This window comes from Argentina silus, assembly GCF_951799395.1.
Source record: "Argentina silus genome assembly, chromosome: 21".
In the NCBI taxonomy this organism is placed as follows: Eukaryota; Metazoa; Chordata; class Actinopteri; order Argentiniformes; family Argentinidae; genus Argentina; species Argentina silus.
The window spans coordinates 2,771,443-2,841,971 of NC_139675.1; the positions used below are offsets into that span (position 1 = coordinate 2,771,443).

Here is a 70,529-nt window from a genome sequence, read left to right on the forward strand (position 1 = left end):
TGACTTTCTTTTAAGCAACACTGTTGTACAAAGTGTGTTTTCCCTCTTTCTTCTGTGATAGAATTAATAGTTTCCAACTGTACTGGCTCTCTCCGTAACCCGACCCCTGGCTATCTCCCTGTGTGTAATGGTCCCTGTTTTACTCTCCACAGACTCTCTGAGTAATCACATAATGCCTGCTCTGACTACGGCTACGCTCTGCACCCCTTCTCCGGGGAGGTGCGTTGCAGTTTTTTTCTTCTTCTTCTTCTTCTTCTTCTTCTTTCTCTCTCTGTCTATTTTCCCCCGGGCGGCTGGCGCTCCTAGCCCGCGCCCCAGATGGAGACAGCGTTCTTCCAGCTGAAATCACCTCCCTGTAATCTATAGTTACACAATACAATGTGCTGTTATGATTAGTCCCCCTTACTGTACTCTAGAGGACTCTCCCCCCCCCCCCTCCCCTCCATCGCCCCCCCTCCTCTCCCCCCCCTCCCCTCCATCCTAACCCAAACACAAGGTGATCTCTCACCTTGACTACTGCAAAGCACTCTTGGCCGGGCTCCCCGCCTCTGCCATCAGGCCTCTGCAGCTCATCCAGAATGCTGCCGCCCGTCTGGTGTTCAATCTCCCCAAATTCTTCCATGTCACCCCCCTCCTTCGCACCCTTCACTGGCTCCCGGTAGCAGCTCACATCAGATTCAAGACCCTGGTGCTCGCCTACCGGGCGGCAAAGGGAACAGCCCCTCCCTACTTGCAAGCAATGGTCAGCCCCCAACCCCCTGCCCGATCACTCTGCTCTTCCACCTCGGCTGGCCGCCTGGCACCGCCGCCTCTACGTGGATGCAGCAGCCGCGCTACTCGGTCACGGCTTTTCACCGTCCTGGTGCCCACTGGTGGAACGAGCTTCCCACTGCTGTCATGACTGCAGAGTCACTACCTATCTTCCACCATAGATTGAAGACCCATCTCTTCAAGCTACATCTTGACCGTCCCTCCTGGGGTTAGATTCCAACATCTTGACTGTACCTCTTCATCCCCTCTACCCCCTGTACAAGTTTCTCTCTTGAAATTAAATTTATTTAAAAAAAAGAAAAGAAAAAAAAAAAGTAATTCTTCCTTCTTCTAGAATTGTGAGTGCCAATAGCCTCAGGTCCTAGCCTAGATTACTTTGTTTTATGATGACTGTTGGATAGATGATTCACTTAGACAAATGTACGTTTTGTAAATCACTTTGGATTAAGGCTTCTACGAAGTGAAAGTGTAACGTAAAAAGGTCGTGCAGGAAGCAGCAGTCTCGTTTTTTCAGGATTATACTCTCTCCGTTTCTGAGATGATTGTGAAAGCGAAATCAAATAAATGGCATTATGGTGTGATCACGTTTGACAAGTTGGATCTGCATTGTCATGTTACTGTCACAGCGCTGGGCAGTTGTTTAGGTGTCTCCAGTCTACATTTGCAAGCCAAACTTCCAAGCCTAGAGCAGAATATAATGTATAGAACATAATGTAAACACTGCATTTCAACATAGCTTAATGGTCAAATCAACAACAATGAGGCTGCTAGATGCATATAGTCCTACCTTTATTCCTTGAAATAATGTATAACGTTATTTCCCAGAATAGAAGGAGCGCTGTCAAAAACCCAGTCAACCGCAAACATTCCTTTGCCCCAGAGCAAAGGAAACAAGCCAAGATCAAATTTTCTCAACAATGCCCAAGAACGATCCGTTTCTTATGCATTGTAAGTTCCAATCATTCGTTATGTCGAGGTTCGTGAAAAAAGTAAAATAGGCTAAATAGTCCACAAATGCATTGCGAGCGTCCACTGCCTGAACTCGCAGTGTGCGCTATGAGACTATAGTTCACGATTTGCCACAGGCGTTGAGTAAAAAAAAAAAAAATGTTTTCGGTTAATTGCATTGGCTTTAGGTGGCGAAATCCACGTCCGGTGTCTGAATCAATTTCATGCATATTACGCGCAATGGTTGCGTAAAAAGTGTGCATGCTTGTAGTAAATATACTTAGATGAAGAAAGGAAGCTGCAGAGGTCCGGATGAGTCAGTTTAATCGTCTTTAATTAATCATAACTTTATCATTACATACCACGGCCAGATGTGGGGGCTCCTGTCCAGTCAATAATGTCCCCTCCTATCTAGTCCAGCCGTTCAGTCTTCATGGAATTCCCAGGTCCACGTTACCCTAAACATTTTCAACCTATACGATGGTGATGTTTACAGTTTTCACCAAATAAGGGTATACCTTTTGGTGCTGTTCACAGCCTTAACTAATTAAGACTACCCCCACCACTATCTCCTTCCATGCTGTTCCACTCAAATGTGTTGTGCGATATCATTTTACACAGTGTAGTTGTATATGGAGTTTTACACAGTTGTGATGCCTTTGCTCTCTAGCAGTGGTTGCTAGTCATGGTTCATGTAGTATCGTGGGTATTAAATGGACTGCCACAGACTTTACTTATACGACTCCTTTATTGAGAACCCGAAACGTGGCTCTCTGGCATAGCGACCAAACTTCAACTGCCGACGCTCAGGATAGAGTGTATGTTAATGTACACAGCAACGGCACTACTGCCCCTAGTGGTAAGATGTAAGTATCCCATTCTACAACAGTTAATATAACCTCCACTCACAGTCTAGGATTCAAACATGCCCCATGAGCAGAAAGTAACTGGTTCTAATTTCCAGGATTGCATCAAACAGGTATAGCTACATGTGCAGTAGTGAGTTGCTCTGGGGTTAAATTCCTGCCATGTCTTTCAGGTTGTGAAGTGTGGCTGTTATGTGCTGTTGAGTGTATTAACATGGTTGCCATAACACCACATTTCTTTTGCAAAATGCATCATTCTCACAACTTAGAACACGTCACAAAAGCTAATCAGTGCATCAAAACAGTATCCTTTGTCATCTAATGAAAAGTTCAATCCACCGTTCATTTCATAATGAAACACTAAATAGTAACTATGACCATCAATACTCTTTGTCAGGTTGGACAAATTCATTTGAAAACAAATGTGAAAATGTGGTGGAAATCTTTGTCTAGGGGATTTACCACAAATAACGATCTCGGTGAGACTTTGCAAAAATGCACAACACAATATCTGTTTAGTAGATTTTAATAATGGTTGCAAGCATAGCACTCTGCACCGTACGGATAGAAAGCACCGTACGAACAGAGAGCCCCGATACAAGTTACAGCACATACTTTATACCCTTTAGATGGTCCGATCGTGAGGCGGGGTTTTCACATGGGCATATATCAACATACAACCTTGAAACCAGGTGGCATGATCTACAGCAAACCCAGATAACATCCAGCTCTGGAGAACAATTAGAAGTCTTACTTGTGTATCTCTTAGGGACAGTCTGAACTTTTGAGAAGATACTAATGTGTTTTCTCAACTGCTCCTGTCATCAATTTGGGGAGGTTGGTCAGTTCCAATTTACAGGCCGCGAATACAGGTCACACAATTGTCACACTAAATTAGGGATTGCCATCTGTTGACCGGGCAACTACCCTCTGGCCTGGTCACAGCTAGAACAGTTATTTCACACAGCAGAAAAACTTTGTATGATATAGTTTATGGTAGTACTGTGCCTGTTACAGAGAATATGATTCCTTAGTATAAATATAAATCAAGTCATCACCTCAAATATTCAGAATCAAGTAGGTAGTTACAACAACAAAAATGCCATTACTGTAGTACATAAAAAGTGGCCAAAAAAACATTTACAGTAATCTATTCTCTCCTGTATACCTATTTCATTTGTGATTACAGACTGATTGTTAGTTGAACTGTTGAGCAATGAGAGTTTACATGTATGGAGTAGAGATTAACTATAATGGGAGAAATAGCTTTATGCTATGAAGGAAATAATTCAGTTTTGTTTGTCAACACACTCAATAGATGTGTCTTAGGTGGCTAACTTGAGTGAAAGCAATGAGAAATGACTAACTGTTTAGCTGAAAATTAAACTTTTGTGCCCATATATGTTATTACTATGGGTATGTGACCTTCAGTTTCATACAAATACATTTTTTTTACATGTCTGCTGATGTAGGCGTCAAAATTACCAAGTGATGTGCGTATGTTGTGAGTGGCCCGGTGGCGTAATGGTATAGGATGTGTCTCGTAAGCCGAACGTTGCTGAGGCCATGAGAGAAAGCTGAACGGGATGAGCGGGTGAGATTGTCATGGAAGTGGCAGAAGCTTCAGGTTGTAAGTAATTATTAGGAAAAACTCTGCTTAAAATCCCATTGAGGCTTTCCACCTTGATAACCACCACTGTTCTGGAAGGGCAATCCCTTAAATCCCCCCCTACTTTCATGTCCGCAGCTTGAGACACAGCACTGGTCTGAACCTGCAATCCCCTGATCTTAGGGCGAGGTATTAACCACTGAGCCACGACTCCTTCACATTTTACATGCTTCATTTTGTATATTTGACGTGAAGGTTAAAGGAAAGATACTCAAATACAAGTTCTAAACCAAGCCTTGAACCAGTGATCTCTTGCAGATGAGGCAGTTCTTTGCACAGAGGTTTGCAGACACACGTACAAAAACAATATAGTCACACTTCAGAGCAGGTTTGAATCCTCAACCTTCAGTAATTTAAAGGTCTTACTGAAGAACCACAGCTACTTCAAGCTGCTGGTACTTCTATTTCTGTTTTAGATATTGAGAGTTGATGAATAAGAGGAGTGCTGGGGGTCTGGTTCATGCTTTAGTCCATTGCTCCTGACATTGAGTCTATTGGAAACCAAAGGCTCAAAATTATCTTCTGCTGGCAATACAGTCAGGGGAGACTGTTTGTTTCTGCTTTTTGCGTAGGTGTGTTTATGGCCACTAGAGGGCAGTTCAGAGTCTGCCACGATCGGTCATGAGAGAGGCAGGATCCAGTTTAGGTTTTATTGAGGTTGTGTGTCTGTTCATGGTAGAGAAGCAAATGTGAAATAGATAATACTTTAATAATCAAATCAAGCATCAACCAAGCAGCTAGAAACCTGTTATGATGAATTTCAGCAGGGGTACAAACTACCTAAGACTCCAGACTTGCAGGTGCCATGCCACGTATGAGGGGTGGCTTCCTGAGTCTTGTTTCTCTGACTGCATTCTTCATCATCATTGAAATGATAACTTGAAGTTGAGAAACACAAAAAGCAGGAACAAACAGTCCACACTGACTGGATTGCCAGCGGAGGACAATTTAAGCATTTGAATCAGTGAATCAGCCAGTGAATCAGTTCATGATTAGACCTGATTCATCTAGATTGGCTGAATCCAGTGCCAATAAATACACATTTTGATTGTCAAGTGATGTCAATCCGGATTAACCTGTCCATTGGTTGGAAGTAGTTCCAGATCGTTTGTTATATTTGACTTGTGCCGTGACCGGGTCTCGAACCTACAATCCCCTGATCTTGGGGCAAGGTATTAACCGCTGAGCCACGACTCCTTTGTATTTTTTGCAATTCGTTTCTTATACTTGACTGCAAGGTTTGAGGAAACACATTCAAAACCGAACCTGGCTATAGAGCCGTGAGCGAGGTATTAACCGCTGAGCCACGACTCCTTCACACTTTACATACTTTGTTTGTTATACTTGACACAAACAAAGCCTGTAAAGTGTGAAGGAGTCGTGGCTCAGCGGTTAATACCTCGCCCCAAGATCAGGGGATTGTAGGTTCGAGACCCGGTCACGGCTCTGGAGCTAGGTTTGGTTTTGAATATGTTTCCTCAAACCTTCAAGTCAAATATAAGAAACGAAGTATGTAAAGTGTGAAGGAGTCGTGGCTGAGCGGTTAGTACCTTGCCCCATCATAACGGGGTTAGAGGTTCGAGACCCGGTCGTGGCTCTGGAACATGTGTGAGACCCTGTGGCTGGGTCAAAAAAAAAAAAAAAAAAAAAAAAAACAGGGGGGGGGGACAAGGGGATTGTCCCCCCCCCCGCCTTCCAGAAGAATGTACAGCAGCGCTTATCGAGAACTTTTTTTTATACATTTAATTTTTTTTAAAATTTCAAAACCATTTTTTCTTTTTAAATTTTTTTTTTTTTTTTTTTCTCTTTTCTTTTTTTTTTCTTCTTTTCTTTTTTTTGTTTTCAAGCTTAAAATTAGCCACACCTCTCACTTGTGAGAGGTGTGGCTAAATTTAAGCTTGAAAACAAAGCATTTTTTGTTTTTTAATTGAGCACTTGTTTGTTGTTTTTTTTTGGCTAATTTTGTTTCTTCCAAGTTTGACAACAGAACAATTAACAATCGCTTAAGAGAAGTTTTGTTTTATTTTGCAACTAAAAATTTGTTGAAAACAAAACAGAACAATGTACAACAAAAGTTTTCATTTTCAAATTAAAAATGAGCCAAAAAAAAACAACAAACAAGTGCTCAATTAAAAAACAAAAAATGCTTTGTTTTCAAGCTTAAATTTAGCCACACCTCTCACAAGTGAGAGGTGTGGCTAATTTTAAGCTTGAAAACAAAAAAAAGAAAAGAAGAAAAAAAAAAAAAAAAAAAAAAAAAAAAAAAAAAATTAAAAAGAAAAAATGGTTTTGAAATTTTAAAAAAAATTAAATGTATAAAAAAAAGTTCTCGATAAGCGCTGCTGTACATTCTTCTGGAAGGCGGGGGGGGGGACAATCCCCTTGTCCCCCCCCCCTGTTTTTTTTTTTTTTTTTTTGTTGACCCAGCCACAGGGTCTCACACATGTTCCAGAGCCACGACCGGGTCTCGAACCTCTAACCCCGTTATGATGGGGCAAGGTACTAACCGCTCAGCCACGACTCCTTCACACTTTACATACTTCGTTTCTTATATTTGACTTGAAGGTTTGAGGAAACATATTCAAAACCAAACCTAGCTCCAGAGCCGTGACCGGGTCTCGAACCTACAATCCCCTGATCTTGGGGCGAGGTATTAACCGCTGAGCCACGACTCCTTCACACTTTACAGGCTTTGTTTTGATTGTTTGATGAAACCTATTCAAAACCGAACCTTTCCCCAAACCTTTGTGTCAAGTATAACAAACGAAGTATGTGAAGTGTGAAGGAGTCGTGGCTCAACGGTTACTACCTCGCCCCAAGATCAGGAGATTGTAGGTTCAAGACCCGCTCCCAGCACATGTGTGGACAAGGCTTGGACCAGTGCTGTGTCAGTGGGGGGGGATTTAAGGGGTTACCCCCCCTTCCAGAAGAACAGCACTCTCGAACCAGCAACGTTCTACTTAGAGGACAAGTGCTTTACCACCGGGCCGCTCACAACATCTCTTTGTAATTTTGACATTTACATCAGCAGACAGGTTAAAAAAAAAAAAAAAAAAGTGCAACAAGATCAGTCATATGGAGATCTGAATCAGGAACCTTCTGCTCATGGGGCATGTTCCATACCATACCATTGCACCACCGGGCTGCTCACAATAAACACACATCTCTTTGTCATTTTGACATTTACATCTGCAGACAGGTTTTAAAAAAACAAACAAAAAAACAAGATCAGTCACATGGCGATTTTAACCAGCTACCTTCTGCTCATGGGACATTTCATTTACCACTGGGCTACACATCTCTTCGTAACTTTGACATCTAGATTTAGAAGCATGAAGACTTTGAACCAGGTACCTTCTGCTCATGGGGCATGTTCCATACCATGTCAAGTCTACAAGGTCCCTGGTTGAAATCCAACCATATCTGATTGCTAAACAACTAACTTCATCTAAGTTGATATAATCAGAGAGAAAAGGTAGAGGGTTCACTGGTGTTGTAGCAACGACCGGTACATGGTGAAACTAAGTCTAACGTATAACACTTTTGTCTTTATTTCAGTTCACATTTCTGGAAAATTCAAGTCGTAGGGAAAAGCACATGTTCCATACCAAGCTCCTCACAATAAATGCACGTTTCCAATGCCTGCAACTCAGGAACATGCAATACTTAACCTTGCAGAAGGTTATTTCTTTAACTTTAAAACCGAAGGACACATACACACAGCAATAACATACATGAGCACAAAAGCAACAATTTTACATTACAGCATACAGCTATTGCTGCCATTATATTTAATCTCTGGAGTCATACATGTAATCTCTCATTGCTCAACAGTTCAACTAACAATCAGTCTGTAATCACCATTGAAATCGGTTATCAGTAATATAACATGCAGCCAAGCATACAGGAGAAAATAGATTACCGTACTGTAAATGGTTTGGCACTTTGTGTTCCACATTAATGCCATTTTTGTTGTTGTAACTACCTACTTCATCTGGAATATTTGAGATGACCTTGATTTATATTTATAGTAAGCAATCACATTCTCTCTAACAGGCGCAGTACTACTATAAAATACAATGTTTTTCTGCTGAGTGAAATTCTTACTGTTTTTCACATTTTTCAAATGAAAGTTGTCCAACCTGCAATGAATATTGATGGTTATAGTTAACATTTAGTCTGTCATTATGAAATAAATGGGGAATGGAACTTCAGTCGATAACAAAGGACACTGTTTTGATGCACTGATTAGCTTTTGTGTCAATTGTCAGAGTTATAGTGAATGTTGGCAAACGTGTTAAATATTAAGGGGTTTTCAAAAGTTTAATACTGTTTTTAAGAAATGTGCTCAAGCGATCGAGAAAAACTGTAACCGTGGAGCGGCGACAACTGTTCTTAAAACAGTTGACAATGAACAGCTTTGCTGATCTAGGACAGTAGGCCTGAAAGTATTGCATTCGCTACAAAGCTTTCAGAAAACTGACCCCAGGACTGTCTCCATGGACGCAGTTTTCCTTCTCTGTGATGTCAGTATGCTGAGCTGAAAGAAAATAAATGAATAATGAGGAAAGACATTTAGAAAAAATGTCTATGAACAATTAGGAAACATTCAAAGCCACAACATCCTCTCAACATCAAAGTGTTTATTCAAGATATGATGTTTATCCTCGATATGACCTTACAGAATGCTGACATGGGAATGTATTGTGTAGGACACGTGATTCTCTGACATATAGAATAGGGACTGATGTTAGTACTCCAGGGGCGAGGTGACATTAAAAATAATAAGCCCCGACATTAAGTCAGGTACCTGACATCATCACTGAGCGCCTCTCATTGAGCATCTGAGGACCCTTACCTGCTGTGATGCCGTGGTTGCCCTCTGTTCTGCCTGCGTCAGGCGCCTCTGTAGACGACTGTTCTTCTCCTGATACTCTCAGGAGAGTCTCTCATACTGGACCCAAAAGAGAGCAAGACATTGATATTTACACCTCATGATATCTATATTTACACCTCATATCATCACAAACACCAGCTAAGGTCGGTTATAGCGGTCATCTCATAAGACCAACGCACTTTTTCTGTCAGTCATCAATGTGCCTGTGTGTGTGTGTGGGAGAGTGAGAGAGTGTGTGTGTGTGTGGGAGAGTGAGTGTGTGTGTGTGTGTGTGGGAGAGTGAGTGTGTGTGTGGGAGAGTGAGTGTGTGTGTGGGAGAGTGAGTGTGTGTGTGGGAGAGTGTAAAAATCACCTCTACATGGTCAGCCTCCAGCTGGATCTCCAGTTCCTGAGAGCGTTGCTTCTGTCGATTTAGTTCTCCCCTGAACCCAACAGACGATACCAGAGGAAGGAAGAAAAACAAGTTCAGAAATCAATAGAAAGCCTCAGGCTTCCCTTTTTTCCCCCAGTCTCATCCACATCTCTACGCCCCCCTTCCCTCTTTTCCCCTGGTTGCTCATTATTGTCATTAATGCACCATTTAGGGAAAATCTAATCTCAAACAATTCAGATACAATACAATTCAGAGACAGTAAAAAAGGTGCTGCTTTGTGTTCTCACTTGTAGACACACTGAAGTAGGCGCATGCCCAAATGTCTCTGTTTTGGGATAGACTTGTAGCCTTGAACCTGCCTTGAATTCAACCTGCCTTGAACCTGCCTCAATTATTACTTCTAACAGTTATGGACATGATCGAACAAACTCAACACAAGTGGTCTCATGACCAACTAACACAAGTTCACATTACGTTATATCTGACTCCAAAAGATAGTTCATGATTGATAATGCTTTGCTCATGACTCGAGTGTACTTGTTGCTAACTATGCATGTGAACATTAGACATTAATGGTAAACTCTATGATAACCTGGTCACAATTATGTTGTGCTGCTTTAACAGAAAATGAGAATAGAGTATCAACAAAATAACCAATTTAACAGTTTCAAAGCAACATATGACTAAGTTTTAACCATACGTTAACATGCATCAAGGACAACACGGGAGAATGGTGCCCGTGGCGGGCCTAACCCAAAACTCAAAGAACATCTTGCTGTCCCTCTCCTTAAATATCATTCCCAACAAAGGACAAGGTGTGAGATACATTACAATCGCAAAGGAATGGCAAGGGTGCAATTTTCAGACACATTACAATCGCAAAGGAATTGACAAATGGTGAGCCAGGCTCATTCAACTGTAAATAGTTACACACGTTGAAATCAAGGCTGGTGCCACCAAAATCCGTCTACGTGTGTGTGTCAGTTACTCTCTGTCTGGCACATCTACACCCTGCTTCTTCAGGCTGGCCCTCCCTCCATCCTCCATCTTCCCTCCATCCTCCTTTCTTTTGCTTGAACCTAGTCTAACATGTTTGATTCATAAACCTGATGCCATGGGATCGGACCATAACAACTCAGCTTGGAACCCAGCTTACTCAACCCCCAGCTTAGACCATATTTTTTTTTTATATGAGAAAGGCAAACTAAATCCACTCACTCCTACTTGTTCGTCTTGTTGACTCCCAATCCCTCCCACTCTCCCTCCATCCCTCTGTACATCCATCCCTCTGTACATCCATCCCTCTGTACATCCATCCCTCTGTACATCCATCCTACCAGTTGTAAAACGCATCTCTGGGCTAACAGGCTGGTCATGCACAGTTGTCCCATCTCCCTGTCCCTCTCTATCCCTCCCTTCTCCTCTCCCCCCTGTCCCCCTCCCTCCATACCTGCTGCTTGGCACGTCTCTGCATCAGCAGGCTGGTCTTTCGCAGCTCATCCATCTCCCTGCGCAGCTGCATGTTCTCAGCCTGCAGCTGCAGCCTCTGGTCACTGACCCCGCTGCAGTCCTCCAGCGCCCCCTGCAGCCTCCGCACCTCCTCCTGACACCGGGACAGCTCCTCGCCGTGACTGGGGTTAGGGTGACGGGGGAGAAGGTTATTGTCACATTATTACACTGTGCTGATCTAGGACAGAGTAGGCCTGATAAAGTATTGCATTCGCTACAAAGCTTTCAGAAAACTGACCCCAGGACTGTCAAGTCATACAAGTCAAACAAGCTCTGGAATATCTCAAAGGGTTAGTGTGTCAGCAAAGTGCAGGCCGGTACATTGATGTATTACTGAGTATATTAAGCTTTCAATATGGGAGAGAAAAAAATGCAGAAGTCATAAAGGTTTCGAGATGGCACCGTGAACATGCAGGGGCCATTTTGTCAAGGCTAAGGTGGCCATCTTGGTTTAGCATCATGGCATAAGCATGGTCTTCATCATAATTCTGCAATTATAAATTGCTCAAAAAGCAGCAAGATGTGGCATTTGTTCCTAGGTTCTTGGATGACTATGAAGTGTTCGCAGCCTACAGTGTTGTGAATTTATGCAGATTTTCTGTTTGCAGTTAGATGCTATTACATTTGTTGAGTTACTTTCGTAAAATTGTCAGCAACTACTCAGATAAGTTAGCGAACAAGTCTAATGCTGACTAACATGGGTAAAGTAAAATGTCAAACCAAACACTGGAAATCACAATTTGCAGAACTAAAAGCACTTACGAGACACAGGAAAAACACCTCAAAAACTAAATGCACATGGTTTCAGCAAGGAGTGCATAGGTAAAGGGTTTGCTGGGGGTGTGTCCCAGTCCTTTTATACTGGCCCTGCCGATGAAGCCCATTGGCTGAAGGCGAGATTGGATGGATTGATTGGGTTAGACTAGAGGGATGTCAATCTAACTATAGGTGCAGTGCCACTGTGGTGGATGGAAATCCTGGCATTGATCTACTTCATGCACACTCCACACACACACAGGTGCATGTGATAATAGTTAATAATAGATAGTTAATTCCTCTACAAAAGTGTGTTTACTCTTCCAAAATTCCACGCCAAGTCAACACTTTCCAAAAGTGTTGACTTTTTCAGAAGAAATTATCACTGCTGTACTGTTTTGGAAGTGCGGGCAATCCCTGAAATCCCCCCCCCCAACACACTTTTGTCCGAGCCTTGTCCGCACTCCTCACCTTGCAAGCCAACCTTACAATGGTGGTGACCTTTCACCCCATGTTCCAGTAAGCCACTTCAGGCACATACTGACAACACCAGTATATACAAATTTAACAGAAATCCCTGACATGCAACACATTACACAAGCTTTCAATGGTGACTTTTATGATAATAGTCTAACTAGAGTAAAACTCCCCAAAAACAAAGGATATTTATTTGAGTCCATAGTTGTTGTTTTTTTTTAACAAAATAGACCATTACTTTTAAAAACATTTTATTGTTCTTTTCTTTTCCAATTGATATGAATTTGACTGAGCACAATGCATTGCAGATACACAAAATCATATTCAGATATCAAAGCACTCTGGGGAAACTCACGAGCAGAAAAGAAATGGCCATGTTGTATACATTTCATCACATACACAATCCATCGTCCCGTTTGGAGGTATTGTTTACCTTTAGCTTTTCTTCATCCAGGTCGGTGTTGAGATAAAGAGACCTGGTCAAATATTGGCCGTCCACCCGGATACGACAAGTCACTTTTCCTCACCTGTCCGTCACCATGCAAGCCCAGGTGCGCTGCTTCGTCTAACCTGATGATGAAATGTATACTCCAACTGCAGAGGGGCGAAAATCTTACCGCCGTTCTCGAAGTTACTTCCTGCATGAGCCTTTCTTACTTTATTCGCATAAAACTTAAAACGATGGTTTACCGCTGATCCGTGAATGGCTGTAACTAACGTTTGCCTAAAATATAGCATTGTACCATACGGAAATGATGCTGCCGGTCATTGTCCATACAATAATTGCAAGGTACAGAAAACATTTAATCAATTCAATACAGATCCGGCGAGTGGTAAACTGTTACAGTGTACTGTAATGCATTGCACACACTACTCAACCCCCCCCCCCCAGTGGAGGTGGGTCGAGGACAGAGGGAAGGAGGGTGGGGCGAGGACAGAGGGGAGGAGGGTGGGGTGAGGACAGAGGGAAGGTGGGGTGAGGACAGAGGGAAGGTGGGTGGGGTGGGGTGAGGACAGAGGGAAGGTGGGGCGAGGACAGAGGGGAGGTGGGTGGGGCGAGGACAGAGGGGAGGTGGGTGGGGCGAGGACAGAGGGGAGGTGGGTGGGGCGAGGACAGAGGGGAGGTGGGTGGGGCGAGGACAGAGGGGAGGTGGGTGGGGCGAGGACAGAGTGGAGGTGGGTGGGGCGAGGACAGAGGGGAGGTGGGTGGGTCCAGGACAGAGTGGAGGTGGGTCCAGGACAGAGGGGAGGTGGGTGGGTCCAGGACAGAGTGGAGGTGGGTCGAGGACAGAGTGGAGGTGGGTCGAGGACAGAGGGGAGGTGGGTGGGGCGAGGACAGAGGGAAGGAGGGTGGGGCGAGGACAGAGGGAAGGAGGGTGGGGCGAGGACAGAGGGAAGGAGGGTGGGGCGAGGACAGAGGGAAGGAGGGTGGGGCGAGGACAGAGGGGAGGTGGGGTGAGGACAGAGGGGAGGTGGGTCCAGGACAGAGTGGAGGTGGGTCCAGGACAGAGGGGAGGAGGGTGGGGCGAGGACAGAGGGGAGGTGGGGTGAGGACAGAGGGGAGGTGGGTCCAGGACAGAGTGGAGGTGGGTCCAGGACAGAGGGGAGGTGGGGCGAGGACAGAGGGAAGGAGGGTCGAGGACAGAGGGAAGGAGGGTGGGGCGAGGACAGAGGGGAGGTGGGTGGGGTGAGGACAGAGGGAAGGTGGGGTGAGGACAGAGGGGAGGTGGGTCCAGGACAGAGTGGAGGTGGGTCCAGGACAGAGGGGAGGTGGGTGGGGCGAGGACAGAGGGGAGGTGGGTGGGTCCAGGACAGAGTGGAGGTGGGTCCAGGACAGAGGGGAGGTGGGGTGAGGACAGAGGGGAGAGGGAAGGAGGGTGGGGCGAGGACAGAGGGAAGGAGGGTGGGGCGAGGACAGAGGGAAGGAGGGTGGGGCGAGGACAGAGGGGAGGTGGGGTGAGGACAGAGGGGAGGTGGGTCCAGGACAGAGTGGAGGTGGGTCCAGGACAGAGGGGAGGAGGGTGGGGCGAGGACAGAGGGGAGGTGGGGTGAGGACAGAGGGGAGGTGGGTCCAGGACAGAGTGGAGGTGGGTCCAGGACAGAGGGGAGGTGGGGCGAGGACAGAGGGAAGGAGGGTCGAGGACAGAGGGAAGGAGGGTGGGGCGAGGACAGAGGGGAGGTGGGTGGGGTGAGGACAGAGGGAAGGTGGGGTGAGGACAGAGGGGAGGTGGGTCCAGGACAGAGTGGAGGTGGGTCCAGGACAGAGGGGAGGTGGGTGGGGCGAGGACAGAGGGGAGGTGGGTGGGTCCAGGACAGAGTGGAGGTGGGTCCAGGACAGAGGGGAGGTGGGGTGAGGACAGAGGGGAGGTGGGTCCAGGACAGAGGGGAGGTGGGTCGAGGACAGAGGGGAGGTGGGTCCAGGACAGAGGGGAGGTGGGTGGGGCGAGGACAGAGTGGAGGTGGGTGGGTCCAGGACAGAGTGGAGGTGGGTGGGTCCAGGACAGAGTGGAGGTGGGTGGGTCCAGGACAGAGTGGAGGTGGGTGGGTCCAGGACAGAGTGGAGGTGGGTCCAGGACAGAGGGGAGGTGGGGCGAGGACAGAGGGGAGGTGGGGCGAGGACAGAGGGGAGGTGGGTCCAGGACAGAGGGGAGGTGGGTGGGGCGAGGACAGAGGGGAGGTGGGTCCAGGACAGAGGGGAGGTGGGGCGAGGACAGAGGGGAGGTGGGAACCAGCACACTTGATTTATTTGGCCTCCGCAGCCACAGGGGTCCCTTCTAGCTCCAGGCTGGCCATGGAACCTGCCACTTCCACTTCCCGCTCCTCTTCCTCATCATCGTCGTCGTCGTCTTCCTCATCATCCTCATCCTCATCCTCATCATCCTCATCCTCGTCATCTTCCTCCTGGTCTCCACCTCCTCCTGAGGAGGCCACATTCTTCCAGTACGAGTCGTATCCTGACGCTCCAAAGCCCCCGTAGCTGTAGGAGTCCTCGTCAGTGCCGGTCTGCCGACCAAACTTGTGGGAGCGGGCTGCAGGGGGGGACAGATGAACACAGACATGAGTTCTGATGCCACAGGGTCAGCACACGTGCAGGACTATCAAAGACGATTTGAACGTGGAGGGAGCCGCTTTTGAGGGTTGAAAACAACCGTCGAGAGACTCGGGCAAAGGAACTTTGGAAGTCTGACAAGTCTTTGAGTTATTATGGCAGAGAAAACAGGAAAGGCTGTGTATTTTTACTGTGTAATCTTAGATGATCGTTTCATGACCCTCCAAAGTCTGCCAGGATATTTTACTTTTCCAGCAATGCGTGTTGTTACCCTGACAAACGTTGCATCCAGTGCAAAACCCATCCCAGTTCCCCCATCCCAGTTCCCTGAAGTCTGCAACCATGCACTCCCCTGGAGATATTTAACAGTCTTGGATTGACCCGAGCTTGGGCTTCTACATCACTCCCAAGTGCATTCTTCAGGAAAAGGGTGGAGATAAGGGACAGAATCCATTGTTAGTGTGTGTGACTCACTGGACATGCTGAGGTCTTTGGTCTCCTGGGTCTCATGGCCACACTTGGGGCAGGGCAGGTTCTTTCCCTTCTCCTGTTTAAACACTTTGCTCTTGACATGGTCGTCACAGTAACAAGCCTGGGAGAGAGACACAGGAGGTGAGGGGGGGCTAGCAGGGCACAACCGACTCTTCACTTCCTTCTCAAAAAGCATTGGAGGAGAAGATCTAAAGAGGGGGGACGGGGGACCTTGGATCTTCTCTTCCAATGTGTTTTGAGGAGGGGGAGGAATAGAGGACAGACTACTGGATAGAGTTGTGCATCATAATAGGCTCATTCTCTAGTCTAAACAACTGTTCAGCAGAGACACTGGTAAGGTAGTCAACACTGCTATCAGAGAGCCTTTCTTAGTTGTTGTTTTTTGTAAAAACAGTTTTATCACTTAGTGTTTCACAGTGCATAACAGTGGCCTGACCTAAGACGGTAAATGGTTTCACAAAACAGTGGGATTACGTAGAGACAAAGTACCTTGCAACGCAGGCAGGAGTTCTGTCCCAGTCTGTTGCAGGAAACACCTGTTTAAAAGGGAAAAGGGAAATTATATTGAACGGAGAGCCCTGCATAAACAAGTTTACAACATAATAAAACACAATGGTTCGCAAAGGTCTTCTGCCTCCTGTGGCGACATCAGTAGTGGCCATTAACCTGTCAGAGGGTATTTTACGAGCGAGGGAAAAAAAGAACGCGTGAATGATAGAGTGGGTCGGAGTTCCGCTAACGTCAGTGTCGGCCTCTTTGAGAGGAACACATGTTGCTCTTCCAAATGCATTGCATTGGTGTTCCACGATGTATCGGTTCTGCTAAAGTATGACGATACCCTGAAATAGAGGAAAGGTTACTGGATCACACCAAAAGTTCATTATTCTTCAGTATAAACAACTGCTCAGCAGAGATACTGGTCTGTGTGGCTGGGAAACACAACGCCATACAATTGGAAATTGTAGGAAAGAGAAGGATGGAAGCTGCAAGTGTTTGTGCTGGCCGGCTTCAGATTGCTGATAAACACGGTGCCAGAAGTGGAAATTAAGTTCAGAATGTCATGAAATATTCAGTCAAGCAAGCGAGTGAGTTTAAAAAAAGAAACACTAAAAAAAACGAGTGTCTCCTCCTCTCCTGGTGACCTGTGATCATGTGTCTTTGCCTGATGTTCCATCTCTGTACATATTCTTCTTGTGAATTGAGTTAGATTTTAAAATGAAATCTCAAGACTAGGTTAAAATCTACATACCATAACTGAGTGGAATACTAATGTCATTGAGATAAGACCTGGGCCTGTATCTTCAGGCTACATCTTAACAGTCCCTCCTGAAGACCGCTTCACCCTTACTACCCCCCCCTATACTAACCCTAACCCCAACCCCAGAGACCTCTTCACCCTCACTACCCCCCCCTATACTAACCCTAACCCCAACCCCAGAGACCTCTTCACCCTTACTACCCCCCCCTATACTAACCCTAACCCCAACCCCAGAGACCTCTTCACCCTCACTACCCCCCCCTATACTAACCCTAACCCCAACCCCAGAGACCTCTTCACCCTTACTACCCCCCCCTATACTAACCCTAACCCCAACCCCAGAGACCTCTTCACCCCCGCTACAAGTTCTCTCCTGCTAATAAAAAATAATAATAAAAGAAATAAATAAAAGAAATAGCCTACTGGCATTACAACTGCCAATGGCCCCTGGTGTGAGCATGGATTACTTTGTCTTATGATGACTGTTGGATAGATGATTCACTTACCTAAACAAATGTATTGTTGTCAGTCGCTTTGGATAAAGGCGTCTGCTAAATGCCATAAATGTAAATGTTATGGCTAGATTGACAAATATAACCTTATATTTTGTATCATATTGAATGAATTCAAGTCAAAATGTTGGGATCATGACAACACAACAATGCATCGAGGCACTTCCTTCAACAGGTCACGGTGTGAAAGCAGTCATGAGGATGTGCCAATCAACTGCAACAATGTGGGTGAGTGACAGGTGAGAGAGACCAATGACGAGACTCACATTTGTAAGTCTCCGCCTCCAGGACCTGGCAGCTGGCTTGGTGCTCAAACTGGTCGTCCTCGCACAGGAAGTTGTGACAGAAAGAGCAACGGTACACCCTTCCCCCTGTTCCAGACAGGAAAAAGGAGAACCATTTTCAGTTTATTTTTTAATAAATTAGCAAACATTTCTAAAAACCTGGTTTTCACTTTGACATGTTATGGGGTATTGTGTGTAGATGATGAGGAATGATGAGGGAAAAAAATAATAATTTAATCCATTTTAGAATAAGAATAAATAAAATGTGGAAAAAGTGAAGGGGTCTGAACACTTTCCGAATGCACTGTAACGGTTCTTAATTCAATTGTACACAGTAGAAAGCACAGTTAACAGTAAATCTCATTCTTTACCATGGTCCCATACACAGCGTTCACACTCGATGCAGTCAGCATCAGTGAGCGGACATACGCAGGCGTGGGTACTCAGGCACTTCCTACCATGGCAGACCCAGGCCTCACAGAAGTCACACACCGCCCCCTTCGTGGTAAAAAAAGAGCATTTCATGACAGAGGGATGGAATTTAAGGATAGGATACAGGGATGGAATTTAAGGATATTGGGTACAGACCAGCCGGGCTGGTACACTGTCACCTCTACTAGCCTTCTGTCCAAAACGGCTAAAGCACTAACCTTTTTTTAATAAGGAGATAAATAATATTTCGATGAATATCTGATCTACTACACAGTTTTTATTTCCCATAAATGTACAGCTACATAGCTGTTCTTTTTCAACTGGAACACGCAAATCTTCCTGGCCCAGAGGGCTAGTTGGTCACGTTTCACGAGCCAGCTTTGAAAAAGACTAGCCTTGGTCCCTCCCTGTGCCATCACCAGGAGTCCACCAACGGTAAAACAATGACTGCAGCTATCCACACATAGTTGGGCAAATGGAGCACTATCATGTATATATCAATGTCATACATATATATATATATACAGTACCAGTCAAAAGTTTGGACACACCTTGCCAAGAGTGTGCAAAGCTGTCATCAAAGCAAAAGGTGGCTACTTTGAAGAATCTAAAATATAAAACATATTCTAGTTTGTTTAACACTTTTTTGTTTACTACATAATTCCATATGTGATCCTTCATAGTTTTGATGTCTTCAATATTAATCTACAATGTAGAAAATAATTTAAAAAATAAAAAAATAAAAATCAATAACCATTGAATGAGAAGGTGTCCAAACCTTTGACTGTATGTTTCCCATATATACTGTATATACATGTACTGTATATACATGTATATATATGTCAAAAATCTTCTTCAGCTCTTACCACCATGGCCATCCCAGTGCTGTGGATCCCCGGGTGCCTAATGACACAGTCTGATGACTTCATGCATTTGGTTTTGCCTTCAGAGGGAAAACAAGACAGAATCACACCACAGCTTGACATTATATAGGCCATTTAGCTGACGCTTTTATCCAAAGCAACTTACATTGCAGTGAGTGCACACATTTCAGTATATATGGTCCCAGCGGGAATCTAACCCACATCCTAAGCGTTGTTAGCGCCATGCTCTACCAACTGAGCCACAGAGGACATTACACAGGGTTGGAAAGAGCTTCAGGGAAATTGTATTTGAAACCTAATGACACACAACCGGTCGAAGATCACTCACCACAGTGGGCACACATGGGTAACTTCTGCACACTGCCACAGAAGTAGCAGAACGCCCTGTTCTTCTGTCGTCTTTGAGGAGGAGGAGGGGGGGGGGGGGGGGGGTCATTGAAACGGGAATACAATTTGACGGATCAAAGCCTCCATCTGAAGATTGGTCGTTTTTTTATTTGTATGTATTGACAGGTGTCATCATGATGAATGCATTCACAACTGATGAATAGGATACAGATTGAAAGTTGCATACCTTTGACATTTGTCGCATTCCTGCAAAACATCAAGGTACGGAATCGTCACTTTCATATCCAAATATGACATGGATAGCATGCAAACAGTTTTGCATTATGCAGCTACTCAGGTCACAAATCATTTGATGGCATCTCCACAATAGCGTTGTATTATAGGGGTTTCAACCACGTACATTCCCATATACATATATGGATTTAATGATACACATCATTGGTTCCGATTCATACCATGGCCTGGTTGCAGGGTTGCTTTGCCACGTCAACATGGTCCCTGTTGGCTCGACTCTGTTTCTCTCGCTCCTTGCGGCTCTCGGCCTTCTTACGGGCGCCCGTCTTCTTCTTGGGCATCTTTCAGGACACAGAGGAGGCTGGCTGGACAATCAAGCAGACAGACAGACACGTACCAGGTGGGATTAGTCAATTGCAATTCAGCACATTAAAGGATATAATAATATAAATAATATATGCTATTTAGTTGACGCTTTTATCCAAAGCGACTTACATTGCAGTGAGTGCATACATTTTTTAGTATATGTGGTCCCAGCGGGTAACGAACCCCCGTCCTAAGCGTCGTTAGCGCCATGCTCTACCAGCTGAGCCACAGAGGACCACATGACTGGCCTTCAAAACAGACATCTGGATAAACTGACCTCAATCTTCTGAAATGGCAACATGGACGTAAAAACGCCTGATTTTCTTTACCTGGAAAATCCTTCCGCTAGGGATGTGCAACAGTGTGAGCTAAGTTATCACACATGACCGTGCTAGCTGGCAAGCTAGTGCTATTCAGCTAATTTAGGAGGAATTACATACGAGAGTAAGCGCCAATGACACGCAATACAACATTACAACAATAATGAGACACAATGCTAAAACAAACGAGGACTGTTTATTTCATATTTAAACATCAAAATAAGTAAATTTTACCAGAAGATGAAGCAGCAACCCTCTGCTGACAGTGGCTCAGCTGTAACAGGAAGTTGTCCAGCAGTTTTTGTTCTACTGAATACTATTCCGGCCTGAAATGTATTTAAGCCCGTCAGTTCCTACTTGATTTCCGGACCTATGCCGTGTTTTTAGTTATTTTATAATAACAGTAAGATTTCAGTGTTCTCCTAAAATTTCAATATCATACCATGATTTGATAAGTCTTATCAATTTTGTATTTGTAATATTTTGCTTGGTTAAATCTAATTTATTTATCAGTCATGTGTTGAAATAATAGGGCTTTTCGCTCCATCTCTGTGTTTCTGACATGAATACAGGAGACAGTGAATCATCACCATACCAGCAGATGGCCATACCTTTCAGGAATGAATATGTGGGTGTGGTGTGAGTTTGAGGATGTGGAGGTGAAAAACATGTCCCAGCATATGCTGTAAACCATTCCTCTGGACACATGGGGAGGAGGGCACACCTTTCACACACATATATATATATATATATATTGTTCTATGCCCTGTGTCTGTGTGTAGAGTGTCTCTCTCTGTGCATATGATTTCGGTGTATTGAAAAGTTTCTGTCAACTTGGCATAATAAAATGAGCTCAGAATTAACGTTGGTTTCTTGATTACAGAATATGTAGTATTCTGTAATCAGAATATGTAGCTAGATTGTGACTAACCAAGAAGAACTCATGTTTGGAGGGTTTTTCCTCCACATAATCGTGCTGCTATATTAATCTATATTAAAAACAATGAATTATTGTTTTTATGAGCTTGTTATATTTATTAAATTCTATTGCTGTTGTTGTTGAACGTTACGATGTTTGGCGTTGCATGTTGTTCCATACAGACTGACTGAATTACATTGAGTGGATATTTTTTGTCACCTGTAAATTCCAATAAAACTTCTCACTCTGAATTATTGTGTTGATATCAGTGCTGTTCTCAATATCTGTCATCGCAGTCCATATCAGTGCCGAGGAGAACCATCGATAAGATCCTCAAACCTCTCTCCATGACAACAAGGAGGGGAAACATCACGATGAGGCCATCCCATGGAACATAAGGTGGGGCTGGGAGTCATTGGCACTGGGCTACACCTCAGTTAGGTGTGGTCGCCAGCCTGTCAGTGCAGCTATAAGGACCTCTAGGCCGGTAAGGCAACATTCCAGCACCAGCTCTGTCCCTACTCTTCCTACAAAACCAAGAGGCACATCCCACATCAGCAGAGTGCACTTTGTAAACACTGCTGCCCCTATCATATTACACAGGGTTCACTTTACACTAGCAGTCAAACCTGTTAAGATCAGAGCAATTGTTAGTTCCGTAATTAGGGATATTTGACTGGGGATATTTGACTGCGTATTGTGCCTTTTGTGTTCAAGGAAGATCCAATCACATTGGGTCTTTTATTTGAGTCTCCACCTCAGAACTGCTATATAAGGGACTCTAGACTGTCTGTCTGCGTCATCCTATCATGCCTGGGCACAGGAGAAACAGGAGAGCTGTTAAAACAACACACAGGTCAGCATGTATTTCTCTTTCTCACACTCACACTCTCACACTCACACACACACACACACACGTCAGGAAAACCAGAACTCTGTATAACTCTTTGTATTTGTACATGAGGTATTTCTGTCTTTCAATTTTAATAAATGTACTGAAATTTAATCCGTTTTAAATTGAGTCTATAGCACAACAAAATGTGGAAAAAGTGAAGGGGACTGAATTCTTTCCGAAGGCACTGTGTGTGTGTGGGCTCCAGTTTGCAAAACTCCCTTTTGAATAATGCACATGCAAATGGTTACCCTGTGCCTGTCTAAGCGGTGCACGTTCTCCATGACAACAACCATATATTATCTCATGGTTTCCTGGTTGCTGTCAGAGTAGGGTGTGGTCTGTTGGCGCCAGGTAAGTTTCCCTCTCTGCCTTCAACAACCCTTTACTGTGGCATCTGCTATTAGGGCAACATGCTGCATTTTACACACTTTATCTTTAGTGTTTGAGATACAAATGTTGTTTAACATTTATATAATATGAAGATGGTCAAAGACTCTAATATCAATCTAACATGACGCCACCAGACTATGCTCCTTAAATTATGCCTGCTGTGGAATGCAGACATTGCTTATTTATTATTATTATTATTACCAACGAGACTAACTAAACTGAAAGGACTGGTTTACTGTACCCTAGCAGATGTGTGCTGTAAGGTTTACGAAAGGCGTAGGCATTTGGCAGAGTTGTACAATGGCTTCAATGATATCACACACACACTCACACTCACACAGTACCAGTAACTGCTGATTTTGTTAGTTTGCCCGATTACAAAGAAATGAGCGGTCTCCAATTTTTATGGTACTTTTATTTTAACCAATAGAGACAGAATATCAACAAAGAAGTCCAGAAAAAACACATTATATAAAGTTATAAATTCATTTGCATTTGATCGAAGGAAATAAGTATTTGATCCCCTACAAACCAGCAGGAATTCTGGCTCATACAGACCGGTTATATGCCCATGAGGCACACAGATTAGTCCTGTCACTTTAGGAAAAGTACTCCTAATCTCTGCTTGTTATGGGTATAAAAGACACCTGTCAATAGAATCAATCTCTTCCATTCCAACCTCTCCACCACCATGGGCAAGACCAAAGAACATTCAAAGGACATCAGGGTAAGAGTTGTAGACCTGCACAAGGCTGGAATGGGCTACAAGACCATCAGCAAGAAGCTTGATGAGAAGGAGACAACTGTTGGTGCAATTATTAGAAAATGGAAGAAATACAAAATAACCATCAATCGCCCTCGGCCTGGAGCTCCATGCAAGATCTTGCCTCGTGGGGTAAGGATGATCATGAGAAGGGTGAGGGATCAGCCCAGAACTACACAGGAGGAGCTTGGTAATGATCTCAAGGCAGCTGGGACCACAGTCACCAAGAAAACCATTGGTAACACACTACACCGTAACGGATTGAAATCCTGCAGTGCCCGCAAGGTCCCCCTGCTCAAGAAGGCACATGTACAGGCCCATCTGAAGTTTGCCAATGAACACCTAAATGATTCAGAGAAGGCTTGGGAGAAGGTGATGTGGTCAGATGAGAACACCATCCCCACCGTCAAACACGGAGGTGGAAACATTATGCTTTGGGGTTGTTTCTCTGCTAAGGGTACAGGATGACTTCACTGCATTGAGGGGCCAATGGACGGGGCCATGTACCATAAGATCTTGGACGAGAACCTCCTTCCCTCAGCCAGAGCACTGAGGATGGGTCATGGATGGGTCTTCCAGCATGACAATGACCCAAAACATACGGCCAAGGCAACAAAGGAGTGGCTCAAGAAGAAGCACACTAAGGTCATGGAGTGGCCTAGCTAGTCTCCAGACCTTAATCCTATAGAAAATTTGTGGAGGGAGCTGAAGCTTCGAGTTGCCAAGCAAAAGCCTTGAAACCTTCAGGATTTGGAGAGGATCTGTAAAGAGGAGTGGACCAAAATCCCTCCTGAGATGTGTGCAAACCTGGTGACCAACTATAAGAAACGTCTGACTTCTGTGCTTGCCAGCAAGGGTTTCTCCACCAAGTACTAAGTCAGGTTTTGCTTGGGGATCAAATACTTATTTCCTTCGATCAAATGCAAATGAATTTATAACTTTATATAATGTGTTTTGTCTGGACTTCTTTGTTGATATTCTGTCTCTATTTGTTAAAATAAAAGTACCATAAAAATGATAGACTGCTTATTTCTTTGTAATCGGGCAAACTAACAAAATCAGCAGGGGATCAAATAATTATTTCCCCCACTGTATATATTTATATTCTATAAAAAAAATAAAAAAAATGTTATCCTGTTCTTCCTTACTACAGGGTACTGGGGTGCATCAGTGCATCTACTACATCATTGGCCAATTAGGAGAGTTGCTTGTCATTGGTCAGTTGCTTCAGGGCAGTGGCACTGGCCATGTGATGTCAGGTTCTGATATGTTCTATGTTGTGTTGCCGTTTTGTAACATAGAATAACTATGTTATGTTTTGCCATTTTTAGTTGTATGTGTATTGTGTTGTCTGTGTATTAGATAAAATGTTTGGTTCTGTGTCATGCAGACAAGTTGGAGGCATGGCCATAAAGACCAGCCATCTACTGCTCTGGGCTCTCCTTACTCTTTTCAGTACTGCAGGTAAAAGACACACACACACACACACACACACACACACATTCTCTCTCTCACACACACACACACACACACACTCGATCACACTCATACAGTATATGCGGTAATCAAAATTAAACACTCAGATCTCTCAACAACATCTCAGTGTTCCAACACAGGAGTAGACTCATTCTGGTTCTTCTTCACTCTCAACCATATCAGAGCTGTCTGTCTGACGTGGCTGTCTGTCTGACGTGTCTGTGTGACTGACATGGCCATCTGTCTGACGTGGTTGTCTATCTGACATGGCTGTCTGTCTGAGGTGGCTGTCTGTCTGACGTGGCTGTCTGCCTGACATGGCTGTCTGTCTGACTTGTGTGTGTGACTGACATGGCTGTCTGTCTGACGTGGCTGTCTATCTGACATGGCTGTCTGTCTGACGTGGCTTGTCCTGTTCTTCTCCCACAGGGGGCGCCGATGAGGCACCATGCCCAGACGGCTGGCACCTGTACAGGGCACGCTGCTTCACCTTCTACCCTGTGTGGGGGACCTGGAGCTCCGCAGAGGTGTGTGTGTGTGTGTGTGTGTGTGTGTGGATACAGAGTGTAGATGAAACAGAGTGTGTTGTCCTGTCTGCCCCCTCCAGTCCTACTGCTCCCAGCGAGGGGGGAACCTGGCGTCTCTCCACAACCCTGTCGAGCAGCTGTTTGTCCAGGAGCTGGTGAGGAGACACACCCACCGCCCTGTCTGGATAGGAGGATACACACTAACCCAGGTAAACACGAACCCTAACCCAGGTAAACACTAACCCAGGTAAACACTAACCCAGGTAAACACGAACCCTAACCCAGGTAAACACTAACCCAGGTAAACACTAACCCAGGTAAACACTAACCCTAACCCAGGTAAACACTAACCCAGGTAAACACTAACCCTAACCCAGGTAAACACTAACCCTAACCCAGGTAAACAGGTAAGCCTGTCTGTCTGTCTGCCTGCCTGTCTGTCTGTCTGTCTGTCTGAATAACTGGTCATGTCTGTCCTGGACCAGGAGGGGGAGTGGTTGTGGAGCGACGGGTCGGCATTTGGCTACTCCAGCTGGCCCAATCAGAAGGCCACCCAGGCAGGAGAGGGAGGGGCTTGTATGGAGATGAACCCTGCAGGTACACAACTCATGTAAAGATCAGCTACAGTCAGCTCAGTCCAGGGAGGTAGGTATGAAGGGATTGAGATGCGTGCTCCCTGGCTAAGAGTGTCTACGACCCACCCTCACTCTTCCTCCCTCCCTCCCTCCCTCCATCCCCAGCACATTAGCCTACAGAGTAAATTTTTAACTATAATTGGTTCTATTCTTATTCAGCAGGAGGATTAAATGATGCTCCCTGTGCGGAGCTGAGGTTCTATGTGTGTTCTAGAAGGTTCAGGTGAGGTTCTGTGTGTGTTCTAGAAGGTTCAGGTGAGGTTCTGTGTGTGTTCTAGAAGGTTCAGGGGAGGTTCTGTGTGTGTTCTAGAAGGGCCAGGCAAGGTTCTAACCGTACCTACCAACTAGAGTCTTGTAGCTTATGTCTGTTCTTCTCTGTCTCCTGTAGTTCCACCCAGGGCGCCTATCCTAAGACTGAGAGGGCACAGGAGAGAGGTATCTACAGGGCCCTGCGGAAATCATGGGACAGTGAAGCATTTTTTCTTCTTTTGGCTCGACACTCGAAAAGTTTGTATTTGAAATCAAACAAGCCTCAGGTTTTGGCTGTTTCTGATTTTTCAGGCTAATAATGGCTTCCTTGACTTTCATCGCTTTGGTCCTCATGTTGACAGACACCAATAGCAAGCTCCAAAAACAAATGCAACGCCTACAATCAATACTAGACATTGACAGCTCTCCTATGTCTGCACAAATGATGTGACGGAACACACCACACCTGACTAACCAGAAACACCTGTCAAGCCAATTTTCCCATTACTTTTGGGTACCCTAAAATAGGGACACTATGAATAAAAAGTGTTGTAATTTCTGAATGGTGAAACCAATGTGTACACAAATACCATCAATTTCTACTTTAACCTCATAGTAATTGTTTGATTGTTAAAATCCAAACTTTTGGAGTGTAGAGCCAAAAGAAGAAAAAATGCTTCACGTAACTTACTGTACATACTGTCACATCTGTCTACCTGTCTTTCTACCGAACTGTCTATCTACCTGTCTACCTGTTTGTCCATCCATCCATCATCTGTCTGTTTGTCTGTCAGTCTTACCTATATCTCCCCCTCCTCCAGTGCGACTGAGGGACGGTGTGAGTGTGTACAACCTGCTGTTGCAGACCAGTGAGACTGTGGCCGATGAGGCCCTGCACACAGCCTTCCTCAGAGGGCTGGACACGGCCACTCTCCCTGCTGAGCACTATGCTGCCTATTGCCTCCAGGAGGCGCTCTACCTGGGCAGGCTTGCTCAGATGCTGGAGGTGAGTGTGCTCCATTCTGAGGGCCCAGAGTTTTCCCTGGTTAGGTGAAGATTTGGCCTGTGTGTGAATTTCCATTCTGGAGTTAGGGTTAGGAGCCACGTGTAGCGGAGGTGGTTTGGAAAAACGCTTGTGTGGTGGGTAACATTTGGAAACATGTATTAAATTGGTGTAGCCTATGAAATGTGCTACACAAATAAAGTCTGACTGATGATTGACTGATTGATTGATTAACCTTGCCTTAGACCTGAACACCTGAAATAGGCTTTAGTTTAGTGGGCTAAGGCCTTCTTGTGGCTTGTGGTTTGAATCCCGTCAGTTGCCCACCAACTGAACCATGTCATCCCTGTTCCCCAGGATCTGAGCAGGAATGTACGGTGTTCTCCAGACATCAAACAGTTCATCCAGGACACACACACACACTACCTGATCGCACATGCACAATACCAGAACACACACACACTCTACCAGAAGTCCACGGTAAGGCATTTGTGTGTGTGTGTGCGTGTGTGCATGTGTGTGTGTGTGTGTGTGTGTGTGCGCGCGCATGTGTGCGTGCATGTATGTGTGGTTGTAGCAAGTCAATTACTATTGTAAACTGTAACTAACACCTGTCTCTCTCTCTCTCACCTGTAGCATCCTGGCAGTAACAGGAACCTTAACACCTGTCTCTCTCTCCTGTAGAACCTATCCAGCCCCCAGCCTTCCCCAGCTGTCCGCCAGGCCCTCCAGAGCTTCCATGACGTGGTGAAGGAGGAGCCCATCTACTGGGTGGTGGCCCTCCTGCCCCGGGCTTGGCTGAGGCCACACCTGGCAGAGAGGATAGTAATGAGGGCTAGAATCCCCAGCGCCAGCGTCAGCCCCAGCCCCGCCCTCAGAATGTACCTCCAGTGGTGGAGTGAGAGCCTGCAAGACCAGTCAGACACGTACAGAGTTCTCCTGGAGAGGTACCAGGGTCAGATGGACATCTCCAAAGCTATAAACATCTTCAGAGGCCACATGATTGACGAGAAGGCCCTGCTCAGCTCCGCGTAAGATCACACTAACTGTAATGTCTGGCCTATCAATCAGTCAATCAATCAGACTTTATCTATAAAGCACATTTCATACACAAATGCAATTTACAAAACAAAGGAAGTTAATAAAAATGTTACAGCTGTAGAAGTTCAACCGATAAAAACTAAAATTAAGAGAGGATTGTAGAAGGGCGTCCAATAGTAATGTAACATCTGCAACAGTGCTAATCTCCCCAAGCTAACACATAGGCTTTAGCTCAGCAGTCTAACAAGGTCTTGTTTTGTAGTTCTAGATACTGGTAAGGTATTTTTCTACTTACATCAGATGGTTCTTACCTTGAAAGAAGTCTATGGGCCACGTGGAAACTGTAATCCACGGTTCAGAGATGTTTAAATAGCCTCCTGAGACCCAGAAAACATTTATTATAAAATCATAATTATCACATAAGAAACATAAGAAAGAAAACATGTTACAAAGGATTTTTTATGTATTACTTATTGTATGTGCACTGTAGTGGACATTACGACTCATGTTGATAGTAAATATGCTCGATTTTACAACTGAGCTGTAAGGATAATCTCCCTGAGCCTCACTCCTGGACTGGGAGGACCTACAGCAGAGACCCCAGCCGACCTGACCCCCTGCAACGCCACTGAACGGGAGGAAGGACCCAAAATCAGCCAGACAGACCCAGCAACCTGGACCAACTCAGTGGTGCCAACAGCAGTCACCCAGGCTGAGCCAGAGCCTGGAAAACGCCCATGGCAACAACCACCGTTCACCACCCAGGGCAATAACCACCTGGGACAACAACCACCGTTCCAGCCTGGGCAGCAACAACCAGCCAGGGCAATAACCACAAAGGGCAATAACCACAAAGGGCAACAACCACCGTCCCCAGCCTGGGCAGCAACTGCCCAGGGCAACAACCACCGTCCTCAGCCTGGGCAGCAACCGCCCAGGGTAATAACCACCCAGGGCAATAACCACCGTCCCCAGCCTGGGCAGCAACAACCAGCCAGGGTAATAACCACCCATCCCCAGCCTGGGCAGCAACAACCAGCCAGGGTAATAACCACCGTCCCCAGCCTGGGCAGCAACAACCAGACGGTTAACATTAGCAGACTCTGCCGGTCCAAGCCTCGAGTCCATAAGAGCCCTGGGAGGAGGAGGAGGAGGAGGAGGAGGAGGAGGGGGAGGAGGAACCCCGAGGCCAATAAAAGAAGCAGGATCCCATGATCGCCCAGGGCCAGCACCACAACCATCCCAACCCATGCAACCCTGAGCCGCATGCTCGCATTGGGAGGACCAATAGCCCCGGCCAACCCAGGGCACGGCACCAGTAGAGCTCGCTTGCCACAGAACAGGAGAAAGAACCCGGAGTCTACCCTGACAGCAGCTGTCAGCCCCCCGGCCCAAACCAACACAGTGGCACGCCTGCATCGAGGGGGCTAAGACTGCTCACCTAGGCTGACCCAGCCCCAACCTGACCAGTACCACAGGACACCCCCCCCCCAGCTCAAGGGAAAAAATCACAGCCCGACCCGAATAACGCCCGGGGCAACCCCCACCGCCTTACTCACTGCCTCTGGATCCTCATCATCTGACAAGTCTCTGTCTGAGTCTCCCAAAATGACTCTGTTCAACATTCTCTTCCCTAATCAATGAGCTTTTCTCCTGCAATATTGTAAAACAGGTGAAAAACATAGTTAACATATTTGTGAAACAATGATTACACTGGACTGAAAACTCACCAAACTACTCCTGAGATAGTTACTTCCTAGAAATGATCTGAATATCAAACTCACAAAAAATATAATTACACACTTACCTGTTTTCTTTCCATAGAATGTGATGGCAGCCATTTTGAACAATCAGGAAGATACAATTGGCATGGCCACACTCCCACACATGTGATATCATTGAAAATCCCTGAATGTCCTCTTAAAGCACAGGTGTCAAACTCATTCCATGGAGGGCCGAGTGTCAGCAGGCTTTTGGTTTTTCCTTTCAATTAAGACCTTGTCAACCAGGTGAGGGGAGTTCCATACTAATTAGTGACCTTAATTCATCAATCAAGTAGATGGGAAGAGCAAAAACCTGTAGACACTCGCCCTCCATGGAATGAGTTTGACACCTGTGTCTTAAAGGTACAGCAGGAATTAACATTGTGGCATGGATGGCCGCAGAGAAAAAAATGAATTGCTGGGTCTCAGGAGGATAACCACTCCTAACTTCAGCTAACTTCAGCAACCGGTGGAAGTGATTCAACAATGGAAGTGATTGAAAAAAAGACATTTGTGGCCACAGTCACTTCAAATTAACTCTCTGACTAAGTTGAAAGTTAGTTTGAGGTGATTTAGCCACAAATGTTAGACTTTTTTTGTGTTCCTTAATAACTCCCATTGTTTTTTTGTTGAAAAATATTGAACTAACCCTTTAAAGTCATGTTGATCCCCTGTGTTCTCAGCTGGAGGTTTAGTGAAGATGAAGACCAAGTGGAACCGCTGACCTATATAGATGTACTGTGAAAGTGCCACCTGTATGGACCCTCCACCGTGGAGTCTGTTCCAGAGGAAAAGGTCAGGGACATTTACGTTACATTTACGGCATTTAGCAGACGCCTTTATCCAAAGCAACTTACAACAAATACATCTGTTTAAGTAAGTGAATCTATCCATCAGTCATCATAAGATAAAGTAATCAATGCTCGGACCAGGGGCCATAGGCAGTCACAATGCTAGAAGAAGGATTATTTATTTATTTATTATTTATTATTTTTATTTTTATTTTTTTGTATTAACAGGAGATAAACTTGTACAGGGGGGTAGTGGGGATGAAGAGATCTTTAGGAGGGACCATTAAGATGTAGCCTGAAGAGATGGGTCTTCAATCTACGGCAGAAGATTCGCAGTGAACAAAGACCAACCTTGTTTATTCAGCAAACTTTCATTTAAACTAGTCTAATCAAATTTTGATGTGATGGCTGATTTGCCTTAACTGTACATGTGCATGACCTGTAACTACTACTGCTGTAAATCAATGGTCAGTTCTGTGCCCCAAATCTGTGGGTCTGTGTCGCCCTCTACAGGTGAAGCTGTGGCAGCAATTGAGTTGGAGGGGGGGAGAGATGTTTGTCACGTGTTGTATGTTCTTGCCCTTTAATAAAAAAAAATACATGCACAAAAGAGACAACTGGTCAGATTTGACCCTGATGTGTCCATAATTATCTAGGCAAGGATGTGTCAGAGATGGTGAGGGTGCTTCTGGCCAAGGGTCAGACGATGCCGGATCTGGTGGCTGCCGAACGGATGAGGCCAAGACAAGAGGTATTCCTGTATTGCTAGTTACATAGCTATCTATATTTGTAGATGAGATTGAATGGTGGCATCATATGTAGTTATTCTATTTGTAAAAGACAGAGATAGCCAGCTAGACACATAAGAAACATACATAAGCTAGCTGCGAGGACATTTTCCTCTAGCACTTGTGTAGCCTATTAGCTATCTTCCAAATGCTTGTTTTTATCAGTGAAAATGCATTTGTAGGACTATAAGCAACATGAGGTATTGCATTTATAAGTGTTACTTTTAAAACATTTGCGTAAATCAACTTATAAAACTAATTTCTTGTTCATCAACAACTGGTTACCAAGCAATGGCCGCCGCGAACGTCCTGTAAATTGCTAAATTCCCAGTTAAGTTTATTTTTCAACTCTGTACAACCAGTAAGACTTTTTGGAGTTACAAAAAATCTTTTGGTCACCATAGACCTCTGTTAAAATGTGCACTTTTAAGTATTAATATTTTATAAAGTATAATGAGTATCAGAAAATGTTGGATACAAGCAACTCAAGACCTCTCTGCACGTTATAAAGTTGAAACGTACAGTACCAGTCAAACGTTTGGACACAGTTTTTGTTTACTACATAATTCCATATGTGTTCCTTCATAGTTTTGATGTCTTCAATATTAATCTACAATGTAGAAAATAATAATACAAAAATAAAATAAAAAACCATTGAATGAGAAGGTGTGTCCAAACTTTTGACTCGTACTGTATGTTTCCCATAAAAGCTGTAGGAGGAGTAGATGTGAGAAGAAAATCGAATAAGAATAATACGTGAAAGTAAAATAAGTAAATGGAATATCAACAGTTGGACTTGCTGATGCAAGCCCGCTAATGACAGGGGGTAGGGGGCACGTCAGTCAGAGGCATGGGGACGAGAGGGTTGAGCCAAAGTTGGTTGAACCAAACAACAGTTCGGCCAACTTCGGCAATCTTCGTGATCTCCGCCCAAGTCACATGTGTTTTCCCGTTCGGTTGTACGTGAACCTAGCCCTGCAAACAACCAGCAAGCGTTGAGTTTGCACTGTTTTCTGTGGCTGACAACAGCATCGACATGGTTGGAGCACGACTACAACTAACTCTTCAAAAATATTTCTGTTGACGACTAGATATTCTGGAGGTTGTTGTGAAACCAGAAATTACCTGTTGGGTTGCTCCGCCTTTTAAAGCATTTCAACTTTAGCATCGTCTGAAATCGAGGTCTTGAAAGAGAGGAGAGGGGGGGAAGCCTCAGCTTTCACCGCGGGAGGGAGGCAAGCTTAGCACGGCGGCGGAGACTCACTACCCTCGGACGGAGCTAACATGGCCATGTCCCTTATTCAAGCCTGCCGCAGTCTTGCTCTATCGACATGGCTGCTCTCCTTTTGTTTTGTGCATTTGCTGTGCCTGGACGTGACGGTCGCGGAGAAAGAGGAATGGTACACAGCATTTGTCAACATCACCTATCTCGACCCCGTGACATCCGAAATCAAAACAGAGAAGACCGAGTGCGGCCGATACGGCGAGCACTCCCCGAAGAAGGAGGCTCGGGGGGTGGTGCTGATGCCCTCTCTTATGCACGACAGACAAGCTTGCGACCCGAACGTCAAATTTTCCATCCCTTCTCGAAACACTCCTTGGGTGGCGTTAATTGCAGCAGGGAATTGTACTTTTAAAGAGAAAATTCGCAACGCTGCAAGCCACAACGCTTCTGCGGTTGTCATTTATAACGTGGGCTCCAGTAATGCCAACGACACCATAACAATGCCCCATCCAGGTAAGAGCCACAGTTTCAGGGAACAAGGCATCATGTCACTCTTACGTAGTTGATGCCACTTACTACATGTGTGGTGATGCTGTATCTCTGTGAGGAGACTTGTTGACACCGTACACGCCCTGCCATTGCTTTGTTTTCGTTTTGAATTGACATGATCACCCCCGTTGTTTTTCGATCCGCGAAGGTTGTTGCAAGCTCGTCAAACTTGGCTTTTAGGACGCACTCAACCATGATTATCTCCCATGACGTGTTATAGTCACTCTCATACTAGTCTCTTGTACCACGTAACACCAGGGGGGTTCCTTGCTCATATAACTGGTATGAAGATGATTATCAATGAACTACAAAGGTGTCTTTCATGCAATTCATCCTTTGTGGGGGTTTTGAACGTTCTGTTGCTGTCATTACGGACCTGTAGTTTACTATGAATGCATTGGAAGAGAGAATGCATAGCCGTGTATGACTTAAAGGGCCACTTCACCAATGTTTGTCAAAGGGGTTAAAAATAACATCAACAGAAAAAAAGTTAGTTATTTTCAGAAATTACAATGAGTTATCAGCCAGAGGGAGTGTGTTTGATATATATATCATTTCCGTAGGACCTTTTGTCTTATCTTTTTGACTACAGACTATTGCTGTTTTCACATATATAGACACTTGTGTAGCATTGGAGATAATGAATGTGATGTTCAAAATGGCCAAAGTGTCCCGTTAAGGAATGTTTATATAATGCATGAATAACTTATTATAGCCTTGACAGTCATTAAAGTCATCCATGTCGACAGAATAAATAGACCGACCAACCTCACACATATCTAGGCCTTACAACAGGCTCCTGGAGAGAGCTTTCCACATGCATGTTTTTCTCTCTCTAGGCTAGATGCCAACGAACAGCATAGGAACACCAGTGATGTTCTTGTTTCGGTCATGGCTCAATCTAGCTAGGCTGACTCTCTGACTGTGTCTGACATGGTGTTCCACTGCACTGTGTCAAAGGTTGTGTCACGGTTGCCATGCCTCATGACCCCTGCCATGTAAGTGGTCTGCTGCAGAGAGTCCCGTAGAGACCTTCTTTCCCTCCTCTCCCTCCCTCCCTCCCTCCCTCCCTCTCTCTCTCTTTCCTTGTTTCCCCCTCTCTCCCTGAGCTGTGCAGGAACCAAATACAAAGAGGTGGAGGAGGAGGAGGAGGAGGTTTTTGATTTAGGTGTTCATAAATATTCATAGGAGAAGGGTTTTTACCACAGCTCATATTTCCTCTCAAATGACAGTTTGCCGTATTTGGATTGTAAAGCTGGAATCCCACTGTGTGAGCAGTCCAAATGGCAAACTGCTATGGTGTGTGTGTGTGTGTGTGTGTGTGAGAGAGAGAGTGTTTTTTTTCATAGTTTATCTACCCTCTCTTCTCTTTTGAAACACTGCATTAAAAGCCCTTATGTTGTTTTTATGGTAGAGAAACGACAGCACGGCATACACACACACACATGATTGAGTCATCTCTGTTGAACCTATAATGTCTACAGGCTAAGTCAGTTACCATGACGACATTTCTTTATGTGTGCTCAAGGGACGATCACAGTTTATTAGTGGGCTGGCATATTAAGACGGGCCAGGGGAGTCGCTCTAAGTGAGAGTCTCTCAGAGTCGGTCATTCCATATGCACTCCCAGCGAGCGTTTTAAATGTACAGCTCGACCCCTTTTTCCTGATTTGTTATTGTTTGACATACCTTAGATGAAGTCTGTATACCAGTAGTGGAAAACAAATCATGACAATTCGGTGAACTATCCCTTTAGTCAGCTTAGTGTGTTGTCCAATGCTAGTCTGTGAGGTGTGTCAGTCTGGCCTGAAGTGTACTGAAGCCAGTGAAAAGCCTTTGAAAACATCTTACACTCACCGGCCACTTTATTAGGTACACCTGTTCAACTGCTCGTTAACGCAAATATCTAATGGTGTGGGGATTTTTTCTTGGCACACTTTGGGCCCCTTAGTACCAATTGAGCATTGTTTAAACGCCACAGCCTACCTGAGTATTGTTGCTGACCATGTCCATCCCTTTATGACCACAGTGTACCCATCTTCTGATGGCTACTTCCAGCAGGATAAAGCGCCATGTCAGAAAGCTCACATCATCTCAAACTGGTTTCTTAAACATGACAATGAGTTCACTGCACTCCAATGGCCTCCACAGTCACCAGATCTCAATCCAATAGAGCAGCTTTGGGATGTGGTGGAACGGGAGATTCCCATCATGGATGTGCAGCCGACAAATCTGCAGCACTGATGCTATCATGTCAACATGGACCAAAATCTCAGAGGAATGTTTCCAGCACCTTGTTGAATCTATGCCACAAATAATTAAGGCAGTTCTGAAGGCAAAAGGGGGTCCAACCCGGTACTAGCCAGGTGTACCTAATAAAGTGGCCGGTGAGTGTATATCTTCCACTGTAGTGTAATGATCTCTTTCCAGTCAGCCTCAACATGGGTGACAGTGTGAGAAGCAGGGGGGGGTCCTCTTCACATGCTTGTTCCTAATTCACCAGGTCAATGTGAGGAGCAGGGGGGTCCTCTTCACATGCTTGTTCCTAATTCACCAGGTCAATGTGAGGAGCAGGGGGGTCCTCTTCACATGCTTGTTCCTAATTCACCAGGTCTCATCAAAGTAACGACGCTGGGAGAAACATCGAGCTACTACACCGCTCTTGAGGTATCCACATCGCCCCCACCCCACCGTACCCCCACCCCACCTCTTGAGGTATCCACATCGCCCCCACCCCACCGTACCCCCACCCCACCTCTTGAGGTATCCACATCGCCCCCACCGTACCCCCACCCCACCTCTTGAGGTATCCACATCGTCGTTGCCTCCGCAAGACTGGCAGTCCAGAGTGGCCAACCAGAGTCCGCCAACTCCCCACCCCACCCCACCGTACCCCCACCCCACCCCACCCCCCAGAAAGAGCTGACAGGCAGTGTCTATCCTACCAGCCTGTCAGCAGACTGCCAGACTACATTAGACTACCCAGCCTGCAACCCTCTCATACCTCCTCCAAAAATACTGGTTTGTAGTTGGGTGTTGAAGTTGTGCAGGTGTTGTATGGGGTCTGACTTGTAGTTGGGTGTTGTATGGGCTCTGACTTGTAGTTGGGTGTTGTATGGGCTCTGACTTGTAGTTGGGTGTTGTATGGGCTCTGACTTGTAGTTGGGTGTTGTATGGGCTCTGACTTGTAGTTGGGTGTTGTATGGGCTCTGACTTGTAGTTGGGTGTTGTATGGGGTTGCCACTGAAGATAGATCAGCTTCATTCACTCCGAGCAACTGTTGTCCTTCAGCATATGCCTAGTCGTGTTCCAACTTGAGTAAATTAACCAAGGCGATATTCTATACGCTGATCATTGGCGTTAACTCAATCAAAGGCTTTTTGATTGGATGAGTTTTCGAGTGACTTAGGCGAAACAAATTGCCATGGAAACATGCTTGGAGGGTGGGGCCGTCCGTGCTTCAATGAGGTCTAGCCTGTGGCTGTTATTGGCCAGATGAACAGGCAGACGAATAAACCGTGGGGAACCACGCTTGATTATGTTCTCTCAAGCTTTTCTCACATTTCCCACTGCAGTCTCTGTCTCTGTCAGACCTCGGAAGCTGCATTCTCAGAATGTCACACAGTCCTCGGGGAGGGGAGCGGAGCGGGGGGGGGGGGGGGCGTCATAATGGGGAAGTGAAGAGAGACTGCCGTGACAGACGCCTCAGACTGACGGTGGGGGGGGGGGGGGCGTCGGGGGTGTGCATGCCCGCCCCTGGGGAGTTCTCTGAGACCCCCATTGTGTCCCTGCCTGCCTGCCTAAGCCCGGGAGGGACGTCTCTGCCCACGTGTCCCCTGCCTGCTGTGAGGGTACAGCTCCTATCCCTGGGCACCTTCTGAAAAGATGAAAAGAGAACCGTGCTATTTCTGGGCCCGCTGGCCTGCCTCCAGCCACGACTCAAACTCTGGGCTCTGAAATGAACAGACAGAGAGGGAGAGAGGAAAAAGGGAAGGAGGAGGAGGGGGGGGGGCGCGCAGATGGAAGAGATGGAGATAAAGAGAGAAGAGAGACTGAGAGACTGGCAGAGAGACAGACGTTGGGGGGGGGGGGGGGGCACACAATGATGACAAAGGAGTGGTGGTGGTGACAGAGGAGACGCAGAGAGAGAACGATAGATGGAGGGATGAAAGGGGATGTGGTGATGAGTGAACAGGGGACTGAAAGACATGGGGAGAGCGATTGAGCAAGAGAAAGGGAGGTAGAACAGTCCTCCGGACAGCCAACAGAAGTGGACTGTATCGGCCAGGGGGGGGGGTAGGTACCGGTGCCAAGAATCACTCGGAGGTATCTTAATTCGGTCCCACCTGTGACAAAGCATACAGGCCCCCTTCTTGTATGGGAACACAAGAAGAGGTCTGTGTGGACGTCGTGACAGGCAGGAATCCTACCACAGCTGATGTTTATGAAAGAGTTGACATTTAGAGGCAGGGTTTTATATGGAGAGCGACATGCAGAGGAGCTCTCAGACAAGCTGGTATGAATCAGCCCTGACTTGAACGGAACGATGTGGCTCTCTCTCTGTCAGGACCTTTTTAGGAACTTCTCCCATAGGCAGTTGTCGGCCATCTTGGCTGTGCTAATCGTCATGGCTACACGTGATCAGTTCTGTCAGTAGGCGTCCAATGCGCCCAACGTAGTTGAGAATAGATGATCAATTAGAATGCAACTTTATTGTCCGACATAAGCTGAATAAAGTGTCTTTGGTTGTTATGCTTTAGCTTATTAACACAACATGTGGTCTCGTCCAGGTGACTTGTAATCAGTGTATATGAATGGCAGGGAGCAATATACAGTAGGCCTAGCAATTAGATGCTAATTTTCTAGGCCTTTCCATTATCAACCAGCCAGCTGGCTCTGCTGCACCCTCAAGGCTGCTAGCAAACGGGTTAGAGCCCCTTTAAAAAAACAGACAACCTGGCTCTGGTTCTCTCTCTCTCTCACTCTCACTCTCACTCTCACTCTCTCTCTCTCTCTCTCTCTCTCTCTCTCTCTCTCTCTCTCTCTCTCTCTCTCTCTCTCTCTCTCTCTCTACCTCTCTACCTCTCTCTCTCTCTCTCTCTCTCTCTCTCTACCTCTCTCTCTCTCTCTTTCCCTCTGTCTCTCTCTTTATTTCCCCCCTCTCTCTCCCTTCCTCTGTCTCTGTATACCCCCGGCTTGCACCGTCTTGGCGGAGTGTGTACGGGAAAAAAGGAGAGTTTTTGGTCCAGGTCAGCCTCTGTTAGCCTGGGTCGATGTTATCTACCTTTTTATTTCTAGAAGCAGCTGCTTCTGTCCATTCTGCCCTGATTACATCACAGAGAACAGAACGGAGAAGTAAGAGCCAATAAGCTCACAGCGCAATCTTTCGATTTGAAATTGAATTATCCTTTTTTAATTTATTTTTTGACTATCAAGGACACGTCAAGCCCTCATTGTCGATTCAACATTAAAAATGGAATCGCCTGATTGGTGCGTTGCCGTGTTGGCTTTTTATTCAATCTGTATTTTGCCCCCCTGTGGAATGTCTTTGAGGAGGTCTCTCTCCCGTTTCTCACCAGTTGCCTGTAATTCCCCCGAGCCCCCCAGATGGTCGCGGTGGTTAAACCCTGGAGTCTGCAGCCTGTGCGCTCCTTAAGACCTCATCCTTAAAAGCTAAAGCACGTCTAGTGTGCAAAAGCAGCTTTACAAAACGGTTGAACTACACGACTGTGTATCCTCACCTGTGTGTACGATACGGTAGGTTAGTGAGGGGTGTCTGTTGTTAACGCTGAGGATTGGCCCCAAAGCCGGAGGTCATTAAGGAGGATGAACTGTTCTTGAGACCACGTATTGTCAGACGTTTGTGACCTCGTGTTCGGATTCAGCCTTCGCCCTTCTTGCTCCTTCCCACCTCTTTTTTCATGTCATGAATAATTTTTTTGGGGGGTGAAACAGCTTTGAGTTTGCATAATCATAATGGTGTTTTTTTTTCTTTCCTTTTTTTTTTTTCTTTTCTTTTCCTTTCTGGGAAGCGGTTGAGTGACAGCGTGGAGCGGTGTGTAGCTAAGCGGGTAGCGTAATAGTATTACCCCAGCTGAGAGATCCGTTTACAGTGCAACAAGGCCTTGTTTTTCTACAGGTGATTGAGACGGTGATTGCATTAGAAGCTCTGCTCCAAACACACTCAGAGCAGCCTCTGTTATGTAAGGCCAAGCCACGGCTCTGCCTGCTGCTGCTGACTGTGGACACTCAGCCAACTGGATTAGTGTGTGTAGTGTGTGTGTGTGTTGGAAGCATGCATTTGTCTGTCTGTCTATCCCTTTGTGTGTTTGTGTGTGTGTAGTGTGTGTGTGTGTGGTGTGTGTATTGGAAGCATGCATTTGTCTGTGTGTGTGTGTGTGTGTGTGTTGGAAGCATGCATTTGTCTGTCTGTCTGTCTATCCCTTTGTGTGTGTGTGTGTGTGTGTGTTTGTTACCATGTGTGTGCCAGGCAAACAACGTATTGGGGGATCATGTCGAATAACACAGCGGGCTATAACCCAATGATGTAGTCCTATTGTGGGCTCTCAATTATCTTCAGCCCCTCAGGGCAGAGCGGGGCAGGGCAGAGCAGGGTAGGGCGGGGCAGGGCAGGGCAGGGCAGGGCAATCCCATCCCGTCCCTCGGAATGCTGCTTGTCTTCCCAAATAAGATTTGGTGTAATTTTGTTGGGTTTTTTGGCTCGACTTGGCCCAAGAAATCTGAAGCTGATGATGCATGCTGTCTTTGCCAGTAGAGCTCTAAAAAGATCATTTCAAGTCCTTGAATCTCAAGACCATTATGAGGAAAGACTTTGGTCGTGCAGGTTTGACAGTAGGATAATATTGATACTGTAATAGATTCTCAAAAATAATTGATCTGTTATCCATTGATCTCTGGCGGTGGCACACACACAAACACAATACACACACACAAACACAATACACACACACACACACAGTTAGATTCTTTCTCTCTTATTTTATGTGTCTCTTCCTCTTGTTTTCTCTTCTCTCTCTCCTTTGACCGGCCTCTCTCACCTTGTGCTATTTTTACCCTGTCTCACCTGGTGCTATTTTTACCCTGTCTCACTGTGGCGAGAGCCATGCAGCCCTGTCTCACTGTGGCGAGAGCCATGCAGCCCTGTCTCACTGTGGCGAGAGCCATGCAGCCCTGTCTCACTGTGGCGAGAGCCATGCAGCCCTGTCTCACTGTGGCGAGAGCCATGCAGCCCTGTCTCACTGTGGCGAGAGCCATGCAGCCCTGTCTCACTGTGGCGAGAGCCATGCAGCCCTGTCTCACTGTGGCGAGAGCCATGCAGCCGTGAGTCACTGTGGCGAGAGCCATGCAGCCGTGAGTCATGCAGTCCGGCCAGGGGATATGAACACGACCACGGCACGCATGACGTTTCCACTGAAGACGCTTTTCATGATTTTTAAATCAGCATGGATGTTGATTTCAAATTCAATTCAATGTTCTTTTTACGCCTGGGATTCAGGTGGGTTGGGTTGACTGGTTGAGTGAATCCACGTTTCTTTGCTGTCATGGATGTCTTTGGTTAAAAAAAATAATAATTCAGACCCTTTTCTTTTCTTTAACGAAGCAAAACTGTTTTTTTCCAGCCTTCTGCCAGGATATTGAGTAGCCAGGCACCAATTCTCTCTCTTTCACCCCCTCTTTATCCGTCCCTCTCTCTAGCAGGTTCACTCCAGGGTACCGTGATGTAGCTTCTCTCTCTCTCTCTCTCTCTCATTCTCACTTTCTCTCTCTTTCTCTCTCTCTACCCCCAGCAGGTTCACTCCAGGGTACCGTGATGTAGCTTCTCTCTCTCTCTCTCTCTCTCTCATTCTCACTTTCTCTCTTTCTCTCTCTCTACCCCCAGCAGGTTCACCCCAGGGTACCGTGATGTAGCCCTTCTCTCTCTCTCTCTCTCTCCCCCCATCTCTCCATCTCTGCCCCTGGCAGTTTCACCCCAGGCTACCATGATATAGTCTCTCTCTCCATCTCTCCACCTCTACCTCTGGCAGGTTCACCCCAGGGTACGGTGATATAATGGCCTTGGCAACGCTCCCACAGACCCCCCCGCCCGGTGTGAGAGGCTATCCCACAATGCCCTGTGGCTGGCTGGCCGCCCGGGCGGCGCCGGTGTCAGCGGTGGCGGGGGCAGTGTGAATGAGCCTCTTCAGACTGACTGACTGATAGATAGATAGAGACACCCTGGAGGCTTCTCCCCCCTCTTCTTGTTTCCCTGTAGTCCTTACTGGCTCCACACAGCCACTCCTGTCAGGAAGCAACAGGGAGGATGTGATGTGACCATGTCAAGGCTGTTTTGTATTGATGACGAGCCCTTGACACATCCACCCTGACCTCGGTGTGGTCTCGGGTGGAGAGTCAGGGCTGTTGTATTGATGACGAGCCCTTGACACATCCACCCCGACCTCGGTGTGGTCTCGGGTGGACAGTCCAGACCAGCTATCTGCTGTTTTGTGTTTTGAAACCCCTCGGCCACCTCCGGTGGGTTGTTCAGAGCTTCCTATCCATCACCCCCTCTTCCTCATCTCCCCTGGCCTCCGTGTAGGTTTGAAGCGTGTCAGGTAGAACACAGCTAGTGAGGTCACTCCTGCCCTCACCGGCTATTCAGCTGGCTCGTCGTGAATGGCAGTGAATTGTGAATGAATTCCCCCAGGTGAATTGTTTGTTTGTTCCAAGGTATTGTTTGTTGGGTTTGAATACCCTTGCGGCGCAGGGATTTGAAGCGGAAGCTCTGAGGGAGAGGACTAGACTAGCTAGTTACCTCAGAGCGAGCCACGTAGGAGAGAGTCAGCATGAAGCAGGTGTCCTGAGGCCCCCGGCACATGGAAGGGGACCTCTAAAATGCATCTAAAGGACAGGGTTAAATGAACAATGCTATGAAGAGGAGAAGCTCTTCAGATTATCGATGTCAGCGAGGACAGCATTATACTCTGCCTGACCCCCAGCTCCATGAGGTCAGCCACACCAGGCGTTGCCAAGTTACCGATCAAACCTTTCCAGTGACAGTTGGACCTGACTGACCTAATTGCCGATTGGCCGATTTGAATGTGTGCTAGTCAGAGAGAGGCGCTGCTGCCTGGCGACCGGGCCTCTCACCCAGACGCGGAGCGTAGGGTTTTGTTCGCGTCGTGTTCTCTCTGAACTCCCTGTAGGCTAGATCATTGCTAATTACTCTCTGTTGTACAGAGCGTTCTGTGAATGTAGGGTTTATTTATAGCCCGACTCGGTCTACAGTGACGGTTTGGACTCCAGGGCGTCTGTGAGGGTGGATTTGAAAAACTGATTTGGATGAATGAATGTCTGAATGTTAGTGTTAGTGTTGACTCTCCCTCGTCATAAAGTAACACAACTGTTGCCATTTGCGATGGAGGATTTGGCGGTGGTGGTGGTGGTGGTGGTGATGGTGGTGGTGGTGGTGGTGGTGATGGGAAGTTTTACCACAGATTAATGTTCCTACTACCATTTCCTTGCCACCGAACGACAACATTTCAACAGTTGGTTTTGAAAGGCTTGGGTAGATGGCCACGGGTACTGTAGTTTGACTGCAGATAAGCCTACAGCCTACCGTTACTGCTCGTGTTGCTAGTGTATGAAACATAGAGTGAATGTATATATGAAAAGTGTGTGTGTGTGTCCGTGTCCACAGGTATAGGAGACGTGGTGGCCGTCATGATCCCGGAGCCTAAAGGTCGCGAGATCGCCGCCCTCCTGGAGCGGAACATCACGGTCACCTTACACATCACCATCGGAACGCGGAACCTCCAGAAGTACGTGAGCCGGACGTCGGTGGTGTTCGTGTCCATCTCCTTCATCGTGCTCATGATCATCTCTCTGGCCTGGCTCGTTTTCTACTACATCCAGAGGTTCCGCTACGCCAACGCCCGGGACCGCAACCAGGTACACACACACACACACACAACGCACGCACGCACACACAGGACCAGGTACTGTTCCCCTACAACGACCACTCGAGCTGCTTCAGCAACAACACAAACCCTGAGACTGTATGGAACACGCGGCTCAAAACGTATCATATATTATGTTAATAATTATAATGTCTTGATGGTAGCCGTATCGGGCTACGTTCCGAAAGTCTGAGAGTATCAGTCTCAGAACCAGCCTCTGCCTGTTCCCACCTGGTGTGTGTCCACGGAGCCTGGGTGGGGAGGCTCTAATTAGCCTGACAGATGGGTTAAGCTAGTGTAAACACAGCGAGTTGCCCAACCGTCACCCAAGCCGGCGTCACACCACTTTGGGCCCGGCGTGCAAACGCTGGCGCCAGTCGTTTTCGCCGGCTCCTGTTGACACAACGGTTACGGACGACCACCCCCTGACGTCCCTGTGACGTCTGTGGCCGTTACATCACAGGCCCACCGGTCCAACGGTTGCAACCCGGGTTGCCAGGGCGACCGGCGGGGATCGCTATGGCAACTATTGTTTGCTTGTTTTATTTTTTTTTATTTATTTATTTTTTTACCTGAAGTTCTATTATGGTGAAGTGAAGTTGTATAACTGGAGCATTCCAGCCGCGCGTTTGCACTCTGTTGAGCTCAAAGTACTGTTTCTAATAAGGAGTGATTCAGAACAGCTGAGTCTCTTGTAGATGGTGAGAAGTAGCTTGCTTTCTTCTTCTCCTCTGTTATTCATAGACAGTATATTTTGCTCTCTCTCTCTCTCTCTCTCTCTCTCTCTCTCTCTCTCTGTCTATATCTATCTGTCCATCTATCTAGCCCCATCCCTCCCCCCCTCCCTCCTTCTCCTCCCCTCTCTACATTAAAACCCTTGCACAACTGCCCGATAGTGTCTACTCTGTTTTGAAAACAAGGGGTTAATTATCAGCCTAGCCGTACGACAGGCACAGTGTCAGCGGCACCTGCTGAATATTCATCCTGTTACACAACAAGTGTGATGGATTACACATCTGGTCCTGGTCTACCCAAACATTAACATGTTCCGTGGGTCAGGTGAGGACACCGGATCGCAAGGAAATGTTCAAACCGAAACGTGTTCATTTCACGTCTGCGCCGTTACGAATGCGTGGCATGTGTTGTTGCTGTTGTCTGTTGCGGGTTGCTAGGTCGGTTTCTCACAGGGTTTTTTATTTTTTTTATTTTTTTGGGGGGGTTCTGTGATCCTCTGCAGAGACGCCTCGGAGACGCAGCCAAGAAGGCCATTGGCAAGCTCCAAGTACGGACCATCAGGAAGGGAGACAAGGTAGGGCTGCAGAACACAGCCAACTCTCTCTGGAGCCGCATCCAACTTGGAACACACACTCGCGTGCGCACACACACACACACACACACACACACAACCCGGCTCCAACCCACCTAAAATCTTGAGGCCAAATCACCCCCCCCCCCCCCCCCCCCCATCAACCTGGAACCGCATACAGAAGCTCAGTCCTTGAGCTGTTACACGACTGTCTCTTCAGGCTACCATCTTGACTGTCCCTCCTAAAGACCCCTTCATCCCCACTACCCCCCTGTACAGTTTCTCTACTGTAAAAAAGTAAAGCAATTAGTAAATAGTAAGTAAGTAAAGTAATAATAAAGTAATTGTTCTTTCTTCTAGCATTGTGACTGCCAATAGCCCCTGGTCCTAGCACAGATTTCTTTTTCTCATGATGACTCATGGATAGATGATTCACTTCCTTAGACAAATGTATTTGTTGTAAGTCGCTTTGGATAAAGGTGTCTACTAAATGCCAAAAATGTAATGTAAATGTATATAGAGTAAATGTGTATATATAGTAGTATATAGTATCACTTTACCAGTATATTCTAATTCGGCGTCTGCTGAATGCCATGAATGTAAATGTAACATGCTGTCTGTCCACATTTCAGTCAGTCATATACTACGTCTGTTGGCGTGATACTGGATGCATATGTGGATGTATTCGTTTTATGTTTGCAACTGTACCGACATCTAACTATCCTCCCAACATGTGCTGTTGTCTGCAGTCTTATAAGCCCATGTGGCCATGGTACCAATAAAAGATGTGAGATACTTCGATAAACGAATGAAATCGAGTCATATCGAGCATCGTCTCGAAATTGGAAGTTCACTGTCGGATCTGATAACGAGGGGAAGTGGTTCGCTTCGGAGGAGAGAGATACCACACAGTCTCATAAAGCCAAGGCCGTATGAGCAGTTATGCGAACACTTTGAGGGGGAGCTTTTCAAAACAAGCTTTTCAAGGTGTCCTGACTTGATTTAGAGATGTTGCTTGACTGACTCTGAAGGTCAGTTGAAATGTTTGCCTCGTCGCGAGAAGCTCCGTCTAAGTGTTCGTAAAAGCGCTTGTGGGACCGTGATCCTGTGAGGTGGCGGGGGCGTCAGTCTCCTCTGTCCCCCCGTCTTTTACCTGAGGCGAACCGCTCTCCTCCAGCCATCACATTTGACAGTGAACTTCGGCCCTGACGGAAATGACTCATTCATTTTTTTATTACACAAGTTCGCATGGCTTTTCTTCCCTCCCTTTTGACCATCCAGGAAATTAAAAACACAGGTAGAGATAGCCGCCAATGTGTGTGATGTGCTTGGTGTTCTAGGAAACGGAGTCTGACTTTGACAACTGTGCAGTGTGCATCGAGGGTTATAAGGCTAACGATGTTGTCAGGATATTGCCATGCAGGTAAGACGGCTTTGTACACACTTTAAAAAAAATAAAAAAATAAATCCCGGTGATTCTACAGTATTTGGAATGAAGGCAGTCAATTGTACTCTAACAGTGATTCACAGTCATACTCAAAGAAGCTACATCAGAATTTGTAAATGAAGAACACGAATGAATGTGTGTGTGTGTGTGTGTGTGTGTGTGTGTGTGTGTGTGTGTGTGTGTGTGTGTGTCCGTCTGTCGTTGTCAGGCATGTGTTCCATAAAAGCTGTGTGGACCCCTGGCTTCAGGACCACCGGACCTGTCCCATGTGCAAAATGAACATCCTCAAAGCGCTGGGAATACCGGTAAGGAGGTTTTCACATTTCGGGAGCGTGAACCCTTGACAGCTAAAAATCAAAGTCTGTAAACTAACACTATCGAAGAGACGTATCATTGTGAAGAAGGGCCGTGTCCATCCTACAATGTCTTTCATCCTTTATTTCCCATCTTTACTTTAGCTGAAAGGATTTTACCCGTCACAGGATTCACTGTAATATACACGTATACGTATATACAGTACCAGTCAATAGTTTGGACACACCGTCTCATTCAATGGTTTTTCTTTATTTTTTAATTATTTTCTACATTGTAGATTAATATTGAAGACATCAAAACTATGAAGAATGAACAAATATGGAATTATGTAGTAAACCAAAAAATTGTAAACAAACCAGAATATTTGTAATGTTTTAGATTCTTCCAAGTAGCCACCTTTTGCTTTGATGACGAGGTGTGTCCAAACTTTTGACTGGTCCTGTATTTCATCAGCCCAACGCCGACTGCTCGGACGATATCCCTCCCGACTACGACTCAGTGGGAGGGCCGCCCACCAACCCCATCACGGGGACCAGTGAGATCACGGTGAACGAGAGTTCGGTGGTGCTGGACGCCATGGTGAGGACGATAGGCCTGCCGCAGGACTACTACGACGACGCCAACGCCCCGCAGGCTGGGGAGAGCCGCCACATCGCCAGCAGTGAGTCTAGAGAGGGATGGGCACGCATACACACACACACACACACGCTCACTCATTCTCACTCTCTCTGTCACTCACTCTCTCTCTCTCTCTCTCTCTCTCTCTCTCTCTCTCTCTCTCTCTCTCTCTCTCTCTCTCATAAACACACACACACCTCCTTCACCACTGACTCTTCACCACCTCAAACAACACATTACACCACCACAGCATCCTCCCTGGAATCCCTTCACAGGCGTTCTCCACCTTAACAACACATTACACCACCACAGCATCCTCCCTGGAATCCCTTCACAGGCGTTCTCCACCTTAACAACACATTACACCACCACAGCATCCTCCCTGGAATCCCTTCACAGGCGTTCTCCACCTTAACAACACATTACACCACCACAGCATCCTCCCTGGAATCCCTTCACAGGCGTTCTCCACCTTAACAACAGCACCCGACTGTGATCCACTGACACCGTGTCCTCCCTGATCCACTGACACCGTGTCCTCCCTGATCCACTGACACCGTGTCCTCCCTGATCCACTGACACCGTGTCCTCCCTGATCCACTGACACCGTGTCCTCCCTGACCCTCTCTGACATGACGTACCGCACTGCACTGCTCCCACAGGCCTACAGCCCTTCTCACGCTGGGAGTTATGCTGTACTGGGATATAATGGTGATATAGTGCTGCTATAGTGGGATATAATGCTGCTATAATGGTGCTATAATGGGATATAATGGTACTATAGTGGTGCAATAATGGTACTATAGTGGTGCTATAGTGGGATATAATGGTACTATAGTGGTGCTATAATGGTACTATAGTGGGATGTATAGGTACTATAGTGGTGCTATAATGGTACTATAGTGGTGCTATAATGGTACTATAGTGGGATGTATAGGTACTATAGTGGTGCTATAATGGTACTATAGTGGTGCTATAATGGTACTATAGTGGGATATAATGGTACTATAGTGGTGCTATAATGGTACTATAGTGGTGCTATAATGATACTATAGTGGGATGTATAGGTACTATAGTGGTGCTATAATGGTACTATAGTGGGATATAATGGTACTATAGTGGTGCTATAATGGTACTATAGTGGGATATAATGGTACTATAGTGGTGCTATAATGGTACTATAGTGGGATGTATAGGTACTATAGTGGGATATAATGGTACTATAGTGGTGCTATAATGGTACTATAGTGGGATGTATAGGTACTATAGTGGGATATAATGGAGGACTGTAAGCTGGAGAGAGACCACACTGCTGCCTCTGTCTGTTCCAGAACAGCGTTCAGGGGCTCTCCAATGGAACACAATGTCCCGGTTCTTCACTTCTTCACTCAGCCGGTGGACCTGTGTGCGGATGGTTCAGCCCGTGGCCAGGAACTAGGCCAGCCGTCACCTGTTTGAGTGGTCCCCGATTCATACCCCCCTGGGCAGCACGGGAGGGAAAGAATAGTGCTCCCTTTTTTGAAAGTCACAAGTTAACCCAGTTGCAGTGGCACGGTTTACATAGGAGCGTAGTATGTTACCTAACGCTGAAACCTCAGCCTCAGCCTTGGGCCATAACATTAGCATGTTTGCTGGCAGCTGGTTTGCACATGGTATTTATTAGCTATTTATGGCCTGTTTGTGTTTGTGTTTGTGTGTGTCCGTGCGTCCATGCATGCATGCGTGCGTGTGTGCCTGTGCGTGTGTGTGTGTGTGTGTGCATGCGTGTGTGTGTGCGTGTGTGTGTGTGTGTGTGGGTGTGCGTGCGTGCGGCGCGGCGGCCTGCAGAGTGGCCCTGGAGTGTGTTTACATTGGCACGGCCCACTTCCTGTCCACCTCTCTGAAATTCCACCCGCAGTTGGCGAGGCTACGAATGGTTTCTCCGCGGACGTCTGTGCCAGGGATCGACTTAATGCTGCCTTTGTGACTGTGTCTTATTAGCTTCCCTAAGGCTCCACCTTAAAGACCTGTTAACCTCCTGGCCGCCGTCAGCTGCAAAGCCTCCTTCAAAACATCTGAAACCTGGGGAGATAGTCCCTGGAGAGGGGGCTTTTCAGACCCCTCACTCCCTCAACACTAGCTGACTTCTTCCTCGCCCATGAATACCAGTCTGTGTTTCTCCCCTTCTAGGGAATTAAACTCTTTTTTTTTTTTTTTTTTGGGAGTGTACACGGAGTGTCTCTCAACCGTGCACAGCTTCCCCCCGTCCAGCCCCCCCACCGCTGCCACCCCTAACGTGTGTTCAGTGTAAGCTTCCACAGTTCGCCAATGGCGGCGTTCGAAAATGCCTTATCCCGGTCCGACCCTGTGTTTAAGCCCCTGAATAAGTTATGCTGCGCTCCGTCGGAGAGGGGAGTGATTTGTCGGTTGCGCAGAATGTAGCTCCGTTCTGGCCGGGTCGTTTCCTCACGCTCCGCTCGGCCATTTGTCATGAGGAGCCACATTAGCCTTATTGTGGCCTGTCACCACTTTTGCTGCAGTCTCCAGCTGCAGTGAGCAGTAAAACAAACTGTCGTCTGCTCAGTTAAATGACACAACAGGGGAATAAGTCATGGCAGGAGACAAGGCCCTGGACCGTGACGCTGTTGCTCAGCTCACTGCATGGTGAGTGACTTGCTTGGAGAGACATGGGGGGCGGGGGGGGGGGGGGAGAAGGGCGACATGTTTTGAAATCCCCAGGGAAGCATTGCATCAGAAAGCAACAAAAACTGGATCTTTGTCTCTTACTTTAAGTGAGAGAATACGATAAGGGTGAAGGCAAGGCCTTGGACCCCTGACTCGGCTTCCCACGGCTGTCACTGTCAGAGAGTGGCTTGGAGTGACAGGATAAGTGGAGGGGGAGACCATTTGTCATCCCGGTGAATGAAGACCCATGTGTGAGCAGAGACATGGCAGGTCTTATTTGAAGTGAAAAGCGGCAGACCTGTTCGTACGCGTCACACAGGACGCTGCTGCCTGGAGTAGCTGAGTCATGCCTCAAGTGCTCCCGGTGTTTTCAGTTGGACGTTATCGTATGGATCTCTCTCTCTCGACGCTGTGTTCCGAGGCTCCTGGCAGCCGTGTTGTAGGTCTGGGTGTTGTCAGACTTGTTTTTATGTAAGTCTCCCTCATGCTGGACTCAGGCCGGGAGCTGGGGGAAGTGGTAGGGACACAAGAGAGAGAGAGTGTGTGTGTGTTGGGGGGGGGGGGGGGGGGGGGTGGTCACAGGGGTCTGGTCACAGGGGTCTGCTTCTTGTGATTGCTGACCCCCCACTGGACGGGCATCAACTGAGCCATCTAAAGGGGTTGTCATGGTTACATGGGCACTCTCTCTCTCTCTCTCACACACACCTCTCTATTTCTGTCTGTGTGTGTGTGTGTGTGTGTGTGTGTACTATTCAGACACAGGGACTGGTGAGGAAGACAGATAGAGCTGGGAGAGGGGGAGAGAGGGAGAGGGGGAGAGGGGAGTGTTATAGAAAGAGAGACAGAGAGACACACAACACACACATCTCTGTTTTTCTCTCTCTCTCTCTCTCTCTCTCTCTCTCAGTAACACTCCCCTCTCCCCCTCTCCCCCTCTCCCAGTTCTATCTGTCTTCCTCACCAGTCCCTGTGTCTCTGAATAGCAGCTGGCGTCACTTATCGTCTGCTCCCCTGCCGCTCTGCCGGAGCCTTTCAGGACAGACACTCAGCCTCCCCGCCTGCCTCTCCCTCTCCCCCTCAGCCCCTGGCTTTTACACAACCACGAGTGGAAGGAGCCCCTGCTAGGATTTAACGCTTGCATTTTAGTATCTTCTCCTTCTCTTCTTCCGTCCTAGACGATGCTGTTTACGTGCGCTGCCTCCCTAATTGCCGGTTGCTGTGAACGTGACTCCCTTTTTTCCCCTGTTGGCATATCATTAGTGTCCGCCAGTGATTTTGCAAGCGGTGTTTGTTATGGTGAAAGGAATGGCGTAATTGGTTCATTGTCCTGCAGTCATAATAAGCCATTCAGCTGCAAAAAAAACACTGTGTGTGTGTGTGTGCGTGTGCGTGTGTGTGCATGCGTGTGTGTATGCGTGAAGTGTTTTGTTCTCATGTTGTCACGTAGATGTCAACCAGAGAGCTTGTTATCAGCCTGTGTCGTCCCAAAGCCGGTAATTAGCCAAGAGTATACAGGAGTTATGTTGCTTGTCACAGGCGCTAACGTGCCAACAGCGATGCAGTCACCGCCAGCCGTTCCACGGAGCGACGAAGGAGCTGATCCATCGTCGAACCGCGTGCTTGTCGGTGATGGACCGGCACGTCACGCCGGACGGGCGCTGTCCGCTACGTTATTACGGACATCCGTCTTTCGGGGCCGAAGCGGAGGGCTAATTTGGCGCGATAAGCAGGGACAGGCCTTCAGAGGGCGACTGCGCGTGGGAGTTGGAAGACTGAGGTCGATCGATGGTCTCCTCCTCCCGTCGTTTTCGGCGTTTATTCACTTTCTCTGTGTCTGCGGTTTCTGTTTGTCTGAGGGCATGCGGTACGGGCTGTCTGTGGTCCTGAGGTGATATTGACGGCGCTTACGTTGCATAGGAACCGTAAACAACCACCCATTTTGTGTCTTTGCCCGGTCACTGTTGTACTCCTGTGTCCCCTTATAACTGTCTGCCATTTTGTGTCCGTGCTGACCATTTTCACCTTTGTCCTCTCTATCTCCATAGGTGAGCAGCAGCTGAGCAGCGACTCCTCAGACACCTCCCTCATCATGGCCGTGGAGGTGGGCATGTCCGACATGGAGCTCTCCATCGAGCAGGACAGCGACGAGGTCAAGTCCTGAGCCAATCGCAGCCAAGCGGGAAGCTCAAGTCGCTGTGGAGACGAGGAACGACGGGACTGAAGGTGTCGGGAGGGGAGGGGGGGGGGGGGATCCCAGAGAGCATCTGGGGTCCCCGGACGGCAGGGGCGTAAAAAAAAAAAAAGAAAAAGGAAAGAAACAATCAAGCAATAGAACCCATAGCAGCGCGACACCCATTTCTGTCCCTACTGCCTCATCGGCCACGACAACAACGGTTCCTCTCTGCTTCACTTGGAAATGTGCTCGTCTGTTTTCTCTGTGTTTACAGTCAAGGCCTTGTTTCTTCGCTCCACCTTAGCCTGGCTACCATGGAAACGAGGGAGCCAATCACAGCCCTCGTACTTGGCTCCTGGATAGGACCTATACTAGTCTTAGCACAGAGTGGTTGTCTCCGTGTCGCTGATCAGCTCCTTGACTCTGTGGAAAAGTGACTGTTTTTGATTTCTTTCTACGAGATCACTGCCAATGTATTCCAGACCGACACCATGCATCGTCTTCAAACCTACTTATGACTATCTATCTCTATACAGTCAATATACAGCCTATAACTACAGCATTTTTTGCTTTGAGTGTCAAAAGCAGTTTGTATGCGTGTTCTTAACCAGCATCCTGTAAACTACAAACTTCCAAATGTTGTTACACTTGTGGCAAACTTGAAGCTGACATTTTGTCCAATATCCTTGAGAAATGCTTTTTTTTTATTTTTTTATTTTTATTTTTGTTTTCACTTTCACCAACACTTTTTTTTGGTTTTATGTTTGTGCTTCACTTTCCAAGTCTTTCTGAATTTCAGAATGTCAAAAGGCATCACTGACTGTCCTTATTTTAGGGGTTGTCACGACAGTTTAATCTTTCCACGTTTCCTGAACATGTTTTCTGAAGTACTGTTACTTGTGTTGTGTGGGGAGTATATAACCAAATAAGAGGTATTTTTACCTGACCCCCACATGCTGACAATCTTAATACTAACCCACCACAGACACAGAGGTTTCAGGTGATGTCAATCAGCTACAGGCCGTTTTCAAACCGCTAAAGCAAACTGTAGTGATGATGGCTCACCGTTAAGGAGGAACAGACGGGGAGTTTCACCCAGTGTGTCAACTACTTATCAGGCCACCCAACAGCACATGGTGGAATCCTCTGTTGCTTACATGTGTGAACACGTTGTCTGCTATCCATCTTCTCTGTGCCAAGCTCTTTAACGTTTGGGGTTTTTGTATCATGATTGCTCCTTTCTTCTACACTGGTCAACCCCGTGCTGGAATAGAAATGAGAGATGGCAGGGATGATTTTTATAGTTAAGAGTGTGTCTGAGTGTCCAAGGACGTGTACCCATTGCTGGTTAGATGGTCAGTAGCACATTGAAGTTGTTCGTAGGTAAAGATGACATTTTGATGTGTAGATTATCTGAACCGAATGTATTCAGAGAGGGCACCTTGAGGATAGTTTGAACGCCTCAGTCATTTTGTTAACAACGAGATGCCTGTGAAATGGCCGATCTTTCTTTGTGTAAATCAAAGTATTGGAAAGAGAAGCGAAAGTTTAACGAACAGCATTTATTTATGTATGGGAATAAAAAATAAAAATAAACTTTATTTTTGTAAGAATATAAAAGCAAGAAAATTGAGGCAAATGTTTACAGGAGTAATTGAGTAGGGAGAGTAGTTGCTGGGTTAAAACGTTCCCCTGACGACGCTGAGACGTTTGTTTCCCCCCCCTCCTCTCCGATCGTTCTACTCTTCCAAATCTCTGTGTGTCAAAAAGGTCATTTTTAATTTAAGTTTAATTCCTCCCTCCTTTCTTTTGCGTCCTTCAAAGTTGTCAACACGTGTTTATTAAGCAATGTGTGGAACACCACGTCTACTTTGTGTTTACACCAGGGGAGGCTGGTGGAGGTAGAACACCAGGGGAGGCTGGTGGAGGACAGGGCCATTGTAAGGCGTGGAACAGAATGAGGAATGGTATCCCTAGCCTCTGTTTGTTTCTACAGACCAATCTCCCCCAACAGACAATGTTAAATGAGTTTCTCTCTGTTTCAATAGTCTGTATGTACAGCATGAAAAAGCACAAGACCCACGTCCCAACATTTCCATTGAGCAGCCAATCGGGTACGATTATGTTGTTCATCCAATCATTTTTCCTTTTTGCCACCTGGAACTCAGTGATGTCACCAAACACATCGTTGTGTTCTCTCGTACTCCCTGTGCCCGCTTCAGATCAGTGAAGGACTGCAGAATGTATGGAAGAATGTTTCAATCTCTAACCAAAGCTTATGTATTATATAGTACAGTACATCTTTACTGTAACGTCCTCCTCATGTACGATACTGATTACTTTTTGGCTTAGTTTGACTGTTAGCAGTAGTACAGTGCACATTTATAATGATTTATGGTATTTTTCCTTCTCTTTCTTTTAGTTTTCTGTGTCTGGAGCTTTTGAAGAAGCTACTCTTGTCTTATCATTGTTGATGACACAAGCAGGAAGTGCCAGTTGGAAACAGATAACGTCCCAACAGTTGATGTCAAGCTACTTCCCTTGTGTTGATGGATTCTGCCGTCAGCTAATTCCACAGAACGGTTGAAGGGATTACCTCTCCAAGTAGACCACTCACTCTCATAAGATACCAATGCTATCTAAATCACAATCACAGCTAAAGACAGGTGCTATGTCTGCTATGTCAGTTTGCAATAGTACTATAGCATTTTAAAATCGTCATGAATGTACAGTATATTTCATAAATTGATTGCAAGGGGCCAAGTCTGCAGGCATTCAACGTAAATGTTTAAAGCACAACCTGCTCTAAGATATGGTCCAAGATAACTCTCCACTGCCTCTGCATCTTGTGTCCTGTCGATACGGAGGTGTTTTAAGAGTGCGTCCGTCACCATGGCTCCTGGCATCCCATAGTACTTGTGGTCTATTAAAAAACTCCACAGATGTTGGATGAAGTGAGATAATTAGACAGCACTTAGAGCCCCTAGACACACCTTACAGCATTGGTTGTCCCTCTTCGACACATCACAGATACCGTACACATACGCGCATACACACACACACACACACACACACACACACATACAGTACACACACACACTACACCACACACACAGCTACAGTACACATACGCGCGCGCACACACACATACAGTACACACACACGTACGCTCACACACACATACTTTCTTTCTTTCTCTCACACACACACACACACTGCATCTGCCCATTTGTTTGTGTTGCACAGGGAGGAGATAAGAAGCAGCAATTAAGCTCGGGAGGAAACACTTGCCTTTTAGTTGCCAGATGGATGTTGATAGTGCTGCATGTGCATATCTGAGGTTAGCTGTGTGAGGTATTTAAGACAGAGAAAAAAGCCTTTAATTGCTTCTTGTTTGTTCGGTTGTTTTGTAATTGTCTTTATTTCCGGAAAGTTCCATCTCTCATTTTCTGTCGGTGGACAGACGGTGCGTGGTCTGTCATGAAGATGACATTTCACGATGTACACTTAAAGAAACCTGAGTGTGCTTCCATTCACGGTTAATTAATGCACTTGTTATGATCTTGCAGTAGATTGTGTTTGACCCCAATTGTAATTAATATGATTCTTACTTCAGGTATTTGTAATAGAAAAACTCATCATTTCTTTTATGCCTTTTTTTCAAAAGCTTTTAGTTTTCTTCTTTCTTGTCGTCTTTCCTCAACCCCATGTTCACTACACACCTTCCCAGAATGCACTTTATCACACGAGGGAGAGGGGGAAGGTATGCTCGCTTAAACGACACGAAACGTCTTTTAAATACGCTTGTCAGGATCTGATCATCTTCTTTTTTTCTTTTTTTTTAAGAAAGAGGGCTATACAGTCTTGGGAAATGATGCACACGATGACTTAATTGTCGCTTTATACACAAGTATTATATACAGTATAATATAATTTATTACATACATAAGAGTTCAGGCTCTTCATCTATAGCAGTTGTGGGTTTTGGGGGGAGTATTAGTACAGTATTTGGGGGAGTATTAGTACAGTATTTGGGGGGAGTATTAGTACAGTATTTGCTATTTTGTTATATAGAGGAATATGTATATAAATCCCTGTGTTCAGCAGTGTTGGTATGCTGTTGTAGAACTATGTTGCACGTGTTTGACAAGTCAATGATTGTGAGGTACAATAAATTTTATTGCAAGTTTTTCCAAACGCGGTGGAACTGGTCTGGTTTTTATTTGATTGTATTCATTGTATTCAAATCATTGATATCGACCCCTTCTCGCCCTCATAGGTTTGATGCCAAACGCGTGATATAAATGGTGTATTCTAATACGAGTTATTCATTAAATAATAATAATATAATATGCTATTTAGCTGACGCTTTCATCCAAAGCGACTTACATTGCAGTGAGTGCATCCATTTATCAGTATATATGGTCCCAGCAGGAATCGAACCCACAACCTAGGCGTTGTTAGTGCCGTGCTCTACCAACTGAGACACAGAGGACCCAAATATGTTAAATAAGTTCCCAGATCCAATGACACAGTGTGAGGTGGATATTCCAGGGGATCTGATTTAGTCATAACATCTGGCCCATTTCAGCCCATCCCATGATTCCATGGTAGGTGTTCCGTTCAATCTGACAGAGATACACAAACCGCATGATGGGCGTATGCCAGAGAAACAGCCATTGTAGTATAGAGTGACTTCCTGTCATAACAGGCTTGCCAGAGTGAATAGGACTGAGTTGATACGCCACTGGTGTCCTCCCCGCGAACCATCTGCATTCACAGTGTGACCCTGTCCTCCCTTACTGTACGTGTCATCTGAGACCTGACCTCTGACCCCACCCGTCTCGCGCCTCACCCCAGACAGCTGGTTGTGATGCAACACCGACCCCGTGCTGCGGCGCCCCCCGTGGTCACATCACAAGCTGCCGTAGTGTGTCGTCATCATTACCCACACACCCGGGTGTCGTTACAAAGGCAGGCGGGCCCACAGGCCACCTGGTTGTGTTTCACTGGGGAAGACTTAGCAGGTCGCACCCATCTACTTTTAATATATTATTGCAATTTTGAGTGAACTAATACAGTTCGTTACTGGCCCTCTGGATCAAAGGACCAGCTGGCATATCAGCTGTTATTCATTTTCGGGGGCCCATGGGAGGAGAAGGACATTTCCAATGGAAAAAGTGACTGCTTAGCATTGACGTAGGGCCATGTATGTTGGAACACTGCTGTGAATGTCATTCCATTCATTCGGCAGTACAGGCGTGTGTTTCCTGTCTAGTGTGAGGGTCTGGGGCCTGTTGAGGAGGGCGTAATGTAACAGAATGTTCAGATAGAAATGTGCGTTATAGAGCAGGCATGAGTGTCTACCATGTAGACGAGGGAGCCTTGCATTTCTATCTGCACGATGTGAACGTTTCACCATGCTGAACACACCCCTGGAATATGTTCTGCAGACGAGGCCCACGGCTACAGTCGGTTCCAGAGCCTGACCCAGTTATGTTGATGGACGAACAGGTCCAGTTTTAGACCAGTGCCGAGATACAGTTCTGGCCTGGATCTAGGGCAACGTCATGCCTGCTTCAAAGGGGTTCTCATCTCGTGTTCCTATTAGAAGATCAAAAAAGCTCTTAACTCAATCGTGTGTCAAAACGTCACCTCTGAAACGTTGGTGTTTTGTTTTCTATGGATTATTTCAACCTCTTTGTCGAAACATCTGACTGTAGCCGACATGTTTTGACCTGCATAGAGGTCCAGGAGGAGTATGGGGCAGGTACTGCTAATACTTGCATCCTTACGAATCAGAGATGTTAGAAATTAAAGTGGCCTCAATGTGAGTATCAAGAATGGATGAAAGAGAATGAAAGAATAGGATTAAGACACATGTTGCAGAGGAACTTGGAAGGGCTTGGAATTGAGCAAAACATCATGTATATATCGCACTCTGGTGGTTAAAGACTGGTAGTATTATTACAACCCCACTATTATTGCTACTTGTAGTTCTGCATTTGACCATAAGAGTGCGCTAAAGTCATTTAATGTGAGCGTCAAAATGTCAAAAAATAGAAAAAGTATCAGACACTTTGAAGTGTGTGTGCGTGTGTGCGTGTGTGCGTGTGCGCGTGCGTGCGTGTCTGCGTGTGTGTGTGTGCACCGGTGTGTGTGTGTGCCATTTCCACCAGTGACGTTGGTGTAGGCATCGCTGTCTGCCGTCTGAGCAGCAGGAGGAAGCAGGGCTGCTATAATTAGACCCTCGAACATGTACGTGATGAGGGCTAAGGAATCTCATCCACTTACACTGTGAATAAGCCCTCATACATGCAGCCTATAGACTAAACATGAACATCACCTCAACAGAGCCAAGAAAGTGGCCCTCTGTGGCTCAGTTGGTAGAGCATGGTGTTAACAACGTTAAGGTTGTGGGTTTGATTACCGCTGGGACCGTATATACTGAAAAATGTATGCACTCACTGCAGTGTAAGTCGCTTTGGATAAAAGCGTCAGCTAAATGGCGTATATATTATTGACTGTGGGCAAATTTGTACCTCTCACTGCATGGCTGTTGTGCCCTTCAAATCAGAGGTGTCGATAGTTGAACCATAGCTTGGTTGGACCATAGCTTCCCTGCAGCCAAAACAGTGACATAAACAATGGACACATTAAAAGCCGTTTTACATTTTAAATCCAATCATGAACAAGAGAAAAAAAAAAATACAGCTACAAATACAGCTTGAATTGGCTCACCAGCTACCATTAGCTCCATCACTGTGGGGCGGCAGGGGGCCTAGAGGTTAGAGAGCTGAATGGCATATTATACATTAAGAATGTACATGATGGTGTCCTCTACATGTGTTCCGGGAGGTTCTGTTAGTATTTGGAAGTGTGAAGCTTGTCATGCCAGAGAATCTGGTCCTGCCGAAGCTGTAGGATGAGGAATTCGGTGTTGTAACTTGTGTCTAGGGGCTGTCACATTAGTACAGTAGTATGTGATTGTGTATGTTTTGGGGTGGCATGATTGCCACTGGGTTTACAAGCAACAAAGACTGCTTCACGGTCTTACCCGGGATGGGATTAACCCATTTGAAGTTACATATCAAGAAACACTTGAGTCTTTGTGCTTCATACGGTCAATCTATTAACAGAAGATCTCTAGAATCACTTACAGCACGTTACTATGCCTATTATTAGGTTCCAAATTGTCACATGCTGTGCAGTTGCTGTACATACATACACACACACACACACACACACATGCACGCACACACTCAAATAAATGCTGAATTATGTGAAGTGACGTCTGAGAAGAAGCTTACATATTAACTGCAATGAAATGTGTTATCATTCCATCATGGTGGTTGGTGTATTTCTTCTTGCATTAGTGGTTAGATTGACAAAACCCCAACTGATAGTCGAGGGCAGTTCTGTGTAAAATGATCCAACCCAAATTGGGTGTCAAATGAAAGCTAAGAGTCTATATTTTGGAGAAATTAAGTCAGAAATACATTTCTCAACCATCTCCCATCATAGGAATAGGGATAAGCAAAGGCTTTGACTTCTGTGGCTCAGTTGGTAGAGCATGGCGCTAACAACGCTTAGGTTGTGGGTTTGATTCCCACTGGGACCATATATACTGATAAATGTATGTACTCACTGCATTGTAAGTTGCTTTGGATAAAAGCATCAGCTAAATGGCATATACAGTATATGGTCAAACATTCTGTATGTATGGAAAAGTGTCTAGAAAAACAAAATCTGGATTTGTCTTCATCATAAAAAAGCGCATTGACACATATGGTGTGGTGTCCCTAAGACAGATTCTTAAGATCCTTCCCACACCAGATGCAAACAATAAAGAATGTTTTCATTTTGCAGGGGCTAACTCTGAGGCAAACTAGGAGCAGATGGGCTGTCTCTGTGTGTGTCTGTACATGACACAATGTAGGTCTACTAGTTTTTTGGTGCCAAAAGTGTAGGATATTTTCTATTGGTATTATTTCAGTTGGAATTGCTAGAAGTAGTTAAAAGTGTTAAACTATGCTTTCAAGGGTTTTTGTTTGGCATACGTTTGAAAGTCAAAAATCAAGTCCTACCGAGCATCATTCTGTCACAGTGGAATTGCCCTGTTAACCATAGTGAGATGCATTAAGCACACACACACACACATGTGCACCCTTGAATAATCAGATTGTTGGTCACACACATTTCCAGGGTGTGAGAATAAGTGTCTTTGTGGAGGTGTATGTGAACATCCACAGATAATCAAGCAGATTAACATTCATGTGGTCATATGAAAGGGTGAGTTTCCCATAACAGGGTATCTTTTGTAAATTCCTTGTCTGGCGATTTGTGTCACTTGCAATTTGTATTTCAGTTGTATTTCTAAAGAATAAGCCTGAGGAAAACTTGGTCTGAGAAAACCAAAAACTTGGCCTGAAAAAAACAGGGACTTACCAGACCTTGAGGTAATTCATTCACTTTCCTTTTTGCTTTGTGGTTGAAAGACCACAATTCCACCCGTACAATTGTATGATCGTATTCCCAGATATGAAATGTTTGTATTTTCTTGTATAGTATTTGATTTGGACAGCTTTAGTGAAGGTTTTATACTCAGCCATTGGGTATTCATTGGGTATTCAATCAAACCCGCAGTGTAGAGATTGCGCAATAGCACCCAGTGTGACACTGGCAATCAGCCTTTCGTCAGATGCTTTAGCACAGTAAACAGATTGTGAAATAAGTTGTTTACATGATCTCCAGCAGGCTCTTCTCCGCGACAGTTGCTAACCTTTATGAAGTGGGCGGTTTGAGACGAGATGAGATGAGACATTTACGGAAGTGAGTCAAAACACAAAGCGCATCAGCAGAAGTACAGTTGTCAAAAGTACAGATTAAGTTATTTGTGGTTTCAGACATTAGAGCGGTGTTCGTTTTAAATAATCCTTTCTTGTCATAGACCCATACTATGTGTTCTACTGCACTCCAGAATAGCACAAACATTCAGGTTTGGTTTGGCAGACGTAGATTAAGCCTAAACCTCAAGACTAAAAAGTGTCTTCAATAGAGTCTCAGTGAGACCAACCCAGACACATCTTGACTAAAGATTATTTGGGTCATAGGTGACTTTCTCTAAGGCATCACTGTTTGATGATCTACAGTCTTAGTTTTGCATATGGTCTATTCCGTTTCTCAAAGGCCTCATTCACTGTGTGTGTGTGTGCGTGTGTGCGTGTGTGCGTGCGATTTTTCTTTGACTCCAGGTTCCTATTCAAATCCCATTGCACCTAAATTGGTGATCATCCAGTTAAACAATGGAACAGTTCTCTGTTTAGGGAGAGACATTTGAAATGTATAATTATTTATTTTACAATTCCAGGAGTGTTTATAGATCTTGATGTCTGTGTTTATGCTCGTGACAGGGGAAGGAAAGGATTCATTTTTATAGAATGGGAACTATAAAGCTCTGCTTCTGTTATTTTAATAAAGGGAAGACGATTGCTTCTAGAATGGAGATGTGATACATAAATGAGTTCAAGTAGTATTTGAAATAATTTCAGACAAATACTGAACTAGGCTTGAGTTTGACTGAGTTTGATTGAGATTGCCTGGCACACTGGAACCAATGGAACGGTCCGAAAAGGGCAAACCTTGCCCGTTTGGCACTCCAGGCAGGCCCAAGCAAACGCTCAAAGTTCTTCAAAAGTATTTCAGACACTTTTTCGACCCTGGTCTGATGAGATTCAGGGGCACAGTTATGGAAGAAGGCTTTCTGTAGAGAACTGCTTTTAGCTCCTGCCTCCAGGCAAGGACTGGGACTGGGGAGAAGTCCCTCTAGCCAAGCAGAAAGCAGCTCTCCAGGACCAACTCAACCAAGAAGGAGGCTTAACTCGTGGGGAGAGCTTGAGAGGCATACAAAACCCTCATTCCCCAGATGTCTGACAAAAACAGAAAAATCCAACTCATTGTCAAGAGAACTGTGTCACCACAGGAACCGGGTGTCAAAAGTTTTGTTGATGAGAAGAGAAACAGAGGAGGGAAAGAGATTCAATAGAGGGACTTTCTCACTTGTGTGGAGAGGATATATTCGGGAAATGAGAACAGTGTAACTGGAGTCTAAGGGAAAATTGATCTTTTTTGACCTTTCACTTTTCTGTGTGGGGGGGCCCCTCTGTTGTTTTGATATGAGAGGATCAATGAGGGTCCTCTTGTGACACACACACACACGGACGGACGGACGGACACACACACACACACACACACACACACACACGGATGGACAGACGGACAGACAGACACACACACACACACACACGAATGGACAGACAGACACAAACACACAGTGTTTATCTGTGTCTTTGGGTGAAACTGTGTCCAGTGTATAGACTGTCTTACAAACACAGAGTGACACATACCCCTACCTGTGGTTAAGGGTGAGCGGGTCGAGGGGAAGACAAAGTGTGCTGTGCACCTCTGCGACCTTTCGCCTCCAAACCACACAAAAACAACATGTACAGCGACGCCGTCGACACCTCCGCAGCTATGAACCCCTTTCCTCGATGTGGTCTCTTGCAGGGAAAGTATATCAAAGACCCGTGGTCCCAGTTGTGAAACCTAAAACGCAGGCAGTTTAGCTAAGCGCTAGCCCACGGAGAACAAACAGCACAGCTAAGTATAGAGATACCTACCCACTGATCTATAGGCCTGTACCCTAGCTCACCACATACAGTCCATACAGTTACATGGTAGAATAGCCATCTCTTTCCATGTCCATAAACTCATACAGTATGTTTTGTTGACACTGGTCTGGTAGGACTTTGTGTTTCTATGTGTGGTGCAGTTTACGGAACTGATGCAGTTACTCATTTGAAACTGACACTGGATTTGTTTACATCCCATCTTTACGAATACTCCTCTGACTAACTTGGAATTTTAGGGTACTAATGTGTCCCAGTTTCAGTTTTCTGACATGTTGTCAACTTTGGAGAAAGGCTTTGAAAGTTTAAAATAAATCCCCTGCATCACGAAAGTTGGTAAAGTACAGTATCGGGCTGTTCATGAGTAATTTGAACCATGACTAGAAAATGAAAATACAAACTACAAACTGGTTTATTTGTACAAATCAAATGAAGTATAGATGAAGCACACTGATTGTATTGGTTATCAACATTTCTAAACTAGTTGGCACCATGGTAGCTTAGGCTAGCTTTATTACGCAAATGCAGACCGAGGCCAAATTTGAAGAAAAGGCACCTGCTATTTTAAAATGATATTCATAGCCATGTTTATAGGTTATTAAACATATTATTCCACCGCCAACACTTTCATTCATACTTTCCCTGCCACCTTTATCATATGCATCCACCTCCCACAAAGGTGACGTAACGATGTGGCCAGTCCGTGACGCGCGTTGTTGATACTGCGCGACTGTGCGGCAGCGGCGCTAGAGAGAGAGAGGGTTGTATTGCATTGTTGTTCGATTTGGAAGTGAGCAGCATATATGGTGCTTTAGAAAACAACGAGAAGACAACATGCGTGTTGACACTGATCATTTGTCGTCGGACCATCGCTCACGTTAATAACAGTCGGTCGTTGAAAGGAGGAAGCGTCGGCGGCGGTCATAGAATCGCACCTGACAGCGTTGTAGAACAACAAAGACCGAACTGAACCGTCGCTCTCTCCTCCATCCTTGCGAACCTGCAGAAATCGTTCAGATTCGGTTGTTTTTCTGCTTAAACGCCACTGTATTATGCCACTAGTGTTACTATTCGAGGTCTGCAGAATGAGTCGGTTACAATTTGTGGCATATTCGACGTGCACGGCTGGAATCTAATCACCTTGGTGCCCGCGGCCGTGCGTGGAAGTTTGGAGCGCCGATTTGAGCAACCTTCAGTTCGGGTGTCGTATCCACTACGCTTGGTGATCATCAAATATTGTCTTTTTTCTATGTGGTTTTAGTGGAGACAGAAGACCGTTATCGTGGTTATATTAACCGCACCAAGATATCCTTTTTTTAGATTCTTTTTTAGAACATTTTGACGGACGTGCGCTGCGCCCCGGCTGCTCGCTGGACACAATCAGCAATTCCAGTTCAACAGACAGGCGCACCGTGAATCAGCTGGATTGGATGTGCTTTTAACGAAATAAACGGGAAGATGTGGGTCAACCCCGAAGAGGTGCTTTCAGCCGGAGCTCTGTGGATAACCGAGCGGGCGAACCCTTATTTCATCCTCCAGAAACGGAAGGGCCACGGGGATGGAGGAGGAGGACTAGCCGGTGAGCCATAACTGTCTCTCTGCCCGCGTCTGTCGTGAGAGTCATGGGTTATTAAACGGTACTACGCTGTGATGCACGCAATGTCAGGCCATATGATTGTCCCCGGCCACTCTCCGTTGATTTTCATAATGTATGCGCACAGATGTTGGTTGTGTGTGTGTGTGTGTGTGTGTGTGTGTGTGTGTGTGTGTGTGTGTGTGTGTGTGTGTGTGTGTGTGTGTGTGTGTGTGTGTGTGTGTGTGTGTGTGTGTATAAGAGGGGGACAGGTGTCAGCGGCCAGGGTTAGGGTAGGCGACCGTGGTCGCCCGTATGGCATGAATGAATAGAAACACGTGACCCCGGTACTACACAAATGCAGGTGCAGGTTTGAATAGCTTTATGTCTGGCTGAACAAGGTGGCATGGTATGGTAGTTCGCAGTAGTGCCGGTTTCGTGGTGGTGTGAATTGTATGTGACATAATGACATTATTTTCTGTTCATTATGTCTAGCCTCATAGGGTGTACTGAACACACCTGACCTAACAGTAGAACTGGTGGATATTCACCAAATGTAGTCGACTATATTGATCAGCATCCCGAACGTTAGGCAAACGTACTTGTTCGAAAGACAAAGCAACTGTTATATGTCCATTATAGATTTATAGAAAAGATCATTATTGATTGATGCGCTTTAGTTCCCTCAATAATAACATTGTGAAGTCGGACTACATTGTCTTAGCTCCCCGTACAGAGAAGACAGACTCTGGCACTTGGAACCACTAACGGCTCCAATCAATACAACTGAGTGTTAGTGATACAGCAGCGCGTGCGCGTACACACACACACACACACACACACACACACAACCACACAATCACTCACACAACCACAGACACACACAGATCTTAAAATGGCTGTTGATGTGGGCAGGCTGACTGATGTCTGGATGCCACTGGGACAGCGCAGAGACACATGACAGAGAGAGTCACACTTGTTCATGCTGAATCATCTCTGCTATCCTTCCTCTCTCCTCCTTCTCCTCCTTCCTCGTTCACTCCATCCTAGATAGGCAACAACAGGAAGTCCACATCAGAGACAATTAGTGGCTGAGGGTTCAGAGGTAGACACTGATGCCATGTATCTCTCCCTCTCTCTCTCTCTCTCTCTCTTTCTTTCTCTCTTTCTTTCTCTCTCTCTTTCTTTCTCTCTCTCTTTCTTTCTCTCTCATTCTCTCTCTCTCAGGACACAGTGGTCTCATTCAGTCTGACCTGGATTCAGTCTTCTTGCCAATGTTTAATTCACCACAACCTTGACAATCTGAAAAACCACACAGCATTGGGGATGATGCTTCCTTAATTCTCAGAACAGATACGATAAGACTGTGCGTTAACAGAAATCGGTCAGTTAGAAAGTCAATGATAGAGTCAGTCCAACCCTTGGACTTCTGCATGCAGAATGTGTGACTGATCAGGGGTTCAATCCCTGGTCTCCTGCGTGGAGGACATGCGCCTTAGCCCAGTTTAGTTCGGAGAGCTAAGGCATCGTCAAGGTTACTGAATACGGGGAGCGTTCTCCACGACATCTGTCTAAACCAGCTCTCACATTGGACGTGGATCTGCAGGGACTTTGGCAGTGTTTTCCTTCCCCTTGCTGAGCGATGTGTGTTTCAGTGTCAGCTGGTGTCAGTGTCTGTCCTTGCTGTCAGCCAGCCCAGTACCAAGTAGGACCAAATCTCACATCAGTGCATTGGCCAAGCAGCAAAAAAGGCAACATTTGGTTAAAGTTCTCTTAATTACTGAACTGAAAATTAGCCCCAAAAACTATTGCCAGGCCAGTAACTGAAAACAAGACCCAAAGCGACTCCAATTCTCTCTGCCTTTTTTTCTGTCTGTCTGAGAAGCCTCACTGTTGCAACACAAAGCGTGTCGTGGTGTGGCTGGGAATGATGTCATTGTTATGTAAATGCTGAGCGGACCCGCGGTGTGCCAGTTGGCGCTGAGAGGAGAGGGAGCAGAGAGCCGGGCCGCGCCGCCCTGGCCCTGCCTAAAGGACATCAGGGGTGTGTTCAGGGAGGTGAAACGCTCAGGAACCTTCACAAACTAAATGTCATTTACAGAGGCAGCGCTCTTTGAGGTACCAGTGGTGGGCTTGTAGTTCCTCTAAATCAGACCCAAGTCATCAGACTTCAAAACGGAATGTTTGCATTGTGAAATGTCGGATGATGATGCAATTTTGGAGAGTTATGAAATTAAACTTAATTACATACAGTGTACATACACTCACTGAGCACTTTATTAGGAACTCTATACTAATACTGGGTAGGGCCTCCCTTTGCTCTCAAAACAGCCTCAATTCTTCGTGCCATTGATTCCACAAGATTGGTAACATTCCTTTGAGATTCTGCTCCATGATGACATGATTGCATCACGTGATTCCTGCAGATTTTTCAGGTGCACTTTCAAGCGAATCTCCCGTTCTACCACATCCCAAAGGTGTCCTATTGGATTCAGATCCGGTGACTGGGAAGGCCACTGAAGAACACTGAACTCATTGTCATGTTCATGAAACCAGTTTGAGGCGACTTTTGCTTTGTGACATGGTGCATTATCATGCTGGAAGTAGCCATTAGAAGATGGTTAAATTGAGGCCATGAAGGGATGTACATGGTGAGCAACAATACTCAAATAGGCTGTGGCATTCACACGATGATTGATTGGTATTAACGGGCCCAAAGTGTGCCAAGAAAACCTTCCCCACACCATAACACCACCTCCTCCATGAGAAGGTGTACAGGTGTTCCTAATAAAGTGTTCCGTGAGTGTATCTATAGACATGTCCTAGATACTTGACCTAGACTTCACCTGTTCTCTGTCTCTACCCATCTAACCTTTGTCCACATCCCCCTCATGACCCGGCCTTCTCCTGCTTTAGAACCAGTCTTTTCTAGCCGCTCTGTCGAATGACCAGGAAACACTGAACTTCTTGGGGAAAGCGGAAAAACACCACAGCTGTTGGTCACAGGGGAGCATGGACAAAGTCGACATGCATGGCGTTTCATCAAAGCCTGGATCAGGTTTCTGTTATCTGAAACATTATTGATCTTACGCCTGGGGGGTGATGGGGTTCGCTGTCAGAGCTGGGGGGGGGACAAGAGACTGTGGGATGCAGACGGAGAGAATAGAAACTGATGCGAAAATTATATTTTTTTTCTCAAAGATGTTTTTCCCCCCTCCTAAAAAAAAAAAAAAAAAGCTTAAAAAAAACAATCCAGCCGAACAGAGAATGGAGCTTTTCTCAAAACAATAGAGGGCCCCGATCCTGACCTTGCTTCTCAGTCTAGGCCTGTAACAGCACAAAGCATCATGTGACCTGTTCTCCAACGCTGTAGCTGTACTGTATGAACACACAGGGCTTTTTTCCACCCTTCCTCCCTCCCCCTCCCCCCCCCCCTCCCTCCCACAACAAAGGAAGCATTTCTCATCACATCACTGGAAGCTAAATTTCCGTACATCTTGTTGTTCTTGTGGTTCTGTAGGCTGTTCGCTTTCAGCCCATAGTCTGTGTCTGTGTCTGTGTGTGTCTGTCTGTCTGTGTGTCTCTGTCTGTCTGTGTGTCTGTGTCTGTGTGTGTGTGTGTGCGTGTGCGTCAAAGTAGAGGAAAATGTAAAGGGACGTAAAGTCACATGGACAATAGTGTGGTTTCTCCTGAGTTCACAATATGGATTAAATGGGTAAAACCAGGTCAAAGGTCCAGGTCTTCCTGCCTCTAATAAGGGCATAATATGCTCTTGGGGAGAAAGAAAATAGATCTTTGATCAAAACAAAGTCTACCTCTGATGTATCTATCTATCTATCTATCTATCTATCTATCTATCTAGAGAGAGAATTATTATTTTAAAAGACTATTTTATGGCATTGGGGAAGTATCCAAGATTGTAAATGTCTTGAATCCAAGAATCTTGGACACTTGAGAGAGATGACAATTGTACTTACATTAGCACACTATAAAAACGACACAGACAGACAGACAGACAGACAGACAGACAACAGACTTCTGTGTTGCCACAGAAGAATAAGACTGCATTGGCAGAGGCCTAGTCTCATGAGCTGTAGTCTACCGTATGGAGGTTAGCTTGCAGTTGAAGTGACAGGATGTTGTGGGTGCTGTTGATGGTTCTCTCGTCCTTTGGTGCTCTCTCACCTCTGTTTCCTGTGCTAGTCTCTCCCCTAACACTTCTCCACTGGCCTCTTCTGCTGCGCACGATAAACAAAAACCTCAACACACACACCCCTCAACAAACACTTAACACCGTACCGGACCAACAGGTTTCACCTTGCCACAAAGTCTGAAACTCAACAAGGCTTTTATTTTTTTTGCGGCCACAGCAATGTGTTTGTCAAAAGAAAGGTCACACTATATCCTTGTGTTAGTCAGCCTAAGGTGACACCAGCTATTACAGATGCACCGATCCGTGACTGAGCATCGGCGTCGGGCCGATATTGGCCTAAAATGTTGGATCGGGGATCGGAGATGGGGAATGATATTTACCGATCGGATGCCATTTGTGACGCAAACTGTCGTAAAAACTTGCCGAACACGTGCATAACGGCAGCACAGCTGAGATTACGCGCCGATCTCTGGAATTAGTTAAAACCTGAGACAGACACCAGTAAAACTGCTTGTTGCAAAATGTGCAAAGCGATTCCAGGGGTGGCAGTAGCATTTCACATTTAAAAAAAAAAAGAAAGAAAAGAAAAGAGCCTTTTATGGGTTCGGTTCTCGGTATCGGCCGATAGTCAAAGTTCAGTCCTGGGAGTTGGTGTGGGTGCATCCCTAGTGTCCATGCTGTGGGTGCATCCCTAGTGTCCATGCTGTGGGTGCATCCCTAGTGTCCATGCTGTGGGTGCATCCCTAGTGTCCATGCTGTGGGTGCATCCCTAGTGTCCATGCTGTGGGTGCATCCCTAGGGTCCATGCTGTGGGTGCATCCCTAGTGTCCATGCTGTGGGTGCATCCCTAGTGTCCATGCTGTGGGTGCATCCCTAGTGTCCATGCTCAGGCTTTGGTATGGAAATGGAAGGCAATAAAACACGCTCTGTTCCCCCTTATCACTGCTGTAGCTTTCACTGTTTCTCCTTTGGTTTCATCTCATAGCGTTGTTGTTGTTGTTGTTGTTGTTCCTACAGCAGTCAACACCTGAAACGCATGCTTCCTTCCCGCCAGCATGTTAACGGCAAACTGAATGATGGGTTGTTGTTCACAGTGTTTGTGGGAAATTAGTGGCAATTAGCCGATGTTGGATCCTCAACCCAACTACACCCCGTCAGATCTGATGGCGGGATTGTTTACGACACAATACAGCACAAAGTCCACATCGCCGTTATGGCTGCTTAATGATTTAAGTGCTTTTGGTTGAGTCGGTGCTGTCCTTATTTGGCCTAGGGTTTGGATGAAAAGAAAGGGAGACACAGAGAGAGAGAGGGAGAGAGACTGAGGGGGAGAGAGAGAGAGAGAGACTGAGGGAGAGACTGAGGGGGAGAGAGAGACTGAGGGGGAGAGAGAGAGAGAGAGACTGAGGGAGAGACTGAGGGGGAGAGAGAGACTGAGGGAGAGACTGAGGGGGAGAGAGAGAGAGAGAGAGAGAGAGAGACTGAGGGAGAGACTGAGGGGGAGAGAGAGACTGAGGGAAAAGAAATAAAAAGAGAGGGCGAGGGATTGAGCGATAGAAAGAGAATCCCCAGAGACGTGATTGTAAGATGTCTTCATCAGAGCAGCGAGTGGAGATGAGCGGCATCCCAGACGTCCCGGAGCATTCTTCATGGGACAGTGGGAGGGTATCAGCCAGACTCAAGATCACAGGGATACATATTTCTTTTCTCTCTCTGTCTCTCTCTCTCTGTCTCTGTCTCTCTCTCTCTCTCTCCGTCTGTGTGACTCATTGAAGCACATGCTTGTGACTCGCCAACGCGAACGTTCTGGAACGGCACAAACCTGCTCGCCCCGGTGGCGATGTTAATGCACCCAATTAGGAACAGGGAAGAGGCGGTTCAAAGCTGTCAACAAGCTCGAGTCTGTTTGAGTCTGAGTCGGATGAAAGAGAGATGTCATCGTTTCCGAGTCAAACTTTCAGGGAAAACTTGTCTGGAGGCAGCTATAGGTGACGAGGCGATCACGACAGGATCCTGTCAGCCAAGGCTAGCATGACAGGTTCTTCGCTTCCAATTCAGACGGTTTCCTCAAATTCAGACAATGTTTTACGGTCTGTTGCACCATTTTCTGCCAAATCGTATTCTTGTGATCTCTCACTTGAAACGGCCCTGTGTGGCTCAGTTGGTAGAGCATGAAG

General features: G+C 46.1%; 5 protein-coding genes across 13 annotated transcripts in view; 3 read left to right on the forward strand and 2 right to left on the reverse strand.

Annotated features, from left to right (window-relative positions):
* il15 (interleukin 15) overlaps positions 1-1,809 on the reverse strand; it is a gene marked incomplete at its 3' end in the record, with an annotated part of 9,045 nt that extends 7,236 nt beyond the window's left edge. For 5 of the 6 annotated variants that reach the window (XR_014554842.1, XM_083692716.1, XM_083692715.1 and 2 more), the window contains exon 1: positions 509-936. Coding sequence is in view for 4 of the 6 variants with exons in the window: in XM_083692716.1 (XP_083548842.1) it covers positions 509-622 (114 nt within the window). Of the gene's footprint in view, positions 1-508; positions 937-1,558 lie in introns of those variants that run through there. The other variant, XR_014554841.1, reaches the window with a different exon arrangement.
* A 12,917-nt stretch (positions 1,810-14,726) lies between these two features.
* znf330 (zinc finger protein 330) lies at positions 14,727-20,720 on the reverse strand. Of its 2 annotated transcripts, none has more exons than XM_083692711.1 (10): positions 20,680-20,720; positions 19,981-20,124; positions 19,752-19,771; positions 19,506-19,576; positions 19,160-19,236; positions 18,233-18,359; positions 17,844-17,948; positions 16,297-16,343; positions 15,790-15,907; positions 14,727-15,295 (listed from the first exon to the last, which is right to left on the reverse strand). In XM_083692711.1, the coding sequence occupies exons 2-10, from the start codon at positions 20,098-20,100 to the stop codon at positions 15,009-15,011; spliced, it is 972 nt and encodes a 323-aa protein (XP_083548837.1). In that variant the 5' UTR covers positions 20,101-20,124; positions 20,680-20,720; the 3' UTR covers positions 14,727-15,008. The 2 variants fall into 2 exon arrangements, with proteins under 2 accessions (XP_083548837.1, XP_083548838.1); XM_083692712.1 differs by having other exon boundaries at positions 19,981-20,120; positions 20,680-20,691.
* A 1,272-nt stretch (positions 20,721-21,992) lies between these two features.
* Positions 21,993-31,532, forward strand: LOC310821100 (uncharacterized protein). Of its 3 annotated transcripts, none has more exons than XM_083692980.1 (12): positions 21,993-22,220; positions 24,803-24,876; positions 25,318-25,415; positions 25,496-25,624; positions 25,901-26,012; positions 26,210-26,273; positions 26,439-26,485; positions 27,121-27,305; positions 27,660-27,782; positions 27,987-28,333; positions 30,790-30,901; positions 31,126-31,532. In XM_083692980.1, exons 1-11 carry the CDS (start codon positions 22,174-22,176, stop codon positions 30,848-30,850), a joined length of 1,287 nt encoding a protein of 428 aa, XP_083549106.1. In that variant the 5' UTR covers positions 21,993-22,173; the 3' UTR covers positions 30,851-30,901; positions 31,126-31,532. The 3 variants fall into 3 exon arrangements, with proteins under 3 accessions (XP_083549106.1, XP_083549107.1, XP_083549108.1); XM_083692981.1 differs by having other exon boundaries at positions 26,213-26,273; XM_083692982.1 differs by lacking the exon at positions 26,210-26,273 and having other exon boundaries at positions 22,168-22,220; positions 31,126-31,531.
* A 1,390-nt stretch (positions 31,533-32,922) lies between these two features.
* rnf150a (ring finger protein 150a) lies at positions 32,923-55,774 on the forward strand. Its single transcript, XM_083692988.1, has 7 exons — positions 32,923-33,423; positions 43,157-43,407; positions 44,653-44,724; positions 46,062-46,144; positions 46,377-46,473; positions 46,937-47,144; positions 51,811-55,774. Exons 1-7 carry the CDS (start codon positions 32,970-32,972, stop codon positions 51,924-51,926), a joined length of 1,281 nt encoding a protein of 426 aa, XP_083549114.1. The 5' UTR covers positions 32,923-32,969; the 3' UTR covers positions 51,927-55,774.
* A 7,630-nt stretch (positions 55,775-63,404) lies between these two features.
* The window catches only part of tbc1d9 (TBC1 domain family, member 9 (with GRAM domain)), a 28,983-nt gene continuing 21,858 nt past the window's right edge, over positions 63,405-70,529 (forward strand). The window contains exon 1 of the mRNA XM_083692616.1: positions 63,405-64,205. Coding sequence (XP_083548742.1) covers positions 64,085-64,205 — 121 coding nt within the window. The 5' untranslated portion in view covers positions 63,405-64,084. The remainder of the gene's footprint in view (positions 64,206-70,529) is intronic.

Bases quoted from the DNA above. Each gene is read 5' to 3' on its own strand.
- znf330 (XM_083692711.1), bottom strand. From the start codon at position 20,100: ATGCCCAAGAAGAAGACGGGCGCCCGTAAGAAGGCCGAGAGCCGCAAG. The intron at 19,237-19,505 runs GTGAGTGATCTT...TTCCCTCTGAAG, and splicing joins ACCCATGTGTGCCCACTGTG to GCAAAACCAAATGCATGAAG. The intron at 18,360-19,159 runs GTAAGAGCTGAA...TTTACCACGAAG, and splicing joins GCACTGGGATGGCCATGGTG to GGGGCGGTGTGTGACTTCTG.
- LOC310821100 (XM_083692980.1), top strand. From the start codon at position 22,174: ATGCCTGGGCACAGGAGAAACAGGAGAGCTGTTAAAACAACACACAG. The intron at 22,221-24,802 runs GTCAGCATGTAT...TGTGTCATGCAG, and splicing joins GCTGTTAAAACAACACACAG to ACAAGTTGGAGGCATGGCCA. The intron at 26,486-27,120 runs GTATCTACAGGG...CCCCTCCTCCAG, and splicing joins TGAGAGGGCACAGGAGAGAG to TGCGACTGAGGGACGGTGTG.
- rnf150a (XM_083692988.1), top strand. From the start codon at position 32,970: ATGGCCATGTCCCTTATTCAAGCCTGCCGCAGTCTTGCTCTATCGACA. The intron at 33,424-43,156 runs GTAAGAGCCACA...CCGTGTCCACAG, and splicing joins CATAACAATGCCCCATCCAG to GTATAGGAGACGTGGTGGCC. The intron at 46,145-46,376 runs GTAAGACGGCTT...TGTCGTTGTCAG, and splicing joins GTCAGGATATTGCCATGCAG to GCATGTGTTCCATAAAAGCT.